A 60,948-nucleotide genomic window follows, 5' to 3' on the forward strand; every position below is an offset into this window, starting at 1 on the left:
AAAAAAAAAGGAATACACTATATGTTGCGCCAATCACATTAAGAAGCAAGTCCACATCAAAGAGCTCCAAGAGATAGCCATAAGCCAAAAAAGAAAATATTGTTTTTCAAGTGGTAGATCAATAAGATATCAGACGGACTGTATCAATTACTTACATTTTTTAGACTAAGAAAACATTGAGAAAACTAAAGTACAGTTCCTTAAGTAAATAGGCGACAAATTGGATGTCAGTCTCTCCTGGAAATGTCAACAGACATGAAGATTTTTACATGTGATCCAAAGAGTTAAAAAGAAATTTAAACTACCACAACATGAGGAGGTCAGACATGTAGATTATTTGACCATAGCTGGCATCGACCACCGTCTATTCTTTCCTAAAACGTCACCAATACACAACGTCCTCAAAGTTTGCCAAAAAAATTAATGTGCATTGCTAATGAGAGACCTAAAGAAATGCTCCAACTTCAACTAGTACCCATGCAAGCCAAAAGCTTGAAGATGTCATACAAGTAGGTCCCTAAAGTCTAAACATCAGGAATACACAACTTTCTGGAAGCTCAGCCAAAATATTATACTGTATGATGCGCTTAGCTATGAATGGACCTAAAGAGACGTTCTAACTTGGACTCGCATTCGTACAAAGCAAAAACTTGAAGCATACAGAAGATTTGAAATAAATAAATTTCTTAAAGTTTGCTCAAAAGGCCTTGTACTACATGGAATAGACACTCATTGAAACAAATACACAGAATAGATCTCGCATACTATCTGCACAAATTAGAGGCAAATCAGCAATAACAACAACTACAAAAAAAATCTCGAGGAAACCTCCGTAACTACCTATAGCCAAAAGTCGAGACGCTCTCACTTTGCATAACATTCGCATAAAAATAGAAGCGAACGAATCAAAATTCCAACCCTAAACATACAACTTACACTGAAACAACTGCGAGCCGGAAATAGAGAAGAGATACCAGATGATCAGATACAGAAAATCAAAGCAAAAAAAACGATAAAAAATATAAATAAAAACGATACGAAGATTAAAAAAAACAAAGTGAAAAAACTAAACAGAAATTTTACGTGCGTGTGCGGACGAGCAAGGGAGCGATCGATCAGTGATCGCAAGAAGAAAGATAAAAGAGAAAGAAATTCACCTTGGAAATCGAGGAACAGAGATCGATGAGCGATATTCAAACCCTAATTTCGCCGGGAAAACGAAGATAGAGATCGATCAAAGACTTAAAAGGGAATCTCCTTTCTCTCTGCGAAAATGGAGAGAGAAAGTGCAATAGGTCTTCTGTCGTTCATCACTACATATATGTATGAAGAAAATGAGAAGAGGGAAGGGACCGGTAATTATTTGGTCCCTCAGGTTTAGGAATATTGTAACTTTGGCCCTATATCAAGAAGTCGAGTTGGAGTAGTGATTTATTAAGTGTTAGCATAATTATTTAAAAAACTACTTAATAATATTAACCAAGAGAAAACTATTTGACTAAATTATTATAATCTACCCATAAAGATCATAAATAAACATTGAAATATTTTTTTAAAAAATTATTTTAGATTATTTATTAGAAATAACTATTTGATCTCTTATAAAATTACTATTTGATTCAAATTTGGAAAGATCACTCCTCTCAGTCTTCGTAAAACCCTTAATCGTATTATCAATGAGGTGGAATTTTTTTACTTTCTTTGAAGTTGTTCTAATAATTGCTTGCCTTTAAAATATTTATTTGGTTGTAGTGGATTTCAGCAATCAGTGAAGTTTTAAAAGTTTTGAGTTCATATTATAAATTTGATTCATATTATTACTTTTACCAAAATTTTACTTTAAATGTGCTTTTTCAAATTTAAAAAAAAAATATTTGAAATGTTGGATATTGACCTCTTTATAATTCTTAAGTTATTTAAAATATACAAACATAAATAATATCCATGTTTGTATTTATCTTTATTTAAATTGTCGTATTGGTAACTAAAGAATTTTATTTACAAAAATTATGAAATACTCGTGTATAATACTCATGCAAGAAAGCATATTTTATCAGTTTTCGGGAATACCTTTTAATATTTTTGAGCCAAAACGAAAGTAAAAAGGCGCAAATAAGTAGTCAAAATCCCCACTTATCAACGGTCAACTATAGAAGTTATTTACCTTGTGAAGCGATTGGTGGAGCAGTATAGGGAAAGGAAAAAGGACTTACACATGGTGTTCATTGACCTTTAGAAGGCCTATGATAAAGTTCTGAGGGAGGTACTATGGAGATGTTTGGAGGTTCGCGGAGTCCCGGTAGCGTACATTAGGGTGATTAAGGACATGTACGAAAGTGCTAAGACTCGGGTAAGGACTGCGGGAGGAGACTCGGAACATTTCTCTGTGGAGATGGGGTTGCATGAGGGATCAACCCTTAACCCGTTTTTGTTTGCCCTAGCGTTGGATGTGCTGACGCGACACATATAAGGGAGGGTGTCATAGTGTATGTTATTTGCTGATGACATAGTATTGATTGACAAGATGCGAGGGGGGTGTTAATGCTAGGTTGGAAGTTTGGAGACATACACCGGAGTCCAAAGGTTTCAAGTTGAGTGGGTCGAAAACTCAATACTTGGAGTGCAAGTTTAGTGATGAGAAGAAGAAGAAGAAGAAGAAGAAGAAGAAGTAGAAGTAAAGATTGATACTCAAGTTATTCCCAAAAGAGATAGTTTCAAGTACCTTGGGTCTATAATCCAAGGCGAGGGGGAGATTGACAAGGATGTTACTCACCGCATAGGAGCGGGTTGGATGAGATGGAGGCTAGCTTCAGGGGTTTTATGCGACAAGAATGTGCCGCCTAGACGTTAAGGGCAAATTCTATAGGGTGGTGGTTAGACCGGTTATGTTGTATGGAGCTAAGTGTGGTCCGTCAAGAAGTTTTATGTCCAGAAGATGAGCGTAGCTGAGATGAGTATGATGAGATGGATGTGTAGACATACCAGGAAAGACAATATTAGGAATGAAGTTATTAGGGACAAGGTGGGAGTGGCATCCATGGAAGACAAGTTGCGGGAATCGAGGCTGTGATGGTTTTGATATGTGAGGAGGAGAGGCATAGATGCCCCGGTCAGGAGGTGTGAGAGGTTGACCATGGCGGGCTTGAGGAAAGGCAAGGGTAGGCCAAAAAAATATTGGGGAGAGGTGATTAGGCACTGATCACGCCCAACTATGCCTTATAAAATGGACAATGCGGTCGTTGCAAATATAATCCGGTTTACAAGTTCGGAGTCGAATCCCACAGAGAACTAAGGCTTAGCTACAGCTGTTCACTATCACCAAGAAGACAAGCTTGAACAGTTCATAACTTATAGATATTTAGATTCTTGTGTTTAACTAATTGATTAACAAATTAAAATAATAAATTAACAACTAAAGATACTAAGAGTTAGAGACAAGATTAAGGAGGTCTAGAGTTATGATTTCCCCAATTGTCGGAATCCTTCCCGCTATGTCTTCTATAATTTCGCCTAAGTATTCTCTACCGATCATGAGCACTCTTATTACCGTAAATCTCTCCCGAGTAATCACGACAATTTACTAGACGCACTCTCCCGAGCTACGCTAGCTGGCTTTTGATACAGCTCACTTCAGATCGCACCCAAGGCTTCGTTATCCCTAATCCCGCCTTTAAACCCTCGGTTATTGATCCCTCATATACTCTGGGAGTGGTGTTGTTCAACAATTACCTAAATATGCACTCTCTCCCGAGTTATGCATACTAAATAGGCACAGCTAATTGAGAGCTCTTCAATTAACTACAATAAGAACGTAGTTGAACAAATAGAGATTATACTACGGCTCAATTATATAAAAACATAACAAGAATTTATCCTACAAAAGGTTCTATCAAAACTCTAGATAACAATTTAGCTATTCATAATAGTATGTAAAACTACAATACTAAAAGTCATAACCAACAATAAAAAATAGGAAGAGAAAAGAAAAAACTTGTAGAAGAATTCCCCAGCCTTGCTCCTATTGTGTCTCTGCCTCCTCAGGTCAAATCTATGTCAAAAATATGTCCTCTCCAATTCTTGGCCGGCTTCCTTGGTTTAATATAGGGTTTAGGGCTTAAAATCCCGTGTTTTGCACTTTGGTCCCTGAAATTTACGCATCCTGCCGCGGTTCCACCGCGGTCGCACCGGAACTGCGGCCAAACACCCTCTCAGATTCTTCAGTAGTCCGCGACTGCCCTCTGCCGCGGTTCTGTCGCGGTCGCGGTTTTTGACCCTGTTTCATTTGGAATTTGAAAACACGTAAAACATGAAAGTTGTCGCCCTTTGAGTTAGCTTTCCAACCATATATTTTGGAGCTCAAATGGGGTTCTGTAAAAAGTTATGTCTATTTTACTAGACAGTGCGCAATATGTCTCTACGAGTTTTCGTTTTGTTGTTTTATCATCCGTTGATCCCCGAACGCGATCCCGGCTTAATTACTTGAGCTATTACTCAGACTTCAAAGCTCCAAACCACTTAAATTCATTATATAACATCTATATAGCTCGGAATCATACCTATAAGGCATAAAACACACAATTAGTGCAAAACACTAGCGATTAAAGCGCAAACTCAACTAAAGTGCAGTAAATTAGAGTGTAATAATCGACTAAAATACGTAATTATAGCCTATCATCAACACCCCACACTTAAACCATTGCTCGTCCTCGAGCAATCAAACTACATTTTTTTTATAGACACGACCTTTTTAAACAATTCTCCTAACTCATCACACCAAGAGTATTTAAAATAGACTAAGCACAAAAGTGTAACATCTTCACCTCAAGATTTGACTCATAAGTACCACGCATTATTCACAATTCACCTACTTACTCTAACATAGAGGTCACTGACATTACCTTTCCTTCATGAATCAAGTGCCCGCACACAACAAAAGAGAGTAGTTCCACACAATAAAATTTAAGAACACTTAGGAACTCAAGATAGAAAGAATTCACTCACTCTCAGAAATAATATTCATATGCCACAAAAGATGCACCATAAGCTTGCCCGTAGTGTACTACTCTACTAATAGAGCTCATTCAATCTAGGGTCAATTAGGACTTTATTTGGTTGTAATGCAGGCTACGGGACAGGTAGGATACATTTAGATATAAGAGTGACTACAACTCCCTTAGCACTTTAATACATATACTTCAACATTCAAACCTCATACTTATGTCAAGCCAAAGTCCACCTTCACATCAATATACATCAACTCCCAAATTATTTAAGCACAATTATATCAAGAGTCACCACTATCAAAGAATATATTTTTTTCACAAAAATACAACTATATTTTTTTTTTCATTCTTTTCTTTTTCAATTCAAGTGGCTCTTGCTTTTCAAATCAATGCACCCTTTCTCCTTATTTCATTAGTTCCACTCAAAAGCCAAACTAACCACCCCACACTTTAACTTTTACAAAGTTCATAAACAATTCAAGTGCTCATGAGAGGTTACAATGGTTCAAATAGATGGTTAATTCAAACAAATGGGCAAGGCTTGTAATGTGGTTGCCAAAGAAATAAGATTATAGGCTCAAAGGAGTTAACTACGATACATAACAATTAGGTGGGTAAAATATACATATCTCGCTCAACAAAGAAATGCCTATATCACTTCCTAGACTGAATAAAACTATTATTTCGCTTCGCAAACACACAGGGCAAGTTCTAGGCATCAAATGCAATGCATAGAATACAACAACCCTCACGCACGCATGACACATGACTGACTCACTCAAGATTGGAGCATCAAGACACTCTAGTCAAAGCAGTTAAGAAAAGTTAAGATCATACAATTTAAGGTACTTCTACAAGAGTCAATGTCACACCTCCTTTTTTCGGCACCAGCGTGGGTGAAGGGAGTTTTTTCCAATTAAAGGACAATCGAAACGGGATTTGTTTATTTATTTCAGAGTCGCCACTTGGGAGATTTTAGGGTGTCCCAAGTCACCAATTTTAATCCCGAATCGAGGAAAAGAATGACTCCATATTACAGTCTGCGTACCAGAAATCCGGATAAGGAATTCTGTTAACCTGGGAGAAGGTGTTAGGCATTCCCGAGTTCCGTGGTTCTAGCACGGTCGCTCAACTGTTATATTCGGCTTGATTATCTGATTTTATACAAATATGAACTTATGTGCAAATTTTATCTTTTTACCGCTTTCATAATTGTTATTATTATTTTTACAAGAATGTGAACATTGTTTAAAACATGTCTTTGGATTACGTCACATGAAATGCACCCGCAATCCAGAACACATTTTTATTCAATGTTTTGGGATTTGGATTTGGGTCGCATGAAATACGCACCCGAGTTTAAGAAGATAACATTATTAAATACGCGCCTAAAGCGACTAGCGTATCATTATTTTGGGTAGGGCCGTGAAATTTGCTAAAACGGCTCCTCCCGGATTCTAAGCAATTAAATGTACATTTATTGAGGGCCCCGCAATCTATACATTTTATTAAGCAAGGCTCATCTCATTTATTTTAAATGGACAAATCTTAAAGCGACTACATTTTTCTATAAAAATTAGTCTCTAAAATAAAGAAAGAAAATCCTAATTAATTCCTAGACTTTTTATTATTTTAAGAAAACATGACATGCTAATTGCTAGATTAATACGAATATTGATGAAAAAGGAATTTTACTCAAAATTTCAAAATTATGAATAAAATAAAAATTCGACAACTAATATTTAAAAGAATCAAATACAACTCAGCATTGTTATAAAAAAAATTATTGAGATTAATTATTCACAACCATTTGAAACTAGATTTAACCATAATTACTAAAGCTTATTAAAAAGTTTATTAGACTTAAACGCTCTTCTAATCTTGCTTGAACTCAAATCATGCCTTAATGCCTAATTTACGAAATTTAATTTAAATTCATGCCTTAGCTAAATGTAGCTACTTATTCATGATTAACCTACTGTTGATAATCTTGAAACCTTCATAACTAGTGAATTAACTAGTTTTGCCAAACCGATTCATTAAAGACTAACTTATGTTATTTTTTTTAATTCCCATTATTATTTAGTAATACATGAAATAGCTTAAATACAATCAATAAAAGGAGCAAAGAAAAACGAAATTAAAACTTCAAAATTTCATTCTTCATATGTATTCATGCTTCCACGTTATTAGCTTGCAATAGCTAGTATTACAGTCGTGTACCTGGTATTGGAAATAAAAGAAGATGAAGATGAGAAACAGCAGCAGTAATAACAATGCAGCACAACAACAACAGTCCAGCAACAGTAACAACCCAGGAACAGAGTTTGCAAACCGGTGGATTATTAATCCCAAAACAAAATCTTCAAGCTTTGATGAAACAACCACAATTAATGCTAATTTCAAACAATGAAAGAAAGCATAATTTTTTTTTTTAGTTTTTTTTATTTGAAAGTTTTAATATTTTTCGGAATTTTTCTTTCTTTCTTAAATATTCAGCTCTTTTTTTTCTCTATCTGTCCGTTTTTTTCTGTCCCCCTTATTCTCCTTCAAGACTTCTCTATATATTTTCCATCCCAAACCCTTTAATTCATTAATAAAACCACATTTTCTCCTACCAAACTCATTATCTTCCCACTCATCCCCCACTACATTAAATTAATATATCAAACCATAAATTAATATATCAAACCAACCTATTACATCTTGTCCCCCATGCCTACCATAATCAATTAACATATTCCCCTCCACTATATTTTGTCTTGTCTCCCATTTATATTAAACAATTATATCACCCACACCCATTATATTTTGTCCCCCATGCTTAACATAAAGAATTATTCAAAATGTTCAATTACCAAACTACCCCTCCGACCTTATTGCAATTACCATTTTACCCCTGAACGTACTGCAATTTACCAAACTACCCCATCAGCTCTAAACAATCAATTAATCAAACTTGAACCAAAATATAGCCAATATGACCAATTTCTACACAAATTCAAACAACAAATCGCATGAACATGATTTCTGAACCAATTCAACAATAATATCACATGAACACAAATTTAACAACAAAGAACAACTAAAATTTTGATTGAACAATATTTTTGGCAACAAACAAACCTACTTTCAGATTCAACAACAATAACAACAAACAAGTATATTCAGATTTCTAAATTCAATAATCATTTGAACTTAAAATCAACTCTAACAACATTACAACCAACAATTTCTATATTAAAACTAAACAAGATCATGAAGCAAGCTGAAGAAATAATCATAAATGATAAACAATAAACAAGAAATCAAACTATACAAATTTCGGAATTCAAGATCAACCAAACAAAGTATGAACATGAATGAAAATATTCAATAACAATAACAAACAAACTTTATTCAAACTTCGAATTAAACTTAAACAAAACAAATAAACATATTCAAATCACTAATCTGCAAATAATCAACTAATCTTTCTTAAATTAAATCCAACAAAATTATAACAAAGATACATGATTCCAAAAAATTAAAACATAACTTCACATTAAATCACTGAATTAAAAACGAACTTCAAACAAAAAATGAACATGAATTAAATCTATATTAAACAACAAACATGACGGATTCAAACGATTTAAACTAAATCTAACAATATTGAACTTAAACTAACAATTCCCTTTTTTACAAAATAAATAAAATTAACATGAAATTAACTGAAAAACAATTAATTAAATTTTCATTTGAATATGAAAACTAAACCAACAAAGCACATGAACAAACTAAAATTTAACAAAACGATGAACAACGAACAAAACAAAACTCAAACATTTAACGATTTTAACTTCGAGAAATATAAAAACGAAATATGGACAAAAATAAAACTCAAAACCAACTAACCGGAGATGAACAACGACGAACTCGATTGTATGGACTGTTTCGACAAACCTCAACCAAAGCTCGAACAAACGAGATGGTTTGAGTCTCATTTTCGGACTGGACTGAAGCAGTAGCGATCATAGGGTCATCCATGGACATCGAGCTCGAACTTGAGCTTGACGCAGAATGACGAAGATGAAGCAGAAGCAGCTGGCGATGATGCTGCCATGGACGATGGGGCAGAAGCTGGACGAAGCAGCTCGGGGACTTGAAGTTGAACAACGAAGCAACATCAGCTGGAGGCGAAGAAGAAAATTGAAGCCATAGCAACTGCGTGAAGCAGCAACAGCTGGTCGACGCCGAACAGCAGCAGCTCGACGAGGCAGAAGCTGGAGCAGCTGGAACGGCAGCAGCAGCGGTGGCACGGGCAGGTTTGGTCGCCGCTGGTTCGGGTTCGACGACGACGATGATGGAGGCTGGGAGCTGCTGGGTGCGTCGCGAAGAACATGAAGCTGGAGGGGGTCGTTCATGGCTACCTAGATGGGGACGATGATGGGATGAAGTAGATGTCGGGGGGAAGCTGTGAAGGGGTGGTCGTGGTGGTTGTCGGACGGGGGAGGGTGGAAGCCATGGCAGCCTGAGCTCAAGCTTGAGCTCGACGAAGAGGACGCGAGGAGTCGTTTGGACGTGAGAATGGAGGGTAAAGGGCAGCCATGGTTGGAGCTTGGTGAAGCTTGGAGAAGAAGAAGATAGGGAGGGGGGGCGGATGGCTTAGCTCTTTTTTAGGGTTTTCTTTTGTTTGTTTTGTAAAAATGTAAGATAATAGGGGTGTTGGGTCTTTGAGTTTGGATTGGGTCGACCCAGTTCGAAATGGACTGGGTCGTTTTGGAAGATTGGGTATTTTTTTGGGCTTGTGGCTTGAATTTGAAGAAGAGGCCCAATTCCGACTTTTCTTTATATTTTTGCTCTCTTTTCTTCTTTTATTTTTCTAAAACTAAATTATAAAAATACTTAAATTATTATTAAGAACTAAATTAAGTTATAAAAGCGCAAATTAACTTCCAATAACAATTAACGCACAATTAAGTAATAATTAAGCATAAAATTGTATATTTGGACATTAAATGCTAAAATGCAAACGATGCCTATTTTTGTAATTTTTATTTTTTTGTAAAACAAACTTAATTACTAACAATTGTAGGATTAAATCCTACATGCAAAATGCGACATTTTTTTTTGTATTTTTATTAATTTAACAAATAAAGATGCACACACATACAAATAATTATTCAAAAATATCACAAAATTGCGCATCAAGAAAAATCATTTTATTTTTGAATTTTTTGGGAGTAATTCTCATATTGGGCAAAAATCACGTGCTTACAGTCAAAAACTGAGCCTAAGCGTCACAACCAAAGTACTCACTATTCTCAAGGTATAACAAAGTCAATATATATTGCTTCAATTCAATTCATCTCACACTAGCTCTTACTCCTAAAAAAAAAAACTAACCACACCCGGTTCAAACAAAACCCTTGGAAAAGAACCGTGGTTTAAAGAAAAACCAAGGGGTAATTATTACACTACCTAACAAAAGTAAATCTTTTTGTACTTTTTTTAGACTTAAATCCCTCAAGAAAATTGTCTAACAGATCCATCGTCGGGAAAAGTCCAATCTTTTCTATTAAAAAAAAATTGTTCAATTAAACTAACACAACTAAAATAACATAGAAAGTCACCCAGTCAATCTCCTCACCCCACACTTAAAATTGGGCATTGTCCCAATGCACACCATAACTAATAAAAGGGTAAAAGAAACTCCCTGGTAGGCCAAAGGCCGAAGCATTAACAGCTCATGGGTACTCAGACTTCTCCCAAGCTTGGTCCTTTGTGCGGGTACCTCACACTTAGTTCCAACCATTTGGTTTGTTATTATATCCTTCCAATACCTTTGCTTTCCATGCTCCTAGAAAATAAAATATTGACACTACAAAAATAATATAATTAAAAAAAAATAATACAAAAAATAAAAAAAAAACAGTAAAGCTGGGTTGCCTCCCAACAAGCGCTTGATTTAATGTCGCGGCACGACGTGAATCACTTTCTGCCTCCACTTCGAACTTATGAATCGCACCCCAAGTTTTGCTTCAAGCTTATGATTATGCTTTTGGGGCGGTACAAATTCTTGCGAGCCAAAAATTAGATAGAGTCTTATGCACTTTTTGGCTCTCGACAGAGGAGTGTCACCTTGCCTAGACGGCCTTGAGAATTTCAAAATATAAGGTCCATCAACCTCTTCCTTGGACTCCTTTTTATGCTCGTAAAGATCCATTCCCATTTCACCGTCCGAACATAATGTAGAGAAGTGTTTGGAATGAGGTCCAACACGTTCCAATTCATGAACTTCAAAATTTTCGACCTCATCAACACCCAAAACACTAGAGTCAACTAAATTTGTATCTTCAACGTCCCTGGTTGACTCTAGTATTATTTCATCAACATTGGCATCCTCAAATTCTAGATGGCTAGGTTGCTGGGATTCTACTTTGGACCCCTCCATTGGCACCTCAATTTACGTCTCTAATGCAAACTGCTCCTGGCTACTATCCATAATATTGACATATTGAGCATTAAAAGCTTCAACTAATTGACTCACTTGAGCCTCTAAGTTGTAAATAGTTTCATCTTGCCTTTCTATCTGCAACAGTATTTTACTTTGTTGTTCTATAAGACACTTTAACATATCTTCGATCTTCTTTAGGTCAGCTTCCCGAGGTTCTTTGTTCCTATTATCCTCACAAGAAAACATAGAATCATCATAATAAGGGGTTGGGAGAAGATAAGAAATATAAGCACAACCATGAAAGTGACCATCTTGACCACCACACATATCACACATATTCCACACATAAGATTGAGTTGGTGCACATAACTCGCTCTCGAGAATACTTTGATAATTTTGCCAAGGGTGGTTTTCATCACAATATGCATAAAGAGGATTAAAAGTAGAATTACCAACATCAAAACTTTCATAATTCCATGATGCCATGTTTTTTTTTAAATCAACAAGTAAAACAAAAAAAAATATCAAATACAAAAAAATAAAAATAAAAGTTCAAACTTGAAACCTATCAATATGTACACCTACAGCTACACCGTTAGTTCCCCGGCAACAGCGCCAAAATTTTGATCACGCCCAACTATGCCTTATAAAAAGGACAATGCGGTCGTTGCAAATATAATCCGGTTTACAAGTCCGGAGTCGAATCCCACAGAGAACTAAGGCTTAGCTACAGCTGTTCACTATCACCAAGAAGACAAGCTTGAACAGTTCCTAACTTATAGATATTTAGATTCTTGTGTTTAACTAATTGATTAACAAATTAAAATAATAAATTAACAACTAAAGATACTAAGAGTTAGAGACAAGATTAAGGAGGTCTAGAGTTATGATTTCCCCAATTGTCGGAATCCTTCCCGCTATGTCTTCTATAATTTCGCCTAAGTATTCTCTACCGATCATGAGCACTCTTATTACCGTAAATCTCTCCCGAGTAATCACGACAATTTACTAGACGCACTCTCCCGAGCTACGCTAGCTGGCTTTTGATACAGCTCACTTCAGATCGCACCCAAGGCTTCGTTATCCCTAATCCCGCCTTTAAACCCTCGGTTATTGATCCCTCATATACTCTGGGAGTGGTGTTGTTCAACAATTACCTAAATATGCACTCTCTCCCGAGTTATGCACACTAAATAGGCACAGCTAATTGAGAGCTCTTCAATTAACTACAATAAGAACGTAGTTGAACAAATAGAGATTATACTACGGCTCAATTATATAAAAACATAACAAGAATTTATCCTACAAAAGGTTCTATCAAAACTCTAGATAACAATTTAGCTATTCATAATAGTATGTAAAACTACAATACTAAAAGTCATAACCAACAATGAAAAATAGGAAGAGGAAAGAAAAAACTTGTAGAAGAATTCCCAAGCCTTGCTCCTATTGTGTCTCTGCCTCCTCAGGTCAAATCTATGTCAAAAATATGTCCTCTCCAATTCTTGGCCGGCTTCCTTGGTTTAATATAGGGTTTAGGGCTTAAAATCCCGTATTTTACACTTTGGTCCCTGAAATTTACGCATCCTGCCGCGGTTCCACCGCGGTCGCGCCGGAATCGCAGCCAAACACCCTCTCGGATTCTTCAGTTGTCCGCGAGTGCCCTCTGTCGCGGTTCTGTGGCGGTCGCGATTTTTGACCCTGTTCCGTTTGGAATTTGGAAAAACGTAAACATAAAAGTTGTAGCCCTTTGAGTTAGCTTTCCAACCATATATTGTGGAGCTCAAATGGGGTTCTGAGTAAAAAGTTATGTCTATTTTATTAGACAATGCGCAATATGCCTCTTCGAGTTTTCGTTTTGTTGTTTTATCATCCGTTGATCCCCGAACGCGATCCCGGCTTAATTCCTTGAGCTATTACTCAGACTTCAAAGCTCCAAACCACTTAAATTCATTACATAACATCTATATAGCTCGGAATCATACCTACAAGGCATAAAACACACAATTAGTGCAAAACACTAGCGATTAAAGCGCAAACTCAACTAAAGTGCAGTAAATTAGAGTGTAATAATCGACTAAAATACGTAATTATAGCCTATCATCAGGCACAATATGTCAGCGCTTCACCTGACCGAGGACATGACTAGCGATAGGAAGGTGTGGAGGTCGAGGATTAAAGTGGTGGGTTAACAGGTAGTTGTGACTTTCTCCTAGATTAGTACTAGTAGTGTTCTTGTTGTTGATTGAAAGATACTTTCTTCTAGTTTGTTAGTATATCTGGTACTTTGCTACCACGTCCATTGTTTTTTTGAAAATTACTACTGGAAATTATTGCTCCTTAATTGTTACTACTTGATGCTACTTTTTCTCCCTGAAAATTGTTGCTCCCTGATTGTTATTATTTGATGCTACTTTTCTTCCCCTTTTTTCTTATTGTCTTTTATCTCCCTCTTCTTTCCTCTTCTTCTTCCCTTTCTTCCTTGCCACCTTTTCTTGAGCCGAAGATCTATCGAAAACAACTTCTCTACCTCTCCAGGTAGGGGTAAGATCTGCGTGCATACTACTCTCCCTAGACTCCACATGTAGAATTATACTGGGTTTGTTGTTATTGTTGTTGTAAGGCCCTAAATCTGCATCTCTAGGTAAAAGTACCAAAATTAAACTTCTAATCAAATTCTTTACTTGTCCATTTTTTTTTGTTTGCTTTTTTTGTTTTTTGACACTAATTTATTCCAGCAAAAAAAGTTTAAATTTATTCTTACATTATGTTAAATTATTTAATCATATTATTCAGGTGTGCTTAAATACCTTATATAAATGCTTATTACCTACCGAAGTTTCTATTGATTAATTCTAGATAGAAAATTTGTTCTTATACTATTCGAAATTGAATAACTTTGTCCTCGTTAAGTTCTTACTCTATTATTGACCTATGTATTAGGAAAAGTCTCATTCTTTCTTGTGATCTATAACGGCGCTTTAATTTGAAAAGATATTTTATATTATAATAAAAGTTAAAAGATAGATTTGGATTTTTTTTGGACACACCATTCTCCTCATATCCTATTGTAAGATTAAAGTAAATTTTTTATTGTCCTTGTTCTTGTATTATATTCTTCTATAATTTCTAGAAGCACATTTTTTAGGAGCAAATTTTTTTTCACAAAATAATTTGAAGAAGGCTTTTCGTAGCTATTTAACAAAACTGGATAAATAATTTCAAAAGTTTTTTCACAGCTTTTTAAAACAACCTCCAGCGTTTATAGAAAAGCGCCTAAGGTACTTCGGTAAATTTTGCAGTGGCACGCGCTACTTATTTTGACACGAACTAAAACTCAAATTGTTAGGTTCTTTCTAAGAATTCGTGTCCTCGAACGCCTTCTCCAGATTTTGATCCTTTCTCCAGTTTTACTCTTCTCTCGCTGCTGAATCCGCTGCGTGTACAGTTATTGGGTGAGGTTTTCCTTCTTTCCTCCCCTCCCCCCCCCCCCCCCCTCTGTTTATCTTATTAAGATGGTTTTCTTATGATGTTTTGAAATTTAAGTTGCTTTCGCCTAAAATCCTAACCTCATTGATGATACTTTGTTGCGCCTCTGTTTTCTGTGCTTCATTTTGCGCTTTTCACGATTTAATCTTAATTTTCATCTCTTCAAACTATTTTAAAGTGCAGAAAGAATCGATTTGAGCCTATTATTTAGATACCACATCCGGACATGCATTAGAGGTATTTGGCAAATTGCCCAAAAGAAACTACGGATGTTTGTGGACCGTTTTAATTTGATTTTGACTGAGCAAAATAAGCTTCAAATATGATGTTTTGAAACTTGGGATAGTTGTGTAATCCAACAGATGCACCGTTTAATTTCACTGACCTTGTTTGTTTTTCTTTCCCCTCATGGGTTACAGAAAGGATGAATTTGTTTAAAAAATTCATGTCTAATTTCATATTTCCATGCCTTAGATGTGAGGATGAGTGAGACGCCCACAGATTGATATGATATCGTTCAATAGCAGCCACTACTTTAACTACATTTTTTCCAGATTTAAAAGAAATAATATGTAACTGTAAAAAGTTGTGATCATAGTGTGCTCCTTTTGCCGTCGCTAATGTTTAAGTTTCAGTTCAAAAATTCTGAATGTAAATGTGTTGTAACTTCCCACCATACACTTATAGGGGAGCAACTAATTGTCTATCTCAAAATTCAGTTAACTCTAAAGTTGTTATTTCTAATTATCCTACATGGATTTCTACTATGGGCTTCCCTGGTTTCTTGGTGCCTATTGGGGTTCTTGTACATCACTGTAATCAAGTAACAGGAAGGGTTGTTTTGTTTGCAACCAAGAGGCATGGCACAGCCTTTTCATTTCAGTTGTTAGCATCCCTATCTCTTGATATCTTCTTATTGATTAGAAGCTTTTTCGCACTTTCTTGCTGTTTATTTCTAAGTTAAACATACACGTGATGAGTTGATAAAGCCATGCAGACTTGAAAGCTGCAGCTGCTGAATAAGAAGCTCGTTCAGCTGAATTAACCGCTTCCTCTGTCTATGTATGTTTTCCCGAGAACCACATGACCCCTGATTGTTTTTTGATTCCTCCTCTGTTTCCGTCGATCTCTTCCGCTGATAAGTTTTGCTGCGTCGTCTATAGAGCTATTCGGTCTGTTATGCTCTACTGCGCAAACTAGGTTAAACTTTTGAAATTTTGTTTTTCGCCTTTCGCGTTTGGCTTTCCCATTTATAAGATGTTTATTTTTTCCTTCCTTCAAGATGTATATTAATCAACTCTTTGCTTTCTGGAAAATTTAATGAAATAGCTAATGTAAATACATTAGATTTAATATTAAAACATCTACAATTTCTTTGGGCTTGAATGATTTGTTTTATTGAATGCATATATTAATGGGTTTAAATCTGTTGGTTCTACTGTGGCTGATCTCTCACTTCACAATTGCCATATGAGACTTTTATGAAAGTTGCTAACTAGAGTAGCTTAATTTCGTTCTCATATATGCTGTGTGGCTATACAAATAATAATCAAAGGAGATAAAATTTTGTTTTCTTTGAAGTACTTATTCTAGGTTTCAATAAGATAGACATGCAGATTAATGTAGTTTATTTATGCAGTCTCTGAGGTATGTGATATGATAATCCTACCATTATCAACAACCAAATTACTGTTAATCCAATTTTTACTTAAAACTTCTGTTAATTGTGTGTGGTTCCTGAGAGATAGTAATAGAGTTAAATGCAAAATTTCATAGTTCCTCAAATCACTCGCTAAGCGCCAAGTCTCTGTGCCATAAGTGATGCAAGGAGCTCTCATATCTGAATAACTATCTTCAATTTTCCCATTAAAATCCTGTACGTAGCTACTTAAACCTAAGTGATGGCAAAACTATTCCATCTAAATCATGTGGAGATTTACCTTACCATGTTTACAACTATGCTAAGATGGCACTACAATATACCTCTGGAAACACTTATAGCTCCTTCTTTGCATTTGTGTTCGTCATTCTACTTCTCCTGAGCCGAGGGTCTACCGGAAATAACCTTTCTGCCTTCTAAAGATAGGATAAGGTTTGCATACATTCTACCCTCCCCAGATCCCACTTGTGGGACTATACTGGGTATGTTGTTGTATTCTACTTCTCCTTCTCTGCTTCTCTTTTAGAAATGCTTATTTGCTTACGAATTGGATAAAATCTAAGTTCTTAGCTCCAACATGCTGATTGATGTACATTTACAATCATAAAACCAGATAAGTTTTGGCGACTGCTTAGCTCTACAGTACTTTTCTCTTTGATGTTTTACTTGGATGGGTCCAGAGCTTACTGGCGATGCAAATGTAATTTATTCCAACTGATAAATTTCGACTATTAATTTTAATTTTTTTCCCATGCTTAGTGGTATTTGCGGAAACATGCTGGATCGAGTTGGATGGCAGAGTTTCTCCGAGGAATAGAGCATAAGAGCAGAATGGTTTGTTCATCTTCGTGCCTCGGACCTCGGTGATATTCTTTGCTGCTCCAGATTTTTCTGTTTCAACGCAAGCGCTACCCCCACTAGTATTTATTAGGGGCCATCATATGATCCAAATTGAAATAAGCAAAGGTGAATTGTGAAGCGGTATGCCTCGATACAAAGACGAGCCTACTGCAGTCCGTGTTTACACAATTTGTGATGAATCCAAGTGCGTTAACTCCACTTTCTTATCTCTCTGTCTTCTAAATTATATTAACAACATGAATTCAAATTTATTTAATTCTTTCATGATGTGACTTTCCTGGAATTTTGTGCAGGTATTTGATTGTGAGGAATGTTCCAGCGTTGGGCTGTGGCGATCAGCTCTCTAAATTATTCTCCACTTATGGAGAAATTGAAGAGTACGGCTTTTTTCTCAACTAATTGGAGATTTATTCGTAAATTTAAAACCTTTTGGTTTGTTTTCACTTTTGAAACTATTGCGTGTTCAATGGACTTAGTACTTTAACTCTCTGATATAGATAAGTTATATTTGTCTTTTGTTTTCAAAAGAGCATGCCATGTGAAAGTTAACAAATATGTTAGCTTAGCTAGTTCCATCTAAAAGTTAGATCAAATTTGCTGTATTTGAGCCTCTTGGGCGTAGTTCAAGTAGCAAAGGTTGAGGGACTTGTGACTTAGGTCACAAGTTCGAGCCTTGTGCTATACTAACTAAGCATGGTGTTTAAGTGGATTAGGGGAGGGGTGGAGCCATTATCTCCAAGTTTCAAAGGCTGCGGTTGGTCCCAGATGGATTTCTTGGTTATCCACAAAAAATTGCTATATTCGACAATTAAAGGTTAAATATGAAAGGTCAAAGAAGAAGAGTACACACAAAGGTAATAGAGAACCAATACTGCATCTTGCTCTTTATGGAGTATCTATTTTGTGTTTTCATTGGGGAGAGGTGGATGGTGGAGAGGATATCACATATCTGCTTGTTGAAACTATGTATTCTTGCATCGTGTAGTTGTCATTTTGCTTTGAGAATATACTTAGAATGGTGAGTGTACTCAGTGATACGGACTTTGAAGATAAAGTTTGATGATTTTAGGGTAGTGTCAATACTGTCCTTTAGTGTATTACCTTTATCTTTATTGTTCTTTTGGTTTCTTAGATGTAAACCTATGGATGGTGAAGATTGCGAGCCGTTTACAGATGTCTTCTGGATCAAGTTTTATCGGGTTGACAATGCCAGGTGATTCAATGTTTGGATCATCACCATTATATCTAGAGATCTAGATGGATATTGTTATTTTCTTTTTTAGTACAAAAATGTGATTCCTGGTATGAGAAAGGGCAAATTATCTACTGCAAGAGGACTCCAATTCCCCTATAACACAATCAAAAGAATGTCGAAGAAACTGGTTCAGCATAGCACATATTTTCTTGGCGATGGTTTCCATGCAATTTTTATATATATGCACGTCTGTGTTTGTATTGCACCATGACTTATGTTTACATATTTGCGACTCCAGGTTTTCCAAAAGGAAATTGGACGAGTCTGTTTTCCTCGGGAACAGGTTACAGGTCTCTTATGCACCTCAATTTGAGAGTCTGCATGAAACGAAGGAGAAGTTAGAAGCGAGGAGAAAGGAAGTTTTAGCACGATTAAATCGTAAGTACCTTATCACAAAGTTAGCAATTAACTTGTCCAATGAGAAAAGTTCTACCTTTATTTTGTAGACCCTAGTTTCTTATTCTGGGATCAATGTTCTTTCAGCTGGAAGGTCGAAAGGATCTGCGACATATCGACCGGATGTGGTTGGTGAGCCCTCTCCAGCTTCCTCTCCAGCTCAGTTGAATTCTATTGCTCAATCAGTTGGCGCTAACCAAAGGTAGTTCAATCGAGATGCTCTAAATTGACTTTTGAGTTTTGTATATCAAGATAGAGTAAAATCATTTTCATTGTAGGCAGAGCTCTAATTTGCAGTATAACTCTGCTCATGACATAAAGGGTTCTCCTGTGACAATGGTTTCTTCAGACAAGGTTCGTCATAGCGTCACATATGTAACATCTCCTTCCATTTTGACTTTTAGCAACTGCTTTTAACATTGTTATCAAACTCCATAGTCAAATTATGAAGCAGGGGGTCGGTTGCCAGATAATCATTTCTGTGCAAGGTAGAGTGCGTGACGGTTGTATTTGTGTCTGTAAAATTTAGGCAGATCCCCTTAGGTTTTGAAAACTAGGAGACTTAGCACACCCGTTATTACGCTTGTAGTTGGTACATTAACAAAAAGCAAGAAGAATGTTGAAGGGGAGAAAAATCAAGTGAAAATCTTCTTTGATTGTTGTGCCTTGGCAATATCAAGCTGTAGATAGGTTGCCAAGGGGCAGGGGCAGATTTTCGCGGCATGGGTTGTTGTGACTTCGAATAAAAAGAATGATTACTGTGGATATCTTGTTTAATTGCTTGATGGAGAATTACCAAGGAATGGGGTCATCAGCGAGTGCTGGGATGGCAAAGTTAGGAACTTTCATTGGTTAATCTGATTTCGAGCGTGTACTCCCCTGAGTTAAGCCTTGGGCTCTTAGTGTTGGTATCGAGGAGAGGACTCAGGATTATTTAGATTGGGTATCATGTGGGGCACCTTATTGGGGTAAGCCTGCCTAGCTTGGTGGAGCATGGATTGGTTTAGCTAAATGTTTGTTTGGCTAGTGAGGGTCATGAAAGCAAAGTTCATCAGCAGAAACGTCCAATTGCTTATTTAAGAGATATGACATTGTATTTGGTCCTATCTCATTCTACTTCTAGACACGAAGAGGAATTACAATGAGCCCCTTAGAGAAGAGAGGGGAATAAACCTAGAGAATTAAGCATTTCTTTTGAAAATGATTATTCCATTCTCCAATTCTGTCAGGCCACCACTTTTGAGATGTTCTAATTATAGAACTACCCTTTTTAATGATTTCCTGAGGGCAAATGATGGCTTCAACTTTTCTTTGCAACACTAATATGAACTCTATGTGTGTGATATTTGCCTACTGCATGCAGGTTATCAACACTTGGTTTTAAATTTTTCTAGAATGACAGTGTTTTCTCCCCTTTGGTACTATGTCAGGAATACTTTCCTTCACAATCAATGAATCAAACAGTTAAGCTGGTGAGAGAGAAACTAAAGAAGGTGAACAATCAACATTCTTCTGACGTACAATAATTGAATTTTAGATGTTTATTTTATTTGACAATTTGTTCTGTTCTTCTTTAGATACAATCCAGTGTGGACCATTTAGAAGGTGAACCATCCAAGAGAAAACGTGTTGATAATAGGAGAAGGATATAAGTGCGGGTGTTGAAAAGAGAATATGGCTGCGGATGAGTTTTTTCTTTTTTCCATGTTGTCTGCAGAATATGTCGACTCTGGTTAAACCATTACTTTTTCTCAGTTCAAGTCCATGGTGTCCAGAATTTTCTATGGCATTCTTCACCAACTGAGTATCGAGAAAGACGACTTTGTTCTATTTTTTCTCTCAACTCTATCCAATTCCCTCTTTATCTCTTTGGTATCGCTGCCATAGGTGCCATTGCTCCAATTGTTAATCCTATGTACAGTTTCAGAACTTTCCAGGCAAGTTAAAGACTGTAAACTGAAGCTTATTGTGACTGTCCCTGAATTGCTTGATTAGTTAGTTAATAGGTCTAATTTACCTATTTTGCTTTTGACTCACCAGAAAAATTCTAATTTGTGTGTTATAATGTCCACTGAGCTAGTTGATAAAGCAATGTATGTGAACTAGGATAACTGCGGATAAAGCAAAGTGACACTGCAGCATTGTTTTATTATTTGGGTACAACAGGGGATTAGCAAAGGAGTGGTTTCGACACACAGGAATTTCATTGCTGTATCTTTAATGGTGACTACTGATCAAGATTTGGTGGGGTGAACTGCATAATGTGTTTTTGGGTGTGTTGCCTATGTTTCATGCGTTTGGTCTTGCTATTATTATGTATTCACAGTTACATAGGGACAATGATGTTGTATCTATGGCTGAGTTTGATTTGGAAGTGATTTTGAAAACCATTGAAAAGTATTGGGTGCCGCATTTATGGGATTGTGCCTCCGGTTGCTTTAGTATTGGCTAAGAATTCTAGCGTCGTTGAAGCATATATTGGGTCTGGTGCTGCACTTTTGGGAAGGAGTTGATGGAGGAATGCGCCGAGAACTTTCGTGAGGCTGTTGTTGCTCAGGGATATGGTATGACAGAAGCATGTGGGATTCACTCATTGGAGAATGAATATGTATGCCGAAGACACAGAGGATCAGCAGGGTCTCTACTTCATGGAGTGGAGGCTCAAATAGTTGGTGCTGATAAACTGAAGCCTCTTCCTCCCGGAGAATTAAGGGAGATATGGGTACATGGTCATGAATCATGATGCAAGGCTGTTTCAACAATCCACAAGCCACAAGGCTGACTATATATGATCAGAGCTGGGTCATATAACATACTGGAGTTATTGGGTACTTTGATGAGAAAGGAATACTTTGTCATTGACAGGATCAAAGAGCTCATCTAGTACAAAGTTTCAGGTCGCACCAGCAGAGCTTGAAGGTCTACTTGTTTCTCATCCTTAAATATTAGATGCTGTTGTTTTCCCGTTTCCTCATGTCTAAGGCTGGTGAGATTCCAGCTCGCTTCATAGCGCTCTGACTGAAGAAGAAGTCCAGAAGTTCATTGCAGATCAGGTTTCGCGTTTCAAAAGATTGCGGAGGGTGACTTGCATAAACAATGTCCCCAAGTCAGCCTGTTGGAAAATCTAAGAGAACAAATTGAGAAGGTTCGACCAAACTGTATATGATTTGCATAGTTCACTGATTGATTGTTAAATGAGCATCCATCTACTGGAGACAGTTGCATAAACTCAATCTCCGTGCTTCTCGCATAGTGACACAATTGTATCGATGGTGCGAAATTATATGTAACATGTGTAATAAAAGATTTAAAACTGGAACTAGTAATTATAGGGGCGGAGCTATGTAGGGGTTCAATTGAATCCCCTTTCTCAGAATAGGGCAAAAACGAATCACTTTGCTTATTATGCACGCTGTTGAATCCCCTTGCATAAACAAAGATTCTAGTATACTGTCAAAAGTTGCTTTAGGTCACAGGTCCAAAATCCCAAGAATGACTTTTTTTAAAAAAAAAAATCTTTTTATTGTTAAATCTCTTTGATTGCTCTGCCACTACTTGTAAATATCGTTAGTTATACCATTTATCTTACAAGAATATACCAAGTACTTGTAAAGATTTTCCCCGGTCTATCTTACGCTTTATGACGAAAGGCATAAGTGGACCCCAAGGGATTTCAAAGGTATAATCTAGGTAACGAAAAGCAGACCCAATTGGTTCATCAAACCACGTTATCTTCCTTGGCCAGTTCATCTTCACGTTCTGCTCCACTATTGTAACCACTTTTTCTTTCTTACAGTTAGAGAGTTGTCCAACAGAACACCAGGAAATGTGAATTAGCGTGGAAAAAAAGAGCCACAAATCCATAATAACAGACCTTCAACCTAGTATGGGGAAAAGATGCTAGGCATCTTCATGATAAATGGTATAATTCGAATATTTCAAGTTATTCTACGAGAAAATTAAGGCTTTTCCCCTCTCGATCCTTCACTTTTCCTGCTTCACATGCAGGTTTTTTTGGAGACATAGCTCAATTTAATTTTGATATAAAGAAATTCAATAATCGACACTGCAAGATAAACAATAGGGGGCAGCGCTTCTAACACGGGTTACAAAAGCAAGGAAGGCTATACTGATTTCAGCTCTGCCCAAAACTATTTAAACACATTTAAATAAGGAAAGGTTGGCAAAAGCAATCCTTAATGTAACGACTGTTTCGTGGTCGTGGTCTAAGCTAAGGGATTCTCTTCACTAGTCTCGTGTAATGGAGTAAGGGTTTGCATAAACCGGTATTCCAGGAGCCTACCCTATGCTCCAGTCATAGCAGAGCAGCACTATGTTTGTTAATCCTCCTTGTTACGAGCTAGTCTGGCCCGATGTCTAAGCTCAGCTTTTTTCCACCTCACAATCAGGTAACATAGTGAAAAGAGGGTATTAACCTGCAAAGAAGAAAAGTGCACAGCAAATTAGTGAGTGAAAAAACTAGAAATGACGGAAACAAACAGAAAGGAATGACCACATATACTCACCAAGATTATTATTGCAATAACCAACAGAGGCCCAGACCAGAGTGTGGAAAGAAAAATGCCGTGTGAATCAAAGTAATTCTGGCGCGCAAAGCTTTTCCAGTTTGCAGCTAATAAGCCATTAAACCTTTCAGCACTATACACTCCTCCAACTGCATCATAAGGAAACTAAAGAAGTAAGGCAAAAGGAACATATTCACATACTGCAATTCAAAAGATCAAGCTTCTAACATGCGAGCTAAAAAGATGCCTTCACTTCAGCAGTTTCACAACAAAAGTTACAAGCATATAGAACGTAAGTTGCTGTAACGGCCTCAAAACTTATGCTTTCAATTAAGCCACAACTTTTTTCTTTTTTGGAACTTTTAATTTGAAAACCAACAAATATGTAGTTTTATACACCAAAAACCTAGACAACCAAGAGGAGGAAATGAATAAACTCCAAGAGTTTAGCTTGTGTTCAAAGAACATAAAAAGCAATCACCAGAAAACTGAAGTTCTATGTAACTTTGCAAAAGAGGAACGCTAGCAATCCATGTAGAAGTTCTGACTGATCATTCTGGAACTGTACTACGTCAATGAGCTTTTGAAGTTGTCTACCACGGATTACTCTCACTCTACGGAGCCAAAGCTGTTCTAGTTGTCGCAAATTGGTTATCAGAACAAATCAATTTCCAGGCATGATAGTTTGCATAAAATCTATGAGTTATTCGCTGATTGCCTGAAATCTTTTTTGCAGAGTTCTAAGTATACATCCTACAGTAGAGTCACTCTTCTTAACTTCTGGGATCGCAGAGTCCACTAAGAATGCTTTAAGCATTTACTCTGCATGAAATGGACACATCATAGAGGGTTTGCCTCAACATGTCTTTTCACTTCATTTCTTCCCTTTAGTCAGTACCATATTTTATTATCCTCTTCCTTACGATTCAAGGAATATGTCTGAAAAACGTATCACGATGAAACATCATATCCAAAGATGCAAAACATAAAATAAATTTTTTGTTAAGAAAGAGAGAACTAAAAAGGAGATAACGGCGGGTAAAGAAACAGAACTAGGAAAAGGGGTTAAAAACTGAGCTGAAGAACACCAACACTACTAGATTAATTTCAAGGTCTTGAGTGCTAATATACCTAAGCAAGTAAAAAGAAGAAATATCAGATCAGGTTACAATAAAAAGAGGACGCTTACGTGCAAGAAGGAACAAAAACATCTGGAAATTGATGTTCTTCCGCGAGACAAATGATACAAGAAGAAACATGGCATGAAATGAAAGAAGACATATCAACCAAGGTTCCTGCAAAAGGAAAAGGAAAACCAACAATAAGAAAGACAACCAGAAAGCTCGTCCATGTCAAGATGCCAAAATCTCATATTTGACAAGGTCAAATAACATCTTTGTTAGCCAAAGAGACTAGTTGCTCAAAGATAAATACTGATGCATATATATTGATAAGGTAATAATTCTCATGAAGAAAATATTGATAAGGTAATAATGAATATATTATCTCATACAAATAGTGTTTTAATATGCTTCCAAAAAAAATTGTATTTCAATTTCCAAGCAAAATTTGAACATATAGCTTTAGCTTCTCTCTAGTACTCTCCTTGTATTGCATTAGACAGCTTGCAGCACCAGCCACATCTCATGTGACTTTGCTCCACTTGAGCATCAATTAGAGCTCTTAGATACTCTTGCTCATCTTCAGTTTCATAAGTAGGGGACCAAAAAAAGAATATACAAAGTGCGTAAAAGGAAGAAAGTAACTAGACATAAGAAGATTAGCATTAAGAACCATATAGCACAAGAAGAGGGTAAGCGGATTCTAATGTAGAGAAAGGAAGATATAGTGAAACTGGATAGACCATGGCCCTTACTTCTAAAGCATTACAAGTGGCTCGATAGCCTCTACAGTTTGCCTATGTGTGCTGGAAGGCTAAAGCATCAGTGGTCATTCTAGATACGTATATTCTAACTGAAACTCCAATAAGGAGAAAAGAAATGGCAGCAGATGATGACCTGTGAACATAAGTTAATGGGTGCCAAGAGCAAGTGGATATTTGATAGATTTGACGTTATATTAAAGTTCAGGTGGATTTCTTACAAGACAGATGGAATAAATATAAAAGCTTAAGCTTGAGGATGCTCCTAATATTAACACTTCACAGGAACAAGTGCTCAGCAGACTTATTCTTCACATTGGACAATGCGTGCAAGGGTATAGATAAGACGAACGCAACTGCATGATATTTCATGTGAAGAATACATTCCATAATTTTGCTAAATGAAAGTTAACAGCGAAGTTTAGACTCCATAAACACTCCAGCAACTTGCTCCAATCAAAAACTATTTAGTTCCTTCAATTGGATAATTCTACCACTTCATATTTCTGGTCAAATGTTTCTCATCTTGATTCTTCCTATGCATCAAAGCAATAGCTCTATTTTGGCTACAACGATCCATTTTCTTCACTGTAATTCCCTATTGACATCAGGCAAGTATGGCTTTTCCTTGTGGAGCATATAAGAGTCCAAATTAAAGCATGTTAAAATCCTCACTTCAAATGAAAAGATATCCATTTAAATTATTTGATTGTGCACGTCCATCCAAGTGTAGATTTCCCTTGTAAAGGATATGAGAGTTTAAAGTAAAAAAAATGGTATATTTCTATTAAAAAGGGAATAAGAATTCCACTTAATGAAATGACATCCATTTAAGCTATGTGATTGTGAGAGCCTAGGTGAAGATTAATCTTATATTTGAAGGTTAAAATTTCTGAACCTATTCTATTCAGCTAGACCATCATCTGTGGTTGTCTTTCCGCATATCTACTGCTAGCGATAAGTTATCACTTGATTAATAGCGGAAACCAGCATAATCTAGATAATGACTTGGATCAAGGATAAAAAGAAAAAAACAAATATTCATGAGTTTGCATGCTAAGTATGTTCGGCATCACTTCACCGACAATAATGTGAAAGCCAGCTTGAAGTTATCCATTAGTTGAAACTTGGAAGTAACATAGCACAGAAACTACAATTTCATGCTGATGATACTAAATATTCAATTGCTAATCTTCTCTGTATTGTTCCAATCTCATCATTTGTCCCTGAACGGACAAGAATATTGATTATTCAATAGGAATACACAAAGGAAAATGTTTATATTTTTTTAAATTTTACTCTCCTTTTGGTAAATTAAGAAAGACAAACTCTATTTCTTTTATAATGGTAGTGTTCAGCCAACTTGCACACCCTCGACTATTCCACCTCGGCATAACAAGAAAGTCCCAGTACAAAATTTTCCCAAAAAAAAAAAAATAATAATAACAGAACCCTAACAAAATCTGGTTTTTACATAGTTGGTAGCATTTGTAGGAGTTGGATAAAAAGGGAAATACCGTCCAGTCGATGGCGTGGAAGAAGCCGATGAAGTTGTCATAGGCGGGTCTAAGACTGGACCTCATCCCTGCACTGAATTTCTCAACGAGATCTACCACTTGGTCCATATGAGAATTCAAAGCTGATGTTAATTCCTCCATTGTTGCCTCTCAAAAATCTGCTGCTTTTGAGATCAAGAAAAGTGCCGCTTCTGTTTCTGCAAATCTTGGAGAGTAGCTGTGAGTCTGGGTAGTATTGTTTGGTGTGTTCTACACTCCTTCAACTCCTTCGTGTGGAGCTTTCTCGGCTATTGCTAAAGCACCCCTCTAGTTAATCAACCTATTCGTGAAATTGCTGTCAGTTTCGCTACCTCGTTACTTGCCGCCCCCTACTTTCAACAAGTGTCAAATTAGCCCTATGATCTATTTTATTTTGCTTGATTAGATCCAGAAATGGATTCAAGGTTTGAAGTTTATGGTTCCTAAAATGATTTCAAATTAATATATAATAACTAGGTTTACATTCAAATATTACATATTACAGGATCTATGCAAAAGTTATTAGGTTAGCTGTAATTTATAGGGAGAATTACACCCCTTGTCACTTGGCCCAACAACCCATCAGAAAATGGCCCACTTTTGGAGCTCTTACCCAGTATAGCCCAGGTTGTACATAACCTAAAAATTATTTTTATCAGTTAGCCCACCTTTTTTTTTCTTAGTTCTTCTCCTTCTTCTTCTTCTTTTTCCCATATCATGCCTTTGCACCCCCAAAATTTTTCTATCATTGTTATTCTCCTTCAATTCTTCTTCCAGATTCATAGATGATAATCTCTTATGAAATGCATTATTCTGTAATTTTGTCACTTGTGGTTCAAAGATTCGATTTTAGAAAATTGGGTTTTTCGATTTGTTAGTTGTTTGGAATGGGCGTTGTCCCAATTGATTGGAATTATCAACAGGAATTCAAAACTTAATTTCAAGTGATTTGGAGTAGATTTATGCAGGATTTTAGTTAAATTTCATAGGATGCCCAAGGCAGAAGAAGAACCCGTGAAGCTCCATTGATAGGATTCATCTGTGTTATAATGTATAATATTGTATAAATAGTATACAAAGTGTATAAACACCTCTTATATACTATTTTATACAAGGTTGATACATAAATCAAGTATTTGGTGAATTTCTCACATTTTCTTCTCCTTCTTCTTCTTATACACCTGTATACATAGTGTATCACGAATATTTTTACTACTGTGATTGTACATCTTTATACACTTTTATACAACTATATACATAATGTACCTCTCTGTATAAAAGTGTATAACATTGTATAAAAGTGTATAAGCATCTATGATGAACTTTTTGTACGATTTTCACTTGCACTTCTTGTATAAAACTAGTCCAAATCTCCAGCAAATAACTTCAAACTTTGTGTCCAACCTACTTAGACTATTTCTAATAAGTTCAAATAATACCCACTCTAGATTTCTCACAAAATCACAATCAAAATTTAAGAAGATTAGCATTGAACGAGATGATATTTTATGTTTCTCACGTCTGATTTTGCGTTTTGTAGTTGTTATAGGTATGTATAAACTTGAGGAAAAAAGAGAATAAAAACTCGCGGATATTCACGCCTAAAGATACAAAAAATAAGAAAATGGAAAAAAATAATTCGGAGAAATATTGGTTATGGGAGAAGGCATGAATGAGTGTTGACTGAGTGTCTCGATCATTGGTTATACTAAAAATAGGGAACTGATTTTCGTTTTCATTTGTTTGCATATGATACTTTTTTATGGGTGAAAAAAACGAGGAGAGAGCTACAATACGGTAGGTAGGTGATGAAAAAAAGATCAGGTTGTTATAGTTAGAGGGAATGGTAAAAGAAAATGTCTTATTGATATTTGGCTACACATTTGCAAACTTGTAATTGAGCTAAAATAGTGCAAGATCTACTTATAAAGTGCATTATTGTGTAATTTTGTCTAATTTATATGGTAGATCCGCCCCTGATTATACCCCCAATCTTCATAAATAAATGGTTGAAGTTCCAACTACTACTACAATAATAACAAACCCAGTATAATTTTATAAGCAGGATATGTATGCAGACTTTTACCCCTATCTTATAAAGATAGAAGGAATATTTCCGACAAATCCTCGGCTTGAAGAAAGCATGAAAAGAAAAAAAGCAGAAACAACAATAAGATAATAAGACAACAGCAAAAGAACTCTATTTCTCGATCTTCAAACCGCACAGGTTATCAAGTTCCAAATTCGAGTTTAGCATTTTCCAACTTTAGCTCGGTATGTCTAAAGATTTAAATTGGGGAGAATTTCACATAAGAACATCTGGGCTCTCTACTTTTTAATTTTATAGCCCATATTTCAATTTACAATCAATTAGCCCAAAAATAATAGGCTAAAATTTAACATCCGACTCCAATAGGTTCTCGAAATTAATATTTACTTTTTTTAAAAAAAATTGCTCTAGCTTTTAAGTTAATTTGCGAATCGGTAATTGTGACTCAAATATCAATTCAACAAACCAAATCCACTTGGGGTGGTGAAAATAGTTTTTTAACAAGCTTAAATATGTGGGTTTAAATTTTGAATTTGATTTTGTGAGAAATTTGGAGTGTATATTATTTAGACTTGTTAGAAATAGTATAAGGAGGTTATATATAAAATTTGAAGGCATTTAATAGAGATTTGGACTAATTTTGAACAAGAATTGCAACTGAAAATCGTGGAAGAAGTTCGTCTACAGACATTTGTATAAAGGTGTATAATGGTGTATAATAGTGTATAAGATGTGTTTATACACTATTATACATAATTATACAAAAAACTGACTTCGTCTTCTTCCTTACGTCTTTTCTGAAATTTAACTCAAATCTTGCTCAAATCTACTCCAAATCACTTCAAATTTAAAATTTGAACTCCTTTTGATATTTTCAATCAATTGGAACAAGACCTAATCCAAACAACTAACAAACTAAAAAAAATCATATTTTCGAAAGCAAAGCTTTGAATGACCTTCAATGATGGACTTCTACTCTTCAATTTTCTTACATTGCAACCAGGTGACACATGGGGAGAAGTAAAGGTGTTAAACGGGTCGGGTCAGCCCGATTCCGGACCGGCCCACACCGATTTAACCCGGAACAAGCCCAAACCGGTTAGAGGGGGTTGGGCTGGGCTGGGTAGGTGGGGTAGAGGGGGTTGGTCTGTGTAGATTTTTTAAAACGGGTAACCGGACCGGTTGAACCCGGTCTAGTGAACAGTAACCCTTACCGGGTTAACCAGCCCGGTACAACGGTTAATTTTTATTATTTTTTTAAAATTTTCAAATTATGTGGGGCCCATTGACCGTTGGCAACGGTCAGACCTGGAAATTGGTCCGTTGGCCAACGACAGGTTTGCAAAAATAGCCTTTTATTTTTAAAATTTTAACCCTTTTTCAATTTACAAAATTAACCTTCTCTAAAACTATAAATCCCCCCCCCCCTCTTCTTTATTTCTTCACTCAACTCTCATTTCTCAATCTCAATTTCTCTCATTCTCTCATTCTCCAATTTTCAAGACTTCAAATCTCCAATCTAATTTTATTTGGCTCTCTTTTCTTGAATTTAATTTATCGTGTTTTTGTCATTCGGAATTTGAAGTTTGAACTTTGAACAATTGAAGTTCAAAATTGAAATACTTGCTTGACGTTTGTTCGTGGTAACATCGGAATTGCCTAATCAAGTGCTCAATTTATTGGCAAATTCGGTGCACTCCCTCTAACTCTTTCTCTTATTTACTATTTTAATTGCATATTTAATTTTAGCTTATACTTTAATTTTTACAATATCTTTAATGCTGCTAAAAGAGCGTGTAAAAGAGTTACTGGTAGGGGAAACAAAAAAAGAGATAGTCCTTCAACATCTGGTAGTAATAGTAATAACCCATTATCATTTACACACGTTTTCGAATCATCGCATAATGATAATTTACATATAGATTATGAACAATTACAAGAAGATTTTGGAATAGAAGATAATGAAATAGGAATGGAAGATGAGATACCAGCTACACCTACTAGTGTTGGAGTTGGTAGTTGTCACGACCCAAAATCCCAACCCGGTCGTGATGGCGCCTCTCGTGAGGACAAGGCTAGCCAATCAACAAAACAGTACATCTCTTTATAATTACTTAGCAGGAATAAGTCTAAATCATGGGTAATATAATCTTAAATGCGAAATAAACGTGATCGAACAAGGAAAACCCTCCCAACTCAGCCCGAAATCGGGGTGTCACAAGTCATGAGCTACTACAGAGTTTACTAATATTTTACAAAGTCTGAAATTATCATAAATAACAAAGATAAGGGAGAAAACGGGGTTGCGGACGTCAACAACTACCTCGTTACTCCTAGTCACCGCCTGGTCTGGAAAGAATCAGCGCTCAGGAGCGAACTCAGCTTTGCCTGTATCTGCACACATGGTGCAGGGAGTAATGTGAGTACTCCGACCCAGTGAGTAATAAAAATAAATAACGACTGAAAATATGAAATCTCATAACGGCACAATATAGCGCTATCCCAAGCAGTAAAATTAGTTATACAGTAAAATAGTGAGTATCAGATAATTCTTCTTTTAAAACAATAAAGACAAACAAATTTCCACAGTAAGGATAAATCAAAAGCTTGCCCCTCGGGCTCAATATGTAAATCTTAGTATAGTATCAGCCCCTCGGGCTCACTCCCAACTCACCAGCACACAACATCAGCCCCTCGGGCTCACTCCCAACTCACCACACACAAGCAACAGCCTCTCGGGCCCACTCCCAACTCACCTGGGTACCCTACGCTCACTGGGGTGTGTACAGACTCCGGAGGGGCTCCTACAGCCCAAGCGCAATATCAATAGGCTTGAAAGTCTTCACACATCACACACGAGGCCTGAAAGCCTTCACACATCACACACGAGGCCTGAAAGCCTCCTCATATAACACTCGAGGCCTGAAACCCTCCTCACATCACTCAACATATCCTCACGTATGGCCCTCGGCCTCAATCAGTCCAGAAAATAATCATAAGCCTCTTGGGCATCAGTAAAACAATAGTGCTCAGCTCAACAACATTATAAATATCATTAAATCTCGAGTTGAGTATAAATGTAGCTGAGTTCACAAAATAATATAATTCAATTGGACTGAGTTCAAATAATATTTCAATTCGTGAGGAAAATAGTGATGTAAATTCACAAAAGATTTCAGATAATTGGCACGAAGCCCAAATATGGCAATAAGCCCAATCATAGTGAAAAACAATAAATCTTTATCAATTACGTGGTAAAAATATCAACTGGGATGGACCAAGTCACAATCCCCAATAGTAAATGACCCCGCGCTCGTCATACAACGCGTGTCTCATCTCAACATAGCAGTATGTTGTGCAATCCGGGGTTTCAAACCCTCAGTGCATCATTAAAAATCATTACTCACCTCAAGGCGGTCCAATGTCTACTCCGCTATGCCCTTGCCTCTCGAATTTACCTATTCGTGCGTCGAATCTGGTCAAAACCACAATGAATACATTACAATAGGCTAAGGGAATATAATCCAATCGAAAAGACTCAAAAAATATCGAAATTCACGAAATTCGCAAAACTCGAGCCCCGGGCCCACTTCTCGAAAAATTACGAAAGTCACATCACCGGATTTCTCGTCTCGCCACGAGTCCGTACATATAAAATTTACCAAAATCGGAGTTCAAATGACCCCTCAAATCTTCAAATCTTATTTTCAAATCCCTAGGTCTAAATCTTTAATTTACTCCTCAAAAACATGTAATCTAGTCGGATTATTCGATGATAATTCAATATTATGGAGTAGAAATAATCACAATTGACTTATCTCAAGATTTTTCAAAATTTCTTGCTAAAACTCGCCCATAATACGAGCTTGGAAGTAAAAAAAATGACCAAACTCGGACTGCTGGACATTAAATCTGTCCAGAAATTCTCGGTACTGTTCACGCGGGGCATTGTTCATGCGCGTGAGGTCACTGTTCACTGTTCACCCGCGCGGTTATTATTCACATGCGGGTACTGTTCACTACTGCAGAAAATACAGCAGATTTTAAGAAATTTGCAGCACAACCATTTTTTACTAAAATGGCTCTAACTCCATCATACGAACTCGGAATTAGACGATTCTTGTTCCTATGAGTCAAAAATAATAATACGAAACAACACTTCAATCGAAACTCAACTCGGAGCTCATTTGCCTAGTTCAATACCCATTTCGCTCGTTAAACAATTAACTCACATTTCACGTAAAAACCCAATCGCGACTTGATGAAATTAAACCAAAATTTTCAGATCAGTTCTATAATTCATGATTTAAATTCTGGAAGTCTCAAAATCAAATTTGGATCTCTAGAACTAAAAATGAAACTTTAGATCATTACATTTATGCTCAAAACGGCAAGAATCTTCCAAAAATGACCCGTTGGGCATCCGAAACACACCCGAGGCCCCCGGGACCCCGACCAATAATACCAACCAGTCCTAAAATACATTACGGACTTGCTCGAGGCCTCAAATCACATCAAACAATGCTAAAATCATGAATCAACCTCCAATCCAAGTTTTATGAACTTTAGAATTTCCAACTTCTATTTCTGATGCCGAAACCTATGAAAATCACATCCGATTGACTTCAAATTTTGCACACAAGTCCAAAATGACATAACGAAGCTACATAAATTCTCATAATTCCATTCCGACCGTCAGATCAAAATTTCACCTATCAACCGGAAATCGCCAAAATACTAACTTCGCCAAAATGAGCTAATTTCTTCACCGGACCTCCAAAATTAATTCCATTGAGCTCCTAGGCCTTAAATCATCCCCCCGAAACTAACCGAATCATCAAAATTCAATTCCGAGCCCTCTAACTCACAAGTCAACGTCCGGTTGACTTTTCCAAACTAATTCTTCCTTAAAGAGACTAATTGTCCCATTTCATACCAAACTCGATCCGAATTGACTCAAATTCACCAAGTACACATATTGAAACATGAATAAGCATTTAACAGGGAATACGGGACGAAAATATAGGAAACGACGGTTCGGGTCGTTACATTCTCCCCAACTAAAACAAACGCTCGTCCTCGAGCGTACCCAGAGTTGTCCTAGAAGCCAACCAAAAGCTGAATGACCTTATCAAGCATAAACCCTGAGATGATCCACGTCACCCTATCTCACATGGGTCCAATAATGCGTTGTAACTAAGATCGCACAATCTAGTCTAGACCATAAATCATAGAGCCACATTTCACCTTTTCGTAATCATACACAAGATCAGAACCTCACACCTACATTCAGAATAAGTTTGAACCTGCTGTAATAGACCATGCCTGCAACCTTAGGTGCAATTGTATGATATACCAATAACTCAAACAAATGCAACAATAACTTCCATTCACAGCAGCTGCCCACAACAACCAAATACCCATAGAAATCTCTTATTAGCCAATGTCTCATTCCAACACTCTCATATACTGCCAATGATAATTGAAACACACAATAAATCATAACCATTGCTCAGATCAACCATTCATGAGGCCATTTCTCCTCTAGCAATTATAGTAACAATTTTTTTTTAAAAACCGAACCTCGATATTTACCCATCAAACATGCTGAAATCAAATCCATTCGTATTCATCAATGACCCTAATGATCACCTCGAATCCAACACACCACTCTGGTGATATGACACCTCAATACAGGCCTAAGCCACAACTTTCATAATACGCGCACCAATAAGAAACGACCTGAACATACTCAAGTCATGAAAAATGACTCAAACGAAAGAGCCGTACCTCAAGCTCATCAGTACCATCAACGGACCCAACAAGAACATGCCGCAATACTACCGAAATATCATTAGTTTAATAACATTACCTTTTTATGAGACATATACTCTCGTCAAGTCACTTTCAATTAGCAATATTATTTCCCCAATCATCCGAAGATCATTCGCCCTACTCATCTGAAGCTTTTCTTTTTCTCTAATCACCTAGAAGAAAATCGCTACACATCTCATGTTCTGCATGATGTACATAGGTATTGTTCTAACTCTTACAATATTGACATGACGGATGAGGTATGCATAAATTCATGACCACTGTCGAGACAACGATTCGTTGGTTCTATACTCCTGGCAAGAACTATCACCTCATTTTGAGCAAAATCATGGTCTTAGCTCCTTAATTTACTTCATATACTCGGATTGCACTAATCTCAAATTTAATGATCTCGTCTCTCCCAGTACGAACTGCTCAAGCAATAAGCCACCCCAGACATAATCAAAAGTCGCATATGATGCCTCAATATGCCAATAAGCTACCAATTCGAACGCGGTACAAAAGGAAAACAAACTCTGGAAGGAATTACCAATCTCACACACTAATACAGACTTTCCTTAGAAAACAGGAAGCAAGGCATACAAAATAGCATATAGAAAACTATACTCAACATCACACTGTTGCGGCGTGCAACCCGATCCAGATAACATACCCATGGCGGCGTGCCACCCGATCCACACATAGATCTCACATAAGGAGATGCACATCGAGCCAAATTTGCTCATTACAACAAAATACCGAGTATCGGTCGTAAGCATGCTAAGTGCATAATAATATCTCTGAGGGACATATAGCGTTATAAGCTACAAAACTCAAGCACAACTGAGGTGCGATGTACAATCTGAATTTCAAGAGCCAAGATGCTCATATAACGTCATTCCTACACAGATTCTCAACACATAGCAATTTCTCAAGTCGTCTCACAACTCACACGGCGCAATGTATCACTACGCGAAATATCTGACAATGAAACATCAACCTAACTACTCCTCCATGAGGACCGCGTTACTAAAATGCACACATTTGGCCCGATATAGAGCCATTATTCACATTAAATCTATCTATCGACTTCAAGCCGATTCTGATCACACTGAACTAGTCTGATAACCTTTCAAAGGTCCATAATAACTCCCATTTTTCTCATAACACACAAGAACAACCATCACAATCGGGGTAATCCTCCCCAGTTCACAACCCAATATGCCAAGTGCCCTCCAGGCATGAATCTTTAATTTAACGACACCATCACAAACTTCATACTTGGTTTACATCTTTAATCAATCAAGTGATCACATGCCACACTTATATAATCTTCCCGTGGGACACACTCCCACAACTACCACAACAATATCTGGAGCGTACCTCCAAACCATCGATCGCACTAACGGTGAAGAGCGATCAAGAGTCATTAACCGGGACGCAAAACCCTTTTTACAAAACACCAATCTTAGGTGACGCTGAAGACAATTCTAACTTACTGTAAACATCGAAACTTATCTCCTGCTCATCCGAGCTCATGACATCTTGTCAAAACTTTTCCTTCACTCGTGCTATTCTCGGCCTAATTTCCACAACCAGAACTGATTCACCAGCATGCATCAAATCGGAACTAACATAGTACATAACCGTACAATCCGCTAACCAATAGCAAGCTCCCCAACTTGGCTCGAAGCCATAGATCACAACACATATACTCTATTGCTGCCGTAATACCATGGTGAGATTAAACTCACTCATTCATAAGCTTGTGGAAACACGAATCATCAGAAATTTTAACTCTTCTGCAATTTTTGCATTCACTCACACAACAGTTAAGCCCACTCTTTAGGCGACATTTTTTTTTTACTAACTACCAAATTTTTAAAAAATTTCGGCAGAGTTTCCTTTGTAATTGGTCCTATCCACCTGCCAGAGAATCACCAAAACCATCCTAACAACACGTCCACAACTTGACAAAGCATCACAATGTATATCAACAACATTAATCTCAATATTACATGTATTATATTATCAAAATTGATACATGGACATGCGTTGCACCTATTTGAATCATAACACATAGAAAATACCTTTCAATCCTCCATTATTGGGCTATTCAACCGAGTAAGAACATATTCTTTCTTTAATGTTTTCGACCCTCAAGGTGGTCTCCTTGACTCAACGATTTCGTCATAATACATTTACAGAAGCGATCTCAGCTCCCAGACTTATCTAACTAGTATGACAAATAGATTCCCCTCATAAGCCAATTACCCACTAGCTTTACCTTTAGTTAATATTTTTTGTATACCTTCCACTGCCATACACATTACACAATCACTTAATCTTCCTGAGTCTAAACTCATACTGTAACATGAAATTTACTTCACTCCAAATAGGAGACATAAAAAGATTCTTCACGCACCCATAACTTGGGACTACACATCCTATCACAATGGAAATCATACACTCAATAGTTCATCTATCATCCAGTAGACCTTCCTCGTCACTTCCAAGTCATATAGATACATCTCGCAGTACTATCATACTCCTCACGTAGCTATCCAGCCATGATTCCCACTAATAGGGACAATACCGAACATAAAGGTTCAAAACACTTGTTCGCAAAATCAGCAGCTCAGTGCTCAAGCCATAGGCAAGATCCGGCCTCAAGTCCTCCAGACTGTCCTAACATCAAACTCACCGAGATCACGTCTCGCCCTTCTATCGGGGAATTACAAGCCATCAAGGTAAATCGAATACTGAGTGCTCGTTCGCGCATACGAACATGTGGAAGGAATCGTAAGAGTTACTTTTCAAGCTGAATCAAGGACGCACAATAAGAATTCAAGAATGTGAAGTTTTCCTAAAGGTTCTGCAGCCTCTCAAGGATAAATACAGACGTCTCCGTACCGATCTGCGAGACTCTACTAAACCGGCTCATGACTTGCGAGACCAATTAACCTAGGCTCTGATACCAACTTGTCACGACCCAAAATCCCAACCCGGTCGTGATGATGCCTCTCGTAAGGACAAGGCCAGCCAATCAACAAAACAGTACATCTCTTTATAATTACTTAGCAGGAATAAGTCTAAATCATGGGCAATATAATCTTAAATACGAAATAAACGTGATCGAACAAGGAAAACCCTCCCAACTCAGCCCGAAATCGGGGTGTCACAAGTCATGAGCTACTACAGAGTTTACTAATATTTTACAAAGTCTGGAATTATCATAAATAACAAAGATAAGGGAGAAAACGGGGCTGCGGACGTCAACAGCTACCTCGTTACTCCTAGTCACCGCCTGGTCTGGAAAGAATCAGCGCTCAGGAGCGAACTCAGCTCTGCCTGTATCTGCACACATGGTGCAGGGAGTAATGTGAGTACTCCGACCCAGTGAGTAATAAAAATAAATAACGACTGAAAACATGAAATCTCATAACGGCACAATATAGCGCTATCCCAAGCAGTAAAATCAGTTATACAGTAAAATAGTGAGTATCAGATAATTCTTCTTTTAAAACAGTAAAGACAAATAATTTCCACAGTAAGGATAAATCAAAAGCTTGCCCCTCGGGCTCAATATGTAAATCTCAGTATAGTATCAGCCCCTCGGGCTCACTCCCAACTCACCAGCACACAACATCAGCCCCTCGGGCTCACTCCCAACTCACCACACACAAGCAACGGCCTCTCGGGCCCACTCCCAACTCACCTGGGTACCCTGCGCTCACTGGGGGTGTGTACAGACTCCGGAGGGGCTCCTACAGCCCAAGCGCAATATCAATAGGCCTGAAAGCCTTCACACATCACACACGAGGCCTGAAAGCCTCCTCATATAACACTCGAGGCCTGAAAGCCTCCTCACATCACTCAACATATCCTCACGTATGGCCCTCGGCCTCAATCAGTCCAGAAAATAATCATAAGCCTCTTGGGCATCAGTAAAACAATAGTGCTCAGCTCAACAGCATTATAAATATCATTAAATCTCGAGTTGAGTATAAATGTAGCTGAGTTCACAAAATAATATAATTCAATTGGACTGAGTTCAAATAATATTTCAATTCGTGAGGAAAATAGTGATGTAAATTCACAAAAGATTTCAGATAATTGGCACGAAGCCCAAATATGGCAATAAGCCCAATCATAGTGAAAAACAATAAATCTTTATCAATTACGCGGTAAAAATATCAACTGGGATGGACCAAGTCACAATCCCCAATAGTAAATGACCCCGCGCTCGTCATACAACGCGTGTCTCATCTCAACATAGCAGTATGTTGTGCAATCCGGGGTTTCAAACCCTCAGTGCATCATTTAAAATCATTACTCACCTCAAGACGGTCCAACGTCTACTCCGCTATGCCCTTGCCTCTCGAATTTACCTCTTCGCGCGTCGAATCTGGTCAAAACCACAACGAATACATTACAATAGGCTAAGGGAATATAACCCAATCGAAAAGACTCGAAAAATATCGAAATTCACGAAATTCGCAAAACCCGAGCCCCGAGCCCACTTCTCGAAAAATTACGAAAGTCACATCACCGGATTTCTCGTCTCGCCACGAGTCCGTACATATAACATTTACCAAAATCGGAGTTCAAATGACCCCTCAAATCTTCAAATCTTATTTTCAAATCCCTAGACCTAAATCTTTAATTTACTCCTCAAAAACATGTAATCTAGTCGGATTATTCGACGATAATTCACTATTATGGAGTAGAAATAATCACAAGTGACTTACCTCAAGATTTCCCAAGATTTCTTTCTAAAAATCGCCTAAAATCCGAGCTTGGAAGTCAAAAAAAATGGCCAAACTCGGACTGCTGGACATTAAATCTGTCCAGAAATTTTCGGAACTGTTCACGCGGGGGCACTGTTCATGTGCGTGAGGTCACTGTTCACTGTTCACCCGCACGTTACTGTTCACCCGCGGGTACTGTTCACTGCGGCAGAAAATACAATAGCTTTTAAGAAATTTGCAGCACAACCATTTTTCACTAAAATGGTCTAACTCCATCATACGAACTCGGAATTAGACGATTCTTGTTCCTATGAGTCAAAAATAATAATACGAACACAAACCTTCAATCAAAACTCAATTCGGAGCTCGTTTGCCCAGTTCAATACCCATTTCGCTCGTTAAACAATTAACTCACATTTCACGTCAAAACCCAATCGCGACTTGATGAAATTAAACCAAAATTTTCAGATCAGTCCTATAATTCATGATTTAAATTCTGGAAGTCTCGAAATCAAATTTGGATCTCTAGAACTAAAAATGAACCTTTAGATCATTACATTTATGCTCAAAACGGCAAAAATCTTCCAAAAATGACCCGTTGGGCATCCGAAACACACCCGAGGCCCCCGGGACCCCGATCAATAATACCAATCAGTCCCAAAATACATTATGGACTTGCTTGAGGCCTCAAATCACATCAAACAATGCTAAAATCATGAATCAACCTCCAATCCAAGTTTTATGAACTTTAGAATTTCCAACTTCTATTTCCGATGCCGAAACCTATCAAATCACGTTCGATTGACTTCAAATTTTGCACACAAGTCCAAAATGACATAACGAAGCTACAAAAATTCTCAGAATTCTATTCCGACCGTCGGATCAAAATTTCATCTATCAACCGGAAATCGCCAAAATACTAACTTTGCCAAAATGAGCTAATTTCTTCACCGGACCTCCAAAATTAATTCCGATTGCGCCCCTAGGCCTTAAATCATCCCCCGAAACTAACCTAATCATCAGAATTCAATTCCGAGCCCTCTACTCACAAGTCAACGTCCGGTTGACTTTTCCAAACTAATTCTTCCTTAAAGAGACTAATTGTCCCATTTCATACCAAACTCGGTCCGAATTGACTCAAATTCACCAAGTACACATATTGAAACATGAATAAGCATTTAACGGGGAATACAGGATAAAAATACAGGAAACGATGGTTCGGGTCGTTACAGTAGTGTTGGGGTTGCTACAAGGGGTGGTGGTCGTGGCACTAGAAGTAGACCTCCTATGGCTCCGACTACTAATCATAAAAAAAGAAGTAAGGTTTGGAATTTTTTTGAAATAATAGAAGGTACTGATAGAGTTAAATTCAAACTTTGTAAAAGTGATTTTAAACATTTGATTGGAGGAAATTTAGGAGGGGACTGGGACGCTTAGTAGACATATGAGAACCGAGCATCCCAAAGAATGGGGCGCTGATGATGATGGAAATCAAACAACTCTTAACCCTACTACTGGAGGTCTAGTGAAATATGATAAAATGAAGGATCGTGAGGAGTTAGAAAAAATGATTGCTTTGGGTTGTCTACCTTTTTTTTGCTTCTTCATCATATCTTATTATGTATATTCAAAGGATTTACAATCCTTTATTTAAAGGTATCCCTAGAAGTACTTGTAGAGCTGATATCTTTAGACTTCATGGACAATATCAAACATACATACGTTATTTGTTTAACCACCTTCCTTGTAGAGTTTCTCTAACTTATGATATTGGCCATGCTGTTAATGAAAATGATTATTTGACAATTATATGTCATTGGATAGATGATACTACTTGTTTGCAAAAACGTATTATCACTTTTAGATATGATGAAGATCAGAGTCATACTGCTGCGTTTATAAGTAGTACTATTTGTGAAGTTGTTGAATTTTATAATCTAAATCAAAAAGTATTGTGTATGTCTTTTGATAATGCTTCTAACAATAATGCCGCAATTTCAATATTAAAACTGCATTTGCAACCACCTTTTGAGGAAATTTTTCATGTTAGGTGTGCATGTCATGTTTATAATTTAATTGTTAAAAGTGGCCTTGATTTATTTTCGACTGAGATTACTCATGTTAGAAGAGCAGTTGGTGTTATTCAAGGAAATAATAGACAATCTAGAATAAAAGAATTTAAGAATAAGTGTGTCCAGTATAACCTTAAACCCAGATTCATGTCAGACGAAATTGTTACTAGATGGAATTATACATATATATTTTTAAAATGTTGCTACAAATATAGATCCCAATAACTGAAGTTGCTAATGCGCATTGTACTGATCCAATCCGTATGCTAACAAGTGGTACTTGGGAGGTCATTAATGATGTTGTTAAATTTTTACATAAATTTTATACAGCTACTGTTGAGTTTTCTGGAGTATATTACCCTACTATTACTATGGCTTTAGTACATATAGCTGAAATTTCTTTTCTACTTTTTGAATTTAAGAAGAAAGAAAAATATAGGGATGTTGTTGAAAAAATGCAAGCAAAATTCAAAAAATATTTCTTTCCAATTCCTCTGATTTACTTAATTGGTGCTGTTTTAAATCCTTTTATTAAGATGTCTGATTGTCACCAATTAATGAATGTTTTATATACTTATATGGAGATTGGACCAACTGAAACCCCAGATTTATATACTTGTATGAACAAGCTAAATGAATATTTACAACAATTATATAATTATTATGCAAATGTAATTGATGATGATGCTCTTACTGTAGGCAATGTTAATCCAACTATGCATTGTACCACTTCTGCTATTGTGGATGATGAAGAAGGCCTTGATAGTTTTAATATTTTTTCTACATTTTCTAACACTCAAACCAGTAGCAGGAACATTAATGAACTTCAATTCTACTTGCAGAAGCAAAAAGAGCCTCGCACAAAGGAATTTTCACCGTTGGGATGGTGGCATGAGAATGGAAAGCAATTTCTTGTTCTTTTCGCTATGGCTCGGGACGTGCTGAATGTACCAATTTCTACTGTTGCATCAGAGAGTGCATTTAGCCAAGCAAGACAACAACTTGGAGACACCCACCACTCATTGAGAAGCAATGCTTTGGAAGTTTTAGTATGTTTTAGAGATTGGATTAGATCGGAACGAAGAAATCAAGGACGTGAAGATGTTGATAGCCCAGAAGACGAGGAACTTGGAGATATATTAACACATGGTAACCCATCCGAATTTAACACTCCAGAAGAAGGTCAATCGGTTCATATTGATTATGATGAACTTACTAAAGCAATGCAAAACCTTTGAATTTACTATTTTACTTGTTGAAAAAAATGTAAACCTTTAAATTTGTAAGTTTGAAACTTTGAAATTTGAATTAAGAAATAAAAGTAGCACTTGCAATAAGTGCATTTTTTCCCATCTCCCTTGTATTCTTTATGTTAGTACTTTGTAATGCACTTATTGCACTTATTACAATATTTATACAAAATTCCAAAAAAAAATTAAAATTACACTAAACCCGGCCCGACCCTCTCAACCCGTAACCCGTACGGTTCAGTTTTTTACCCGGATGAACCCGAACCTGTTAAACCCGTTAAGAACCAACCCGGAACCGGCCCAGACCATAACCCGTACGGGTCTTAAAAATGGAGGCCCGACCCGGCCCGGTTAGCCCGTTAAACACCCTTAGGGAGAAGCAGTGATGACCACTTGAAGCATATGTAGAAGATGTGAGAAGAAGAGAGAGCGAAAGCAATGGTTGCGAGAACACAAATTTAACTCCATAGCTTTTAGAAACAATGGTTGTAAGAACACAGATTTTGAATTTGTACTAGCTTTTAGAATATGTACAATATAGGTTAGGTCGGGTAAAACTTAAAAATATGGGTCATTTTTTGTTATGGTGTAAATTCATGTATATTTTCTTGTAATTCTTTAAATTATAGACAAATGATTTTCAACTTTAGCCTTGCGATTCTAAAATTAATTCTAAGATGGTTAAATTTTAAATTTCTCATAAATTGCAGCTATTGTTTAAATAACAATCCTAAGTATGGCTATTTGCGTAGTACTTGCTTTTAATTGGCGCGAATGATAATTACAAAAAAATTGTATGCCAACTAAACAATCCTAAAAGAAAAGGGAATTTATATTCTATTTCAACTCAAGGGTCAAGGCAAGTGGTAAAAAGATCACTTTGTTTTTCAATATTAGGATATGAGCTAAATCCAAAAAGGAGAACCATACCATGGCTACAGCTCTGCTCTCATCTCCGCCTCTTCCATTATCTTCTTCATCCAACCATTCTATCCTTCCCACCCGCTTAAAGTAGTCCACTTTTCCTACTCATTTCTCCATTTTCATATCTCGTATTTGCCTCTAACAAAGAAATTTCCTTTTTTTTTTTTTTTTTTTTTTTATTATAATAGAAACCAGAGCAAGATTCTATGGAAGCAAAAGAAATGTGGGCAAATCAGGGCTTGCTCAGAGTTTTGCAAAGAACCCGCTTTGGAATATGGGATTTCAAGAAGGGATTTCGCCTTCATTGCTCTTTCTTCTTCACTCTCTCTAATTTTCCCACTTTCAGGTAAAAACAACTGTAAAGTTTGCATTTTTGAGCATCATTTTCTAGTTCCACATCACAATTTTTAATTTGGGATACTTCAGTGAATTTATTCTTACCTTATCTATGCTGCTGTTTCAGTTAGTGATAAGACAAAATATCTCATTATCATTATTTAGTCTGTTGGTGTCATTGAACTCCTTCCCCCCACCCAATAATTGAGACCCTTTTTAGTGGACAGAGTAACCCGATACCTGTGTTGGTTGGTCGGAGGCAGCAGGTACTTGGTGGAGTTAGTTGGGTGCGCACCAAAAAGAAAAAGTTAGACCCTTTTTGGTGTAAATAGATTTCGACTCTCCAAATAGTAATAGTGTCCTATAAAATAATAAAGAGGTATAATAATGTGTTTGGCTGTGAAGTGTTAAAGGATATTATTTTGAAATGTTAAAAAGTAGTTTGAAATTATATGAAGTAATAGCTAGTTTATATTTGTTTGAATTGCTGGAGGGAGAAAAGCTTCCCAATAAAATATTGTTAGGACTGATGAAATAAGTTCTCTTCATAAAGGGACGGTCTTTAATAGTATTAGCTTAAAAATGCATGTTTAGGATGGTTATTTGAATAATCTGTTAAAGGAAAAAGAAATATTATATTGAATTTATTGCCAATGAAGGAAAGTGGTCAAGTAAAATAGGATTGATTAAGCATGAATGCCAAATCTCAACAAAATAAAGTTTCTCCCTAAATCTTGTTACTGCTAATTAACCTATGTTATATGTATGCTTTTAGTCTTCATTTGGATGACATGGAGGGAAATGAGGGATAAGTGTAGCATTGGCGCTAGTTTACCTTGTTGGACTACCTTAACATGAATCAAGATAAAAGGAGACGGAGTGTCGGAGAGGAAGAAACAATGTAAATACTACAGCTGATTCTAAATCACTGCTGGGTGTGTGGATGTTATTTGCATATCCAATGCAAGAAACCGTTACATTCGTATACAGAAAAATACATTAGGTCCTCTCCTAGTTGATTGATATTATAATTTATTTCCATTTTGTGTAAATAAAAGAATAATGAGGCTTATTAACAGCAACACTGCAGCAGTTTTGCCTGCTGAAAGGGTTTTATCTTTATGCTACTTAAAAACTATCTTTATGCTACTTAAAAACTAAGTGAAAATAGTTGCTGGGGCGTATTCCTTACTGTTTTTCTCAGGTGATATAGATAAAGCATGTTTGTATAAAATGGTCAGCATGATTTTGTATACAAATGTAGTTGAATTTTTCTTCATATACTTTGATTAATGTAGAGAACCATGTTTCAAGGGCAAATATGGTTTTGTATTTTTCTAATCGCTTTTAGGTTTAATGAAGAGAGACTTGTTTGAATTGGGTTCCAATTTGATCTTCTCATATGTGCTATTATATGCAGGTTTTAGTGCTGAGGAAGAATCCAAAATGGGTTCATTTGTCGATGATATAAATTCCTATTCCTACTTGTATCCTATAGAACTGCCTTCTAAGAAGTTTGTCTTCAAATGGTAAGCAATAGCTTGGTTACTAAATTCTTATCTGCTTTCCATTTGATATGTGTCTTTGGAATTATAAAAGAGGAAAAAAGAGAAAAGAAAATTATTTAGCCTGCATTGCTGGTTTCTTATGGAGTTGTACAGTAAGAAACAATAGACATGGTAGTTTTAGCCCAAAAGAAGCTTAGACCTTTGAAAATTCTAATGTACTTGATCGTTTAATTTTGGGTGAAAAAGACAAGTAGCTGATCTACACATTGTCACATTCAAATCCTTCAGTGCATCTGAAAAGTCCTAGGTGCCTTTGGGGATACACTTGACCGAACTCTTAACCCTGAATTCAGTTTTTTAGATCTAATCGTGCAAATGAGCACTTCCAGGTCAACATTTGCCAAAAGCTCTATCCATTTTGATTTCCAAATCCACGGTCTGTTCTGTATAGTTCATTTTTCCCGTTGACACGGTGTTTGCAGCTCACTTGACAACCATTATAGATTCTTTTATTCTTGTGGTTTGATTTAATTTTATGCAAAGAAGCGTCTTTTTAATTTTCACCATATGAGAGAAAATCTCTATTTTCATGCCCTGCATCTTGTAGGAACCTCACTCTTTTCATCTATTTGAAGGGTGGAGACCAGAAAACCAGAGCGTTATTCATCAGCTGCGCCACTATCGCGTAAGTCGGTGTAGCTTGTCTCCTGTTTCTAAGGAAGGTGATATTTAAAACATGTAATTTATTTGATATTCTGGTTGGATACAAGGGAAGTCACTGAACTAGGTTAAAGTCCAAATGAAGTGGCCAGTTTCTCCGAGCACCTCTGCCCTGTCATGGAGCACTTGTACATACTTCACGTATCCTATAAAAAAGGAAAAAATTGCTTAGAGTCACTGGCTGTTGAAATATGCTTTTTAGTTTTGATGTAATGGTTCTTTTGCCATCTGTTGATATATCATGCAGCTGATGCACGTCTTCGCATTGTGTCTGAACGAGTTGATATCATTGATAACCTCATCATTTCTGTTTCGGTAATTCGTCTACTCCTGCATTCATTCTTCTTAACTTTGACCATCTTTTCCATTCTTTTGTTGAGACTTACTGCAATATGTTTATTCAGATAGGTCCTCCCAACTCACAGTTCTTAAAGTCAAAGGAGAAAAGTACATGGACTGCAAAAGATGTTGCTGATTCTGTTTTGTCTGATAAGTCTGCTTTGGTAATAATTCTTTGTCTCGAAAGGCTGCAGATACATAGTCGAGTTTAGCAAATATATGATGTGGTTTGTGGTTTGCCTATCAACCCCCAGCTGCTTCTTGCAAACACTATATGGAACTTGCAGATTGTTCAATATGGGAATAAAAGATTAGTAATTTTGAACTCATTAAAGGTGAAACAAAATTAGTTGCTTTTGCTTCATGCATCACAAAATTTCTCGTGATTTATTTGGTTGAATAAACTCTAAACAGATGGCACTTGGTTGATTCATTGCACATATTCTTCGACCAACTGCATTATAAAACTTTTTGAAATGAATTGCCCATTCTTTGTCCTTTTTGCATGGACCTATTGCAAGAAAAATCCATCACAGTATCTGTGTGAGGTAACATTTATATGTTTCTACAGCGTGTAACCTCAACTCAGCGATTGGCTGAAAGTTCACTTCTCGATGCACATACTTCTGAAGTGAGTATCTTTTCATCTACGTGTTTAACTTTGTGTTAGGTATTTGCATGAATTATCATTTGTGTAGTATGGTGCCCACTTTGTTCTACATGCACTCAGTCAACTTTTTCTTTTATAACAAACTTATTAGATTGATGGTGAGCCCTATTGGTACTATGAGTACCTTGTTCGGAAATCACCAACCAAAACAGTAAGTTCCCTCTTTACGTTAAAAATTCTAAATTCAGAATGATCTTCTACAATTCTCATATTTCATGTTGTAATATGCAGGCTCAAGAAACGAATCTTTTTCGTCACTATGCTGCTTCAACAGCTGAACGAGATGGTAAAATTGAGTTTTAGTTAGTGACTATTTTATTTTTTACTCTTCACACAAACATAATCTTTGGGACAATTGAAAATGTATTTTATTAGTAGGAAGTGGTACTTTTTCTTTTTGGGATATAACTATGATATTTAAAACCATAACTCGCTAATTTCTCCTTTAGCTAGTTATTACAATATTTATGAATTAATTGTTTATGAATTAACTCGCTAAGCTATTCTTTAGAAAAATTATAACTAGTTTGAGGTGATTCAAAAAATTAGGACATTCGACTTAAAGTGGAAAAGCTCATCCTATGTGCTGTCTTATTACTCATGATAGAGTGCTAAATAATCTATTCCTTTAAGGTTCTCAGTTGATAATTAGAGAGGCTTAGAAGGTTGGATAGAAAGGTGTTTAATTTTCTGGTTCTTGGACATGCTTGATCATTTTCCTCAAGCATATTCATTGCATTGGGTATGACATTAGTTATGACTTCATTGGATTACACAGACTATTCTTGTTTGCAGGTTTGCAGATTTCTGGTCTTTTGCCTACAAAAAGAGGACCCTATGTAAAAACTTATTAAGGAAATGGCCAATATCTTGGATGTAAAATTTTCTGCACACATGAATTTATGAAGTGAATATCTTATATAAAAAAAATTAAGAATATGTCATCAATTTGGTCTTATATAACTGTTTTCTAAATTTACTGTCTTATTAACATTTGATAAAGTTAATAAGTCTTCTTTGAACATATAAATGTAAGTAATAAATTCAGTATATGTTATACCTTTAACCAAAGTGATGTATCTTAGAATGCCATCAGCATATTCCTATATTGACATGGTAATTTGAAGATGCGGCTTTGTAATTGCATCAGCGTATTCGTGTATTGACATACTAATCCGACAAGCTTATATTGAAAATATATTTCAGTGGTACAGAATTCGTAGAAATGTGTCCGCTATTGTTTATTTAACATACCTAGGGGACTTGTTTGCTAGTTAGCTTATTGGAGAATGGTTGTCATTTCAGGTTATTTGTATACTTTTAGCGCTTCCACTCTTGGCAAGCAATGGGACAAAGTAAGTGGTTCTATTTAGTGATTTTATTTAAAAAATTTATCATGAATTTATAATATCACACAATGGTATATCAATTAAGTATACTACAGCATTGCCTTTACATACGTGATACTACACAAATAGCCGTAGCAGAACCGGACTGTTGAAGCAGATGAAAGATTTGCTGCTTTCTTATTCCATTGAAATGCTCAAGAAATTTAAAAAGTAAAGCTAGTGACTAGACCACAATTTTGGGTCATCGACGGCACAGTTCTATCTTGAGATCCTTTTGTGACATTCCCTTACGAGATTCAATTATAGAGGTTTCATTTTGTGAAGATCTACATCACTGAAGCCTTCTTGTCTTACAGGATTAATTTATCGTTTCTTTTAAAACATCATTACATGAAGCATAAGATTTTGCCTTAAAGGACAGCACAGTGCACTAAGCTCCCGCTATGCGCACCAGGAAGGGCGGGACCACATCAAGAGGCTTACAACCCTTACCATTTCGTCAATGCTCCCCTTCCATAAGATTCTGCCTTCTTTACTTGATTTTTGGGAAAAAAGAAAAATATTCTGCATTCTTAATAAAACTCTGTATTACCTTTCTCGAGATGCACATTTTTGGCATGACGCGATTTTGCTATACACAACGATTTAACAGCGGGTTTAATATGCCTTCTACCGCCTTTTTCCTGTTTTCCCCTTTGATATTTATGCGATGTTGCAAATTTCATAGTATAGTCCTTACTTTGCAGATGGGGCCATCCTTAGAAAAGTCGGTGGCATCTTTCCGACTTCTTCCTCCCACAGAAAGCTATGTTCCTCCGTACAAGGATCCCTGGAGGTTTTGGTGATTGTATTTCGAGGTGTGGCTAGGGTTACTATTTTGTCCCTGATAGCAAATAGTCAGAGATCCAAATGTGGTTAGCAAGTGAGAAATTACATTGCAGTTTTTTCTTTGATATGGAAAATATACTTCAAGCTAAGCTTAAACTTGCAACCAGCAAGTGTGTTAAGCAATTTTGGCACGAAGCTTGCGCCAATGCAGCCGCTACACGTTTGTGAGACAACATTGCAATTCTTGAATGCAATTTTGGTGCAATGATGACTACAAATTCTCTTAGAGGCTCTTTGCCTGCCAATAGGTCATCTCCAGGCTTGAATTTTCTGCAAAATGCAGTTGCAGTTTATCTAGTCTCTTTTGCTTTTGGTTGGGAAGTTCTATTAGATGAAGAGTATGAATGGCATTTGTAATATAGAGATGATATTTGGAGGACTTGTTTGTATTTTTCTGCTTACAGTGTAATTGCATGTTTCTCTGAAATGAAAATATATTTTAAAAAAAAGCTGTTTATGTGCTTGAAGGTGCTTTTCTTCAGTTTATGTGCTTTGGCCAAACAAATTCTGCCAGTATTAATTTGAGCAGAATAAACATAATGCATCTCTAAAAATTCCCTATACTACTCGTATCAAGAATTAATTCAGTTAGATTTAATGTAACTAAGCATTTATCTCATTCCATGCATAGTAATATATAAAAACTATATGTGGATTTAGATGTAGACTACATACTTCACTCACTTTTCCAGATTAGGACAACATATCGAAAAATCTAGTCTGAAGTTGATATTCTAATTTCTGAACGCTTGTTGATGCATACTTTGAAGTTTAAATGATTAGAATCATTAATGAAAAAGAAAAAGAATCATTTGTGTCATTTTCCAAATTATGTCAGTCCTGTTAGTGTAATCATTTCAAGTCTAATTAAGCAAAATGCTTTATCCTATTCTGTGTCAACTTATTATTCCTTTTCTAATGTATCTAAATGGGAGCCTTGGCGTCTCTTTAGAATATAAGTAATACAAATTTCGACTATCAATTTAACCAATGACAGTATTATATTATATCAAAAATTTGTTAAATGGTTATTTCAATAAAATATTATAATCTTTAACTGCTAGATATAAATATTTTGCCTAATTATTTATTCGATAGATGCGTCGCTACATCCTCAAATATATATTTTTTGAAATTCTAATCTATTAAATAATGCAATTTTTCATAAAACTCTTGTCACCTAATTAGGTCAGTCTTGAGAAAGTTGTTCTTAAAATAAATTTTCTTAGATCTTCATCCTATCATATTAATTAAATAGTTATTATTTTTCTTAAAATGTTAAAAGCTTGAAAAAGTAAATAATAACTTAAATTTTTAAAAAGGAGATCTAGTGCATTTCTAAGATCACCCTACAAGGAAATAATAATATTTTTTTTATTAATTATCAAAAAACGAATACAAAAAAATAATGAAGCTTTAAAATCAATGGTAACTTTTTTACAATTAATTTACCATCAAGATTCTAACACAAACATTTTTATGTAGAAAAATGAAGGTAAGCTACTTTTTATAACAAAAGAGATTAAAAGTTTAAAAATATGCTCAATATAGAAAATACGTGGTATATGGTAGAAAATTATATATATAAGATTGATTTTTCTAATTAAGCGGAAGTTTTAATAAACAATGTTTTTTATGACTATAGATTATAAGCATAATCAGTTTTGCATTTTCATGAAGAATAATAAATAAAATCTGACTTAATTTGTCAAGATTCTAAAATAAATATTTTACGTAGGAAATAAATTAAAGCTATTTTTTTATACAGTCAGACCTCTATATAACAACACTTCACTATAAAAGCCAAGTTTTTTCGGAACCAATTTTCATGTTATGTTATAATATATGTTCTATATAACATCACTTCGCTATAATATCCAAAAATATTAGGAAAAAACGAGGTTGTTGTAGAGAGGTTTGACAGTATAACAAAAGACATTAAAGTTTTAAAACATGTTCTGATAATTTTTCTCGGGTTGAGTCTTTTTTATTTTATTTTTGATATATGTATGTCTGCTTTTTATATGGCGATCAAATTTGTCTTTTGTAACCAAGGTAAATAATATCCATTCATATAGACTTATAACCTTTACAATTTTGTATCAAAATTAAAAGAGGAAAATATAATCTTTATTTAGACAGCAGAAGCAATTATCATGTCTTAAAAGATATGGAGTTTTAAAACTATTCTAAATATTAGGGAAGTAACTTAAGTTACAATTGTGTCAAATGTAAAAGATATTTTTAGAGGGTAGAAAAGACGAACGATATTTTACTAAGTACCTTTATGCTTTTAATATAGTATGAATATATATTAAACAACTTGTTAACCACGTTGCACGTGTACCCCAACTTAATGAATAGAAAATTATGAAAAAATACACAAATATTATATTAAAAATCACATTTGAGTTCTGAAATAAAATTTAAAAAAATATAAGTGAGGGTATCTCTAAAAATTATCCCTATAATTTAATAACCAAGTTTTTAAATATGTAAATACTTATGGATTGAAACTTAAGAATTACAAATAATTTGGTGTGAAAGTAAATATAGAGGCCAAATTGGCCTTGTAGATTAAAACTCAATGACAAGAAACGCAAATACTGTCGCGGAGTTTTTCTGAAAAAAAAAAAAAACTTTCCTTCTAAAGTAAAATTTTAATTAATTTTAGTGTCCTAAATTGTCACGACCCAAACTGAAGGGCCATGACTAGCACCCGACCATACTTGCCGAGCACCAACGTACATTTCATCTAACCTTCATTATTATCTTTTAAGGCTGACGAGATCAATATAAATGGTAGACCTAGATCATGAACAACCAGCAATAAAATATGACGGCATGAACATACATAGCAGGGGATGACCAGACAATCAAGAAACTACGTATAAGGTATGAGCTACCACGCTACTATGAAAGACTATACAACAAAAACTAGCCGACAAGGCATACCAAACTATACATGAGCCGACACCTGTCTATGAGCCTCTAAAAGAACATAAGTGTTGCAACATAGCCGGAACAGGGCCCCGACATACCCATAATGTCTATAACAAAAATTGCATACCAAGACCAAGGCAAGTCCGGAGAAGGGATCTCGCCAATCACCGCTGAACTGGACAGTCTACTGTGGTGGGGGAGCTGCACCTGCCTGTCTATCAGGACCTGCAGCACGACATGCAACGTCCACAAATAAAAGGACGTCAGTACGAATAAAGTACTGAGTATGTAAGGCAAGGAACCATAAATACGATCAGTAATGTAAGCAAGGATAGAGAATATACAACCTGTAACATCTTAGTACCTCTGAGGGCTACTTACATGAAATGCATGATACATATGTATAAATACATAAACCTTTAAAGCATTCGCCTCTGTGGGCATCATCATCATCATATCGTACCCGGCCATAATAGGCTCGGTAGAATCGTACCCGGCCACGTGGAGCTCGGTAAAACCCAACTGATCAGTGGTTGCACAATAGGTGCCGTACCCGGCCAACTATAGCGTGGCTCGGTAGAGTAAAATAGATACATATATATAATGCATGCTCGACTCATGGAATCACATTCTAAACCTTTCGGAGTGACGTAAGGTCGGTATCCTCTATACACGTTATTAGGACTAACTCTTCACTATGAACCTTATAAGATTTAGGAAGTACGAACAACATTGATAACATAAGAATAAGAGAAGTAACATTAACATTAATCGTTCCATAAGAGGGAAAACAATGTAAGTACTGCTAGCTTCTAAGAGTAGAGTATCTTGGAAGCTCGTTCATTACATTATGTACAATCGGAGTCGTGCAAAAGAAGGAAAGGGATAGCCTCACATACCTTGTATATACTGCCCCAATCTCAAGCTATGCAATTGTCAAAACTCCTTAGTCTACAATAAGAGAAACGATACTATCGTTATCATTTAAGCGTCATAACTATTATGTATCGACCACAACCTATTTTACGATGAAACGGACAACACCTCCCCTATATATATGACCTCACACCATTCAAAACAGTCACCAAACAGCCCAAACAACATCAATAATAAACATATTGAGCCTCCCAAAATAGTCCACACACAGCCTAATCACTTCATACATACGACGACCACCGTAGTCGTGTCAAACAACCTGGAAATATTACGGATAACTATCAGCCCATAACCCTACATATATATGGTGTTTATCCACACCCTTCCTCCTCCAAAACTCCACAAGATAGTAGTAAAATACGCAGCCCAACAACAACGCAAAACAGTCCACAAAACAATAACATTACTACCAAGCCTTTCGATATATATCTCACAAGTTCTAGCTTCAATGGCTTAGCCGCAACTTGGATAATCTTAAATACATATAGAGTAAGAGGTTCCTTACCTTTATACAGAAATAACAACTCCAATTTGACCTTAAATTTCCATGAAATATCCCTCCAATGCTGCCACAACAACAAAAAAGCGAAACTAGCGATCAATTAATGTTTTTCGGCACTAGAATCACTTTAGAAGGCTTGAAATCACCTAGGATTGATATTAAGAACATGAGGGAGTATTTACAGAACATAAACCCTTTAAAACAACCTCCCACATGAGCTGGAACGACACAAAAATGAGCAACAACAAGAAGAACAAGAGACTTACTAGCGCCACGGAATTCCCGACACTTGATTTGTGTTGTTTGCCCTTTTTTGGGTCTTGAATCTTGAGAGAACCTTGAGAGGATGTTCCTAGGGTTCTAAGGTCTGAAAATAGTGAAAAGAAATGACTTAAAACGGGTTGGAGTCATCCTATATAGGTCCAAATATCTTAAACCGACTTAGTGGGCCCCATAGAGAGGTGCTTGGCGCAGTCTCGCGAAAACGCGAATATCTCTCTACTCCGAGATCGTATCGATGAACGGTTTAATGAGTTGGAAACTAGACTCCTAGATCTTTAATTTGGTTGGTATATCACCCCTTAATTCCTTGTAAATTATGAGAAAAGATTATAAACATTTGACCCAATGTTTAAGTAAAATTATGAACCTAAGTTGCGACAACTTTTGTCGACTTTTGTTTCATAACTCGTTTGACTTCAAGACTTATGATACGGATATTATATGATTAAAATACCTTAATAAATGACCTCTTGAGTGTATTAAGCACCGCTAGATTACCTGAAAATACGAGTTACAACATCCTTGATTCGTTTAACTTCTAATACTGGTTAATCACCCTTATACACTCTTGTATCACTTAAGACCAATAGGATTGACTTCTTATCATCTAAAAGATAATTCCTTCTTGGATTTATGTTAACTAATATATGGCATGAACTAACACATGTGGATATGGGTTGTAACACCCTCCCCCCCTTAGGAACATTCGTCCTCGAATGTAAGGGTTTATGGGGAGTTTAAATCATCGTGGATTCCAATGGAAATTTCCGATCAATTTTCCCCTATAAAATGGTCACTAGCAAAACTTGCATGTAATTAAGCCCAACATATGGCTTCACAAGGCTACACAAAGCATTATGCGTATTTACATTATCTACATATCACCATTTTGTATTAAGGAGGAGTATTCTCAAATTATTGCTTACCTCATAGAGCCGTTTCACCTTCCAATGTATCCTGTCTTCCACCAGCATCCTTGTTATCTTCATTCTGGAATAAGTAAGGGTATTTAGACTTCATCTCCTCTTCTGCTTCCCATGTCATTTCTTCCATATTTTTGTTCCTCCATAATACTTTGACGGAAGCTACATCTTTTGTTCTCAGCTTGCGGACTTGCCGATCTAATATCGCCACTGGCACTTCTTCATATGATAGGTCCTCTGTAACTTGTACATCTTTGATAGGGACGACTCGAGAAGGGTCTCCAATACATTTTCTCAACATAGATACATGGAATACCGGGTGGACAAATTCCAATTCGGATGGCAATTCTAACTCATAAGCAACCTGTCCAATCCGTCGAAGAATTTTATACGGCCCGATATACCTTGGACTCAGCTTACCTTTCTTCCCAAAACGCATAATACCCTTCATTGGTGAGATCCTCAGGAAAACCCAATCACCAACCTCAAACTCTAGATCACGACGTCGGACATCAGAATAAGATTTTTGCCTGCTTTGTGCCGTCCTCAATCGCTCCTGTATCACTTTCACCTTCTCAATAGCTTGGTGAATCAAATCTGGCCCATATAATTCTGTTTCACCGACTTCGAACCATCCAACTGGTGATCTACATCTCCTCCCGTATAGTGCCTCGTATGGGGCCATTTTAATACTGGAATGGTAGCTATTGTTATAGGCGAATTCTATGAGTGGAAGATGATCATCCCAATTCCCCTTAAAATCTAGAACACATGCTCGTAGCATATCTTCCAGTGTCTGAATGGTACGTTCAGCCTGTCCGTCAGTCTGCGGATGAAATGCAGTGCTGAGATTTACTTGTGTGCCTAAACCCTTCTGGAAAGACCTCCAAAAGTTAGCCGTAAATTGAGCTCCTCGGTCTGATATAATAGATATGGGCACACCATGAAGCCTAACAATCTCCTTGATATACAACTTCGCATAATCTTCAGCCGTGTAAGTTGTCTTCACTGGCAGAAAATGGGCACATTTTGTAAGTCGATCAATTATCACCCAGATGGAGTCAAACTTATGATAAGAGCGAGGTAATCCAATAATGAAGTCCATATTAATCACCTCCCACTTCCAGGTCGGAATCTCTATATTTTGAAGCAATCCACCGGGTTTCTGATGTTCTATCTTTACTTGTTGACAATTGGGACACTGGGCTACAAATTCTGCAATAGACTTCTTCATATTATCCCACCAATACTGCTCCTTGACATCATGATACATCTTTGTCGAGCCGGGATGGATGGAATATCGGGATTGATGAATCTCATTCATAATCTTCTCTCGCAACCCTGCCACATTAGGCACACACAATCGGCTCTGGTATCTCAGTGCCCCATCTTTTCCGATCCCAAAAGCCATACTTTTACACTGTTGAATGCTTTCTCTTAATCGTACTAAGATAGGATCTTCATATTGTCGTGCTTTTACCTCGGCTACCAAAGATGATTCTGATGTATTCTGTACAGTAACACCTCCGTCATCAGAGTCTAACAATCTGATTCTCATATTGGCTAGCTGATGAAGCTCTTTAATCAACCCCCATCTACCTGCCTCAATATGTACTAAGCTTCCCATTGATTTACGGCTGAGAGCGTCTGCCACAACATTGGCTTTACCGGGATGATACAATATCTCGACGTCGTAGTCTTTCAATAATTCAAGCCACCTACGCTGCCTCAAATTCAACTCTTTCTGCTTGAAGATGTATTGTAAACTCTTGTGATCTGTGTAGATGTCAACATGGACGCCGTATAAGTAGTGCCGCCATATCTTCAAAGCATATATTACTGCAGCCAATTCCAAATCATGGGTTGGATAATTCTTTTCATGCTTCTTCAATTGTCTTGATGCATAAGCAATCACATTCCCACGCTGCATCAATACGCACCCCAAACCTATACCTGAGGCATCACAATATACCACATAACCTTCTGTTCCTTCAGGAAGAGTGAGCACTGGTGCAGATGTCAATCGATTCTTCAGCTCCTGAAAACTACGTTCACAAGTGTCAGACCACTGGAATTTGGTAGCTTTTTGTGTTAACTTAGTCAATGGTGATGATATAGAGGAAAATCCTTCTACAAACCGCCTATAATATCCTGCTAGCCCTAGGAAGCTGCGGACTTCTGATGGTGTTGTAGGTCTCGGCCAATTCTTTACTGCATCGATCTTCTGAGTGTCGACACTAATACCCTCATCAGATATCACATGGCCAAGGAATGCTACTGAGTTCAGCCAGAATTCACATTTGGAGAGCTTAGCATATAACTTACGATCCTGAAGCGTCTGTAATACTATCCGCAAGTGGCCCGCATGTTCCACCTCCGAACGAGAATACACTAGAATGTCATCAATGAATACAATCACGAACACATCAAGATAGGGCCTGAATATAGTATTCATGAGATCCATAAAAGCTGTTGGGGCATTTGTTAGCCCGAACGACATCACCAAGAACTCAAAGTGCCCATATCTTGTCCGGAAGGCCGTCTTTGGAATATCCTTCTCCCTAACCCTCACCTGATGATACCCTGAACGTAAATCAATCTTAGAGAAATACTTGGCACCCTGGAGTTGGTCAAACAGGTCATCAATTCTTGGAAGTGGATACTTGTTCTTTATAGTAGACTTATTCAACTGTCGATAGTCGATACACATCCGTAACGACCCGTCTTTCTTCCGCACGAATAGGACTGGTGCACCCCAAGGTGAAGTGCTAGGCCTAATAAAGCCCTTATCTAGCAAGTCCTTCAACTGCACCTTCAACTCTCGCAACTCTGCCGGGGCCATTCTGTATGGAGGAATAGAGATCGGTTGAGTGTCAGGCAACACATCAATGCTAAACTCAATCTCCCTTTCAGGAGGAAGGCCTGAGAGTTCATCTGGGAAAACATCTGGGAATTCGTTGACCACAGGGATTGATTGTAAAGTAGGCGGTTTCGCCTCCGCATCCCTAACGCGAACGAGATGATAAATGTAACCTTTTGAGATCATTTTCCTTGCCTTAAGATAGGAAATAAACCTACCTTTCGGTGTAGCAATGTTCCCTTTCCATTCAATGACGGGTTCACCCGGAAATTGGAACCTAACCATCTTCGTACGACAGTCAACATTTGCATAGCATGAGGCCAACCAGTCCATTCCCATTATCACATCAAAATCAACCATTTCTAACTCAAATAAATTTGCCGAGGTTTGACGACTACAAATCATCACAGTGCAACCTCTATATACCCTTCTAGCAATCACAGAATCTCCTATCGGAGTAGATACCGCGAGGGGTTTACTTATCAATTCAGGTTCAATGCCAAACTTATTAGCCACAAAGGGTGTAACATATGATAATGTAGATCCCGGATCAATCAGCGCATATACATCATAAGAAAACACAGATATAATACCTGTAACAACATCTGGAGACGACTCGAGATCCTGTCGACCTACTAGAGCATAGGTTCGATTTTGAGCACCACTCGAACTCGGCACTGCACCTCTACCCCTACCACGACCTGTCGACTGCTGAAAACCCCGTGCTGGAGGTCGAACTGATGAGGAAGAACCAGACACAGATCCAGTCGGCTGAGCCATACCATCACCTCCTCTATTAGGACAATCCCGCATCATATGGCCAGGCTGCCCGCACGAATAGCATGCATCAGAACCTCGACGACACAGTCCAAAGTGGGCCTTGCCGCACTGATCACAATGTGGTGTTGGGGGTCTCATCTGACTAGTATCCCTGTGATGTTGCGAGCCAGATGCCCGCGAACTCTGACCTGGACCAGAATAGGATCGATCATATCGAGGCCTCTGAAACTGTGGAGGAGCACTAGCTACAGGTGGCGCCGAACTCCTCGAAAACTGTGGCCTGATGCGGCCTCTGAAGTCATCAGAATACCCTGCAAATCTCGCCCTCTTATGCTGGCCTCTATCCTGCTCCCTAACTGCCCTCTGCTGGCGCTTACGATCCTCTAGGGTCTGGGCATAAGCTTGAATACGGGAAATATCCATGCCCTCCACCAAGGAGGCTGTCGTACACTCATTTATTAGATGTGGTCCCAACCCATTCACGAACATATGCACCCTATCACTCATCTCGGCCACCATATGGGGAGCATACCTTGCCAAAGAATCAAACTGCATACTGTACTCTCGCACACTCATATTACCTTGTCTAAGGTTCAAGAACTTATCAGCTCTAGCTCGTCGTATCTCAACTGGCAAGTAGTGACGAAGAAAGGCCTCAGAAAATTCCTTCCACACAGCTGGAGGAGGGTTCGGACCCCTGGATCTCTCCCAACTATCATACCAGAGAACCGCTAAATCCCGTAGCCGATAAGAAGCCAACTCTACTGCCTCTGTATCACTAACATGCATAACCCGAAGTGTACGATGAACCTGGTCAATAAAAGTCTGTGGGTCCTCCTTGGGGTCTGATCCGGTAAACACTGGAGGGTCTAAATTAATAAAATCACGAACTCTTGTACTAACTGGTTTCTCAGCAGCACCTGTATTCTGCCTCTGAGCCTGAGCAGCTACCAAGCTAGTCAATAACTGCAAAGCACTCTGCATATCCTGGTCTGGAGTGCCAGACGGAGGAACTGGAGGCGCTGGGTGCCTTCTAATACCCTCTGGAGGAGATGGAGTAGATAAGGTATGAGAGGGCATCTCACTTTGAGCCTCACTTTGTCCTGCTCTGACTTGGGGCACCTGACTGGTACCCTCTCCCGCTGTTGTATCAAGCCGTCTACTAATCGTTTGCTTCCTAGTCGAAGGCATCACTGAAAAAATAAGGTGAATATTAGAGACGAACACTTACGACTCAACTCTACGCACGATCTAGATTCAGGAAGAAGGTAACAACCCTAGATGTCATGTAGCCTCTTGATTATAAATGTGGCACGCTACACATCCATAATCAAGACTCTACTAGACACGGCTCATAGACAACCCCTAGGACAGACTTGCTCTGATACCAAGTTTGTCACGACCCAAACTGAAGGGCCATGACTAGCACCCGACCACACTTGCCGAGCACCAACATACATTTCATCTAACCTTCATTATTATCTTTTAAGGCTGACGAAATCAATATAAATGGTAGACCTAGATCATGGACAACCAACAATAAAATATGACGGCATGAACATACATAGCAGGGGATGACCAGACAATCAAGAAACTACGTATAAGGTATGAGCTACCACGCTACTATGAAAGACTATACAACAAAAACTAGCCGACAAGGCATACCAAACTATACATGAGCCGACACCTGTCTATGAGCCTCTAAAAGAACATAAGTGTTGCAACATAGCCGGAACAGGGCCCCGACATACCCATAATGTCTATAACAAAAATTGCATACCAAGACCAAGGCAAGTCCGGAGAAGGGATCTCGCCAATCACCGCTGAACTGGACAGTCTACTGTGGTGGGGGAGCTGCACCTGCCTGTCTATCAGGACCTGCAGCACGACATGCAGCGTCCACAAATAAAAGGACGTCAGTACGAATAAAGTACTGAGTATGTAAGGCAAGGAACCATAAATACGATCAGTAATGTAAGCAAGGATAAAGAATATACAACCTGTA

General features: G+C 37.1%; 4 protein-coding genes and 1 pseudogene across 8 annotated transcripts in view; 3 read left to right on the forward strand and 2 right to left on the reverse strand.

Moving 5' to 3' along the window:
- LOC104248754 (polyadenylate-binding protein-interacting protein 6-like) overlaps positions 1–1,312 on the reverse strand; it is a 5,440-nt gene extending 4,128 nt beyond the window's left edge. For 3 of the 4 annotated variants that reach the window (XM_009805067.2, XM_070152987.1, XM_070152986.1), the window contains exon 1: positions 1,158–1,293. The gene's annotated coding sequence lies outside the window, so the exon portion shown is untranslated. Of the gene's footprint in view, positions 1–1,157 lie in introns of all 4 variants that reach the window. The other variant, XM_009805066.2, reaches the window with a different exon arrangement.
- Positions 1,313–14,766: 13,454 nt separating this feature from the next.
- LOC104222934 (uncharacterized) lies at positions 14,767–20,933 on the forward strand. Of its 2 annotated transcripts, XM_009774263.2 has the most exons (9): positions 14,767–14,897; positions 17,351–17,636; positions 17,746–17,829; positions 18,585–18,665; positions 18,946–19,085; positions 19,191–19,305; positions 19,382–19,457; positions 20,534–20,596; positions 20,681–20,933. In XM_009774263.2, the coding sequence occupies exons 2-9, from the start codon at positions 17,575–17,577 to the stop codon at positions 20,753–20,755; spliced, it is 696 nt and encodes a 231-aa protein (XP_009772565.1). In that variant the 5' UTR covers positions 14,767–14,897; positions 17,351–17,574; the 3' UTR covers positions 20,756–20,933. The 2 variants fall into 2 exon arrangements, with proteins under 2 accessions (XP_009772565.1, XP_009772566.1); XM_009774264.2 differs by lacking the exon at positions 18,585–18,665.
- LOC104222935 (probable CoA ligase CCL7) lies at positions 20,778–22,336 on the forward strand (annotated as a pseudogene).
- Positions 22,337–23,112: 776 nt separating this feature from the next.
- Positions 23,113–27,326, reverse strand: LOC104222932 (uncharacterized). Its single transcript, XM_009774262.2, has 4 exons — positions 27,029–27,326; positions 24,819–24,924; positions 23,630–23,778; positions 23,113–23,539 (listed from the first exon to the last, which is right to left on the reverse strand). Exons 1-4 carry the CDS (start codon positions 27,167–27,169, stop codon positions 23,444–23,446), a joined length of 492 nt encoding a protein of 163 aa, XP_009772564.1. The 5' UTR covers positions 27,170–27,326; the 3' UTR covers positions 23,113–23,443.
- A 16,525-nt stretch (positions 27,327–43,851) lies between these two features.
- Positions 43,852–49,791, forward strand: LOC104232152 (psbP domain-containing protein 5, chloroplastic). The gene is made up of 11 exons (XM_009785272.2): positions 43,852–43,994; positions 44,096–44,253; positions 45,664–45,772; positions 46,387–46,436; positions 46,719–46,786; positions 46,876–46,974; positions 47,382–47,441; positions 47,572–47,631; positions 47,712–47,766; positions 48,786–48,835; positions 49,576–49,791. The coding sequence occupies exons 1-11, from the start codon at positions 43,915–43,917 to the stop codon at positions 49,672–49,674; spliced, it is 888 nt and encodes a 295-aa protein (XP_009783574.1). The 5' UTR covers positions 43,852–43,914; the 3' UTR covers positions 49,675–49,791.
- The last annotated feature ends 11,157 nt before the right edge of the window (positions 49,792–60,948 follow it).

The sequence above is a fragment of the Nicotiana sylvestris genome, chromosome 8, assembly GCF_000393655.2.
Source record: "Nicotiana sylvestris chromosome 8, ASM39365v2, whole genome shotgun sequence".
NCBI lineage: Eukaryota > Viridiplantae > Streptophyta > Magnoliopsida > Solanales > Solanaceae > Nicotiana > Nicotiana sylvestris.

Bases quoted from the DNA above. Each gene is read 5' to 3' on its own strand.
- LOC104222932 (XM_009774262.2), bottom strand. From the start codon at position 27,169: ATGGAGGAATTAACATCAGCTTTGAATTCTCATATGGACCAAGTGGTA. The intron at 24,925-27,028 runs GTATTTCCCTTT...TTCCTTTTGCAG, and splicing joins TCCACGCCATCGACTGGACG to GAACCTTGGTTGATATGTCT. The intron at 23,540-23,629 runs GTGAGTATATGT...TCTTCTTTGCAG, and splicing joins TTATTGCAATAATAATCTTG to GTTAATACCCTCTTTTCACT.
- LOC104222934 (XM_009774263.2), top strand. From the start codon at position 17,575: ATGCCTCGATACAAAGACGAGCCTACTGCAGTCCGTGTTTACACAATT. The intron at 19,306-19,381 runs GTAGTTCAATCG...TTTTCATTGTAG, and splicing joins TCAGTTGGCGCTAACCAAAG to GCAGAGCTCTAATTTGCAGT. The intron at 20,597-20,680 runs GTGAACAATCAA...GTTCTTCTTTAG, and splicing joins TGAGAGAGAAACTAAAGAAG to ATACAATCCAGTGTGGACCA.
- LOC104232152 (XM_009785272.2), top strand. From the start codon at position 43,915: ATGGCTACAGCTCTGCTCTCATCTCCGCCTCTTCCATTATCTTCTTCA. The intron at 46,437-46,718 runs GTAAGTCGGTGT...TATATCATGCAG, and splicing joins ATCAGCTGCGCCACTATCGC to CTGATGCACGTCTTCGCATT. The intron at 47,632-47,711 runs GTAAGTTCCCTC...TGTAATATGCAG, and splicing joins GGAAATCACCAACCAAAACA to GCTCAAGAAACGAATCTTTT.